The sequence below is a fragment of the Rhinopithecus roxellana genome, chromosome 10 (genome assembly GCF_007565055.1).
Source record: "Rhinopithecus roxellana isolate Shanxi Qingling chromosome 10, ASM756505v1, whole genome shotgun sequence".
NCBI classification, from domain to species: Eukaryota; Metazoa; Chordata; class Mammalia; order Primates; family Cercopithecidae; genus Rhinopithecus; species Rhinopithecus roxellana.
This window is the reverse complement of record NC_044558.1, coordinates 14421687-14493775: the sequence shown is the minus strand read 5'-3', so window position 1 is coordinate 14493775 and position 72089 is coordinate 14421687. Positions and strand designations below refer to the sequence as shown.

The 72089-nt window shown below is 41.0% G+C and overlaps 1 non-coding gene across 1 annotated transcript; it reads left to right on the top strand.

Annotated features, from left to right (window-relative positions):
- The first annotated feature begins 51926 nt into the window (after positions 1–51926).
- LOC115900115 lies at positions 51927–52030 on the top strand. Its single transcript, XR_004059795.1, has one exon. It is a non-coding gene; the product is annotated as a U6 spliceosomal RNA (small nuclear RNA).
- Positions 52031–72089: the final 20059 nt, after the last annotated feature.

Genomic DNA, 72089 nt, shown 5'->3' with positions numbered 1-72089 from the left:
CCACGGTGCACTGTTAGTAGGTATATAAAATGGTACAGCTGCTGTGGAAAGTAATAGGGCAGTTTCTCAAAAAAATAAAAACAGAATTACCATATGATCTGTCAATTACACTTCTAGGTATATACCCAAAATAACTGAATGCAGGGTCTTAAAGAGATATTTGTATACTCATGTTCATGGCAGCATTGTTCACAATAGCTAAAATGTGGAAGCCACCCAAGTGTTCATTAACGAATGAATAAGAAAAATGTGGTATATGTATACAATGGAATATTATTCAGTCTTAAAAGGAAGGAGATTCTGCAATATGCTTTAACATGGATGGACCTTGAAGATATTAATGCTAAGTAAAATAAGCCAGTTGCAAAAACACAAATACTGTACAATTATATAGTATATAAGGTACTTAGAAGAGTCAAAATCATTCCATTGTTAATGGGAACAAAGTTTCAGTTTTACAAAAAAAAAAAGTGATAGTTGCACAACATTATGAATGTATTTAATGCCACTAAAATGTACACTTAAAAACTGGTAAGATTGTAAATTTTATGCTATATGTATTTTAAGATAATTTATAATTTTTTAAAAAGGAGCAATTAGCAACTCCATCTTTCTTCCACCAAGTCTACCATCCTTTTGGTATTGGTGCTCATGCCTCCATATTGTCTCCTGCTTTTATCCAGAGCCAACTCTTCCCTCGTGCTCTGAACCCATCTGCTCTCACCTTCACGGACTTCAGTCCTGCAACTCATCCCCCTCTCTTCTGCATTAATTGCCCCTCTCCTCTCTACTACACAAACAAGCTGTAGTATTATTTAATTTTGAAATAAAACTTTCTCTTGCCCACCAAAGTCTCATTTTTTTCTCACTTTTATAGCAAAATTTCTTCAGCTTCCTAATGTCACTTTATCTATTTCCTGTCCTTTCCTGTCCTGTATTCTTTCTTCAAACCCACCCGTTAGGCTTCCAGTCCTACTGCTGTGTTGAGACTACATTGGCCTGATGATTTTCATGTTGCTAGATCCAATAGTCTGTTGTCATATTACTCCCCCTCTCAGCATCCCACACCGTTGATCACTTTCTTCATCCCAAAATACTTTCTTTTCTTGGCTTTCATGATACCTTATTCCCCTGATCCTTCTCTTTCCTCACTGGTCACTTCTTCACAGACAACTATGTCAACACTCCCTCTTCTGCAATTCAAAATATTGCTAAGCCAAAGACCTTGGTCCCAAGTGCCCATCTCAATTCCTTCCAGGTGATTCCATCCAGTCTCGTGGCATTAACTACATTCCATATCCACTTTATTCTAACTTTTTTTTGCTATCATGAACTTTTCCCTAGCCTAGATGCTTACATTTAAATACTTACATTCATTGACTTCACCCTTTAACTGGGAAGTTTAATAATTATCTAAAACATAACATGATAGGAAGATAACTACAGATAACCTATCCCCGTTACCCTGCTGCTTTTGAAACTTTCCCTCTTCAATAAGTAGCTTCTAGTGTCTCACGCCAAAAATCTATAAAGTAGCCTTGATTTCTCCCTATCATTCACCACAATGTATAAAACATCATCAAATCTTCTCAGTTCCATCATCAAAATATATTCAAACCAACTCACTCGCTTGCGTCTCTGCTGCTTCTACCCTAACAGAAGTCAATATTATTTTTACCCTTTTTGCCCTGCTTACAGTTTATTCACCACAGAGTGGCCAAAATTATTTTTAAATGCGCAAATCAGGTCATGTTACACCCCTTTGAAAACTCCTCCCACTGTTTTTTATGCTATCTGGAATAGTGTATACTCTAAGTCCTTAGCCTGACTTCACATTCCCTAAGTAATCTGACCTCTGCCTCCCCCTCTAACCTCACCTGAGACCCCTGTTCCCCCCTGGTATCCTCTGCCTGCACTAGCTTTCCTTTGGTTTCTCAGACTTTTCAAGCTCATGGCCACCTTTGCCCTTGCTGCTCCTCTGCCTGGGATGCTGTTGCAGCAAGCATGACAAGTCTGGTTCATTCTTCTTCAGATCTCAGCTTAAATGCCACATTCGTGGTAAGCCAGTTTGTGGCTGCATCTAAATTAGGCATTAGGTGCTCTATCATTTCACTTTATTATAATCCTCTTGATGGCACTTTAACGTATTTTGTGTGATTATGCTCCCCTCCCCCACCCACTAGAAAGTGAGCTCTGTCCAAGCTTTTCTGACCATTCGCTACTCACTATACCACGTGTGCCTACAACTGGCACATTCTACAGATTAAGTACATTTCTTGTTGAATGAGAAATGAGCTAAGATAGCTTTTGGGCTTCATAATTTAGCTATGAGGGTCCAGTGATGTGGTTAAAGGGGTATTTCCCACCCCCTCAGAAGGCCAGCCTCACCTCTTAATAGAACCCCAGTCGTTCATTCCACTGCATGTCCTCCCTTCTCTCCCAGCACTTCTCACCTACACTGCTTCAATTGCCTTCTGATGACACTCCCTGTCCTCTTTCTTTCCCTGATCCAATCCATTCTACACACCACCACCAGAACTCTTAAAATTCTTCTGTCGCCGTATTGCTTTCCTGCCCTAAATCTTCACAGGTTTTCCACAGCTTACAGAATAAAGTTCAAAATCTTCAGCCCGAATCAAAGAATCTTTTACAACGACTGTGAAAGCTGCCTGTGGATCTAAAAGAAATACCAAATATGTGTGGTCCAGCAGGTAGGACACTCTGAGCTGAGTTATTTCTCCCTTCCCTTCGTAACTCAAGTGATTTCTTAAAGATCATAGCTGAAATTCAACGTCAAATGACCCCAGAGTAGTAGCCACTGCCCCGCCCCCAACCCACAATACCTGAGCAAGGCTCCACAGTCAGCATGACTACAGGTATCTGAGCTGGAGCCAAGCACACATGCACAGCAAAATGCTTTTGAGAAAAGCAACGGCAGCAAAAGCCAAAATTGACAAATGGAATCTAATTAAACTAAAGAGCTTCTGCACAGCAAAAGAAACTACCATCAGAGTGAACAGGCAACCTACAGAATGGGAGAAAATTTTTGCAATCTACTCATCTGACAAAGGGCTAATATCCAGAATCTACAAAGAACTCAAATATACAAGAAAAAAACAACCCCATCAAAAAGTGGGCAAAGGATATGAACAGACATTTCTCAAAAGAAGACATTCATACAGCCAACAGACACATGAAAAAATGCTCATCATCACTCGCCATCAGAGAAATGCAAATCAAAACCACAATGAGATACCATCTCACACCAATTAGAATGGCAATCATTAAAAAATCAGGAAACAACAGGTGCTGGAGAGGATGTGGAGAAATAGGAACACTTTTACACTGTTGGTGGGATTGTAAACTAGTTCAACCATTATGGAAAACAGTATGGCGATTCCTCAAGGATCTAGAACTAGATGTACCATATGACCCAGCCATCCCACTACTGGGTATATACCCAAAGGATTATAAATTATTCTACTACAAGGACACATGCACACGTATGTTTATTGCGGCACTATTCACAATAGCAAAGACTTGGAATCAACCCAAATGTCCATCAGTGACAGACTGGATTAAGAAAATGTGGCACATATACACCATGGAATACTATGCAGCCATAAAAAAGGATGAGTTTGCATCCTTTGTAGGGACATGGATGCAGCTGGAAACCATCATTCTTAGCAAACTATCACAAGAACAGAAAACCAAACACTGCATGTTCTCACTCATAGGTGGGAACTGAACAATGAGATCACTTGGACTCGGGAAGGGGAACATCACACACTGGGGCCTATCATGGGGGGGGGGGGAAGGGATTGCATTGGGGAGTTATACATGATATAAATGATGAATTGAGGGGTGCTGATGATTTGATGGGTGCAGCACACCAACATGGCACAAGTACACATATGTAACAAACCTGCACGTTATGCACATGTACCCTAGAACTTGAAGTATAATAAAAATAAATAAATAAATAAATAAATAAAATGCTTTTGAGAGTTTCACAAACACAAGGTTCTTCCCAAATCAATTGGGAAGGTTTACCAAGGCTCTATGATCATTTCCTTAGTAAAAGGCTTAGGTGGTTTTTGATGAGTGGTTTAGTATGTCCACACTCCTCCTTATATTCTTTTGATTCAAACCAGTATGGACCAGTTGTTCTGCATACTAAATGCAATTAGAATAATATGGGAAGCTTTAAAAAGAATACCAGTGCTGGAGCCCCACTGCAAATGAACTGAATCAGTGTCTCTGGGCTGAGACCCAAGCATCGGGTTTTACAACCACCGTAAATCTATGGCCCACTAATCGAGACGTAAAATAGAATGAACTTGGAGGAAGGAAGACTCCAGGGAATCCTAACACTTCCTAAAATATTAAGAATCAACATTTAAAAAATTACATCAACCATGGGGAGGGCAAGAGGAGTTGGGGGGACAGGGAAAGGACTAAGATAATTAGCATAATAGCTAATATTTGATAACATATGATGCCAGTCACTGCTCAAAGTGCACTAACTTATCTTCACTGCAATCCTATGAGGAAAGTATTATTGCTTATCCCCATTTTACAGATGAAGAATCTGAGGCGTAGAGAGAAAGCTAATTGCCCAAGGTCAGCAAGGTAAAGCTGTGACCTGAACCCAAGAAAGCTGACTTCAGAACCCTATCTTATTTGCCACTAATAGCAGCAGTACACACTTACTTAGGCCTTACTGAGTACAAGGTGCTCTTCTGAGAGTTTTATATGTATTATCTCACAAGACTGTTGTAAAGATTAAATGAGATAATATGTATAAAATACCTAGAACAGCACCTTGTACTATTAGTCTCTTATCTCTAGTTTACACATAAGGACACTGAAGTACATATGGGTTAAGCCACTCGACCAAGCACTCTACCAGGAATGGGGACTGGGAACATCCTTTGCTGCCCTCCTGGAGCTCCATGCTGCAGCTGTTCTGCTGGAGATAAGCAGGTATACTCACAGTTTGCCTATTCTCAAGAAAATTCTTGACAGCTTCTTGGTGCTACCACAATCACTATTTATTTTAATTTTAAAAGCCTGAAAGCCTACTTATGAAGGTGTTAGGGAGCCCACAGCAGATGTTTGATTAGTAGTACACATGGGGTTGGTGGGAGCAGGGTCCCCTCAGCCCCTCATAGAGGCAGAATTCCCTAGCAGGGAATTCTGAACTGGATCATTCTACAAGAAGCCAGCCTGCATATGTATCAAACAAAAATTACAGGCCATCACCAAGTCCCCTCCTGTGGTTCCTTGGTCCCTCCCCATCCTGTGTGCCAATTCCTCATGTGCCTAGGACAGGCTGCTCATAAGACTCATCAGAGCTCCCCGAACCCTCCTCCTCCTTCCATTAATATGTACCTTCTTTTCTATTCTAAAACTGCTCACATGGATGAAGAAAGTATAATTTTAAAATGCCCAACCTGTGTCCAGGAGAGTCTTCCCCACCCCCACGGTAGGAATTCAGTGGCACCATCAGGGATCACCACAGCCTTTACCTCCTTGGCTCAATCTATACTCCCACCTCAGCTTCCTGAGTCGCTGAGACTACAAGCACCATGGCTTTGAAGGAAGTCAGGCATTAATAATGGAAATTATAGGTACCTTGGTCAAGTTGAAAAGTTTATATTCAGTTGTACAGGCAAGAGGGAGCCACTGCTGGTTTTGAGCAGAAGAAAGTCATGGGTCCTACTTTAGAAAATCGATCTGGCAATGATACATAGAATGAATTGGAGCAGAGAAAGGAACAGTTGGTTGGAACATGGTGCTGTGAAGCCAAAGGCTTGGGAACGTTGGCACAGATCATGTGGATTCATCAGTACAAGCCATTCTTGCTGCTAGAAACCGGTCAAAGAGCACATCTAACTGATGATGGATTTGTATTAGGAGGACAGCACTTAAAATATGTGTCTACTCTGAGCTGTTTTTATCTTCAGATACCATGTTAGGAAAAAGCTTCCATACCTCTGTCATTACTGAGTTACTAGCCTCCCTGGTGCATTAAATCTTCTATTTTCAGACCTGAATGTCCTGGGCAAGTAACTCTATTTCATAAGGATGGGGATGCTATTTAATCTCTCTTTATGTGATGCAGGGCTGGATCCAGGCAGAAATTTCTGCAGAACCCTTCTGTTACCACCTCCCCCATGATTTGTCCCTTTCCTCTCCTTGCTTATTTTAATCATCTCTGACCCCAAACCAGGACACTCCATCCAGCAGAAGAACCATCCTCTCTCCCTGCCTATCCCCCTCCATTGTGGCTGACGTCTCCCCACGTTGACTCAAGCATTCACTTGGGTGACATTAGCTGTACTTTGATCTCTGACTCTGGCACAGTGACCGACAAATTTAGGAGCAAATAATTTCAGAAGCAAAGAATAAAACATTTCTTTGGCTATGTTTATGAGTCACTGTGGCTGCAGGAATCTTCAGCTCTGCAGAATTCTGTATTTCCAGTGTTTTATTTCTAAACTTGAATAAAGCCAGGTTAGGCTACTACGTTCTCGTTCATGAACTTCTCCCATCAGACAGGCTGGGTAGAGATAAGAGAAATCAGGGGATCTTGTTCCTATGAGAGGGACTTTTCTGGCCCCTTGCGCAAGTTTTACCATGATCTGCAAGTTCCACTATGTCTGCTGTTGAATGTAGTGTTAATCATTCTCATGGCCTGCTTATGTTTTGATCTGGTTCCTGAGTTTACGCATAGTTTTTTGCAGACACACAAGGGTAGGAGGACCTCAATCAAATTCTGCCAAATTGTGGCTACTGTGCATTGGTATAGAAAGCAGTACAGGTTACAATCAACAGTTTGGGCAACCCAGATTTTCCTAATGATTTGGGGGATACAATTGTTCACTCATTATTCAGACTGCAACCTCCCCTTCCACTGTTACCCCAAGAGCAGCAAATTGGACTTTCAGAACTTTCCTTTGCCAACTGCACACGTCAAGAAGGCTCTGAGAGTCACTTTTCACTTTTTCCTTCCAATTCTTTTTGTTTTTCCTTGCTGCAAATCACCCTGTTTCTCTTCCTTTCTTTAACTTGCTGACTTCTCCTCACCCTCAAACAAAACAAAATGCTCTGTTCCCTTTAGAGTATCCCCTGTCTCAGCCAGTGGTAGCATCAGTTACCCAGAAACCCAAGATAAAATCCTGGAAGTTATCCTAGACTAGTGGTTCTCAAACTTGAACCTGCATCAGAACCAGCAAGGCTTAACACACATACTGCTGAACTCCAGCCTCAGTTTTTCTGATTCAGTAACTGGTTCACAAGGTCTGGGGCTGCCCCCAAATTTGCATTTTTAATACATTCCTAGGTGATGTTGCTGCTGCTGCTCCACCTATCACACTTTAAGAACCACTGTTCTAGAAACCTTCTCTTCTCCCCTTTCTTCCTATACCACAAATAACTAATCAAGTTTCATTGATTTATGTCTCCAACTTAGTCTATCTTCTCCCTGGCACTGCTATACTAGGTCAGGCCTTTGCCATTCTTTTTAAGTTCTTGAAATCACCTGTAAGCCGCACCTCTCTCCCTCCAGTCTTGCCCCTTAAACATATATAGCTAGTGAAATAATCTCTCTAAAACACAGGACAGGCCCCATTTTTTCCCTAATAACAACTTTTCAGTGGCTTTTACGCTACCAACAGAACAATGGTAAGTTTCTTCAGCATGGCAGACAATGCCCCTTGTGACCTGGCCCTGTCTACCTCTACATTCCCATTTTGGAACTACTCATGTGCTAACCAAGTGCTAAAAGTCCCCAGCATGCAGCATGTAGTTGCTTGGATGCTGCCATTTTGTCTAGACCTGTGTTCCTGTGTGTACATCTTGGCTATTAGCTCAGCCTTCCATTGTCTAGGTACCCTCCCTTTATAATCCCCATGGTGACTGCAGTGACCCCATGCAGCTCTCCCAGGGTCCCCTAGCACATCTCTACACTATTTCTGAGCACCTTATATTGATATTTCCTGTTTGCATGTCCTCTTGTGGCAGGAAATTTATCGAGTTTTCTCTCTAGCACCTAGCTCAATGAATGCTTGCTGAACTGAATTTCCTCACCAAAATCCCTTCTCTCCTTCTCCTGGTACTGGGCCTGGCTCTGCTTTTCCCCTACACACACTCCCCTCTTGATCTTCACAGAAGAGATCAAAGATCTCAGAAGGGCCAGTGATGGCTGAGATTCAGTCCACCGGCAGCATTTCTTAGTCACTCTGTGAAGTCTAGTTATATTTTCTCATGCATCCTTAATAAAACAACAGCTCTACTTTGCACAAAATCAGCCTTTCTCTTCAAAGACTTTGGGGAGCTTTACAGCTCTATGATATCCTAAGTGGAACCCTGTGTGGTAAGGAGAGGCCAAAAGGAGATGAAAGTGGCACATTTAAAGGGCAAAACCCAAATCAAATACATTTCTTGTGTGGTGTTTATGAGTCACTGTGGTTACAGAAATCTTTAGCTCTGCAGAATCCTGTATTTCTAGTGTTTCATTTCTAAACTTGAATAAAGCCAGGTTAGGCTAGTGTGATGTTCCAGTTTCTGAGCTTCTGACCTCAGACAGGCTGGGTAGAGATAACAGAAATCAGGCACAATCCCAAATGAGCAAATGTTTCTTTTGCCTCCCCTTCCTCAGGTTCTTTTTGTTTTAGCTTTCTGAGTAGGAAATTACACACTCAGAGAAAGATGCCCCTAACTTCTTAGCCATCTATATGGTGTTAATAGATGAAAATTTTAATCCTAAAAATGTGAATGGGAGAAATTAAGATTGGGTAGAGGCTTATGTAACATTTGGGATTAAAGTTTTTAAGTAGGCAAGATGAATAAATTTTGGAAATTAATCAAACAACTGACAATGTTTCACCAAAGTACTTTATGTGTTTAATATACACTGTGCACATTCTCCTACAGGCATATGCAAATGTATAAACTTAACATATTAAATAGCAGACTAGGGGATGAGAAGCACTTTAGGTGTATAAAATATTATTATTTTCATTATTGTTATAGCAAACTTGAACACTCTTTACTGGAATCATTATTTGCTCGGAGAAATTTGCTGAGTTTGGCAATTTTCCACTGTCATTATGAATTTCTGTTTGTTAGGCAGCAGGGCCTCTGGAAGGGAAGAAGGGTAAGTAATTCAGACAGCTGGTTAGAAAAGAATCCTGTTTTTTAAATCAGTTTCTTTGGCCTGAATGCTGAATCTTTTGGCCATGAATTGTCTGAACCACCGGCCCCACACCTTCCATTTCTAAATAGTCACTGCAGTCTTCTCTAGGCTGTCAGATGCTCGGAGGACAATGGATGGAGATACCCAAGGATTCTTTCCAGCAAGAACTGTCTTGATCTATAGGCATCAGAGATAAGAGAAGCCCTGGGTGCTTTGTTCCAATAGGCTACTGAGGAATGATTGTGGGAGATGATCCTGAAATGCTGATGGAAACTCAACTCAAGATGTGACATAGCAGCCTCCTTAACCAGCAGAGCAGAGCATTTCTCCAGCACTCTTTCAAGAGAACTGTTAGTTGCATCCTGGTGTGCAGACTCAACCAACAGGAGGAAGAATAGACAAATGGTTCTTGATCACTGCTGTTTGGGGGACTCTTTTGAGTTAAGCTTAGTTTTCTTAATGCCAAATCTGGCTGCTACACTTTTGTATGTGGTCATCTCACTTTCTCATTCTAGGTTTGCAAACATGGATGAGAAAATATCCAGCCAAGTATTTGGTGCTACCTGGCTTACGAGCCATTGACCCAAATAACTGGGATCTCTCAATGTGAATGACAAAGACCATAAAGCAGCAGCACCCAATCCACTTGGTAAGGGTTTTTAAACAGTGGGGTATAGGTATTTTTACTAATGAATATTTTACAAATAAAAACATTTGTGCTGACCTAGTTGAAATTTGGCAGATGTGACTGTTCCAAACTCAGCAAAGGGATATTAAAAATAATGAATTCAATAAAGGAGTGTTACTTTCTTAATTCAAAATGTTTTATTAACTTTATTGGTATTTAATTTTTTTCCTTTTAAAATTAACTCCATTTAGTTGAAAGGTCAGAATTATGGTTCTCTGTGTATTGGGGCATATCACCCTCACCAAATCACAGACACACAGGTTAGGCCACAACTGGGCAGTCTTTCTTGCTTGAACTATAAGAGGCACAGGAATTAACACCATTGCATTCATGAGAAGCAGCAGCAGAAGAGAGAAAGAACATTTGTTTGGAGTAACAGTTACATTAAAAAAATCTGAGGCTCCATAAATCACAGAACATTTAACAAAGAATCTGTGACTTTTCACTGCTTTACTACTCCCCTTAACCCTTTCTGTTTCCTTTCTGAATTCTAAATTAGGGTGTATTTCAACAATTATCATAATAGCTCTCATTTATGCACCACTTGCACTGTGCTACTTATTTTATGTACATTGACCTCTTAAAGCCATATAATAATCTTACGAAATATATCCTGTTTTAGTCCCATTTTACATGTAATAAAACTGAGGCACAGAAAAGCTGAAAAACTTGCCCAAGATCACAAAGCTAATAAGTGAAGGAGTCAAGACTTGAATCTAGGTAGTTCAGCCAAAAAGGGATTAACAAAGTGCCACTATTTTCCTAGCCGTAGTGCAGTGTCTCCCTTGGCCTAAGGAAAAGGGGGAAATTTGGATCCCCCAGATAGGATTAAATAGTGGAATTGGTCAGATTCCCAGACTCTGGGGGCTGTGGCCATAAGTGCTCTCTCTGCTACCCCATGCTCAGAAAAAGGAAATGACCAGTGAAGCCAAGAAATGCTTGATTCTAATAGGGTGTGGTAGTCCCTTCAAGACGGTCCTCTGAAATCCCCACCTCCTAGTGGTCATGCTCTCATGCAGTCTGTTCCATTTTGTAGCAGGGTTAGTCTGGGACCAACAGCAAATGGCAGAAGTGATGGTGTGTCACTCTCAAGGTAGATTACAATGGACCGCAGCTTCTCTCTAGGCTGTTCTCTTGTGTGTGCTCAGATAGTGGGCTTTGGGAAGCCAGCAGCTGTGTCACAAGGACATTCAGGAGCTATGGAGTCCCCAGCATGAGAAGAAGCTGCAGTCTGCAGCCAGTAGCTAGTGAGGATCTGAGGTCTGCTGACAACCACGTGAGGGAGCTCGGAAGCACATTTTCCAGCCCCAGTCAAGCCTAGAAATGATTGCAGCCTGGCTGACAACTTGATTAGCCAGAAGCACTTAGCTAAAACACTTCTAGATTTCTGACCCTCAGAAACTGTAAGATAATAAATGTTATTTAAGCTGATAAGTGCTGGAATGATTTTGTTATTCAGCAATAGATAGCTAATATATAAGGTGTGAAGAAGCAGCTATGTAAGTTAGTATGCCTGTGCCAGGGGAAAGGAGGACCACTATGATCTGAGGGAGGAAATGAGTGTCCAAATGCAGGAGTGTGGCCCCACGACTTAGAAGTTGCATCTGTGTGAGTCTGTAATCAAGAATGAAGGTGGGCTGGGATGCTTTCTGCAAATCAGCATTGATGAGAAAGGGTGAGATAAAATCTGCCATGGGAAATAAGGTGTAGAGCTGAGGGAGGAGCCAGCTAGGACACACAGCGAATTGTGCAGGTGCCTCTCAGTTTTTCCTCATTTGCAGGATGTGCTGTATTGAGGTGGGAATGAGCTAAGCTGTGACTAGGAAGGCCTGTCTGTGATCCCTGGAGAAAGCACTACTGACTTACCAGCCTCTGCAGTCCCTCCGTTAAAACAGAAGCTTCAGAACAGCAGGGACAGCTGAAGGGGTTCTGGGCCACACCTGGAGAAATCAGTCTCAAGTAAGATCACCCCGGGCTCACTTGACTCCAGAGGAAGAGTGGAAGAAGCATGGGCACCTTTGTCCACCTTGCAGAAAGCACTGACCTGGATTCTGAGGTGTGGCCCTGATCCCAGGAGTATTTGTTTCCCTGGGGGGCTGTAACAAAGGATCACAAACCTAGAGCCTTAACACAACACAAATTTACTCTCTCGCAGTTCTGGAGGCCACAATTGCAAAGGCACAGAGTCAGCAGGGCCGTGCTCCTTCAAGGGTGTTAGGAAAGAATCCTCACTTGGTTCTTTCAACTTCTGGTGGTTGCCTGCATCCAGGGCTCTCTTTCCCTTCAAGCTGCACCACTCCAATTTCTGCCTCTGTCTTCATGTGATGTTCTGTTCCTGTGTCTGTGTCTCTGTGTCCAAATTGCCCTATTCTTAAAATGATACCAGTTGTATAGCATTTGGTACCTACCGCATCTTAATGTAATTATGCCTCCTTAGGTCACATCCACAGGTTCAGGTGGAGATGGATTTCAGGGAGACACTGACAACACTGATGTGATCAGTTCTCAAACATACCTCCTCCTTGTCATTGATTCCTGGCAACTGTGGTCCTGGCAGTTCTTCCCTGGTTCCTTCTACAGACTCAGCTTCCATTTCTCTGATCTCTGCTCACCTGCCTTCCCAGACTCCCTCTGTCCATCCCTCTACCCAGCCAGAGGTGCAGAGTAGACAGTCAACATAGCTCTGGTCTAGAATTGACGAAAACAAGGATGTCTCTTTGGGCTCTGTGGCTATGGTGTGGTTTTAACTTGCTGAGTAATCAGATTTTCTGTCTATAAGATGGCTAGGTATCTGTGCTACGTCTGATATGACTAAGCTGCATGTTGGCTACACACAGTCCCTGAGTTCCATGACACCAGTATTATTGGAGAAACCGGCTGTCATCTTTCAGTATTAGCCTCTTCTTTCCCTTCAACAGATTAATATTGCTAACCTATTGCCTCTCTTTTAGATCTTCCTATCTTTCCTTCTGTTTAGCCAGATCCTGGTCAACACACACAGGTTCCTGGCAGAATAGTGACCCCTACATCACCACAACCTCCCACATGGGGAGACTAGAGTCTCTGGTCCAGCGTGCCTCACCTCACAGAAAAGCATGGCCTCCACATTGAGGGAGGATTCAAATGTCTCCTGATTCTTCCAAACCCTGGTTTATGGACTCTCGTTTCCTTTCTGAAAGGCTCTGAGCTCCTGGCTTCCGACTGGCCCTTTTACCCATTCCCTGTCCTCTTCCACCAACTCCCACTGCCACCCTCCTTACAGAGTCTTCTGTCTCTGAGCAGAGCTTGCCAAGGCTGAGCAGGCTTGAAGGAAGCTCACCATAGCCCAGCCATGGATGGGGAGCACGGGGAGGGGGGTGCAGCCCAGCCTGGCCTGTGCAGGCTCTGTGGCTGCACGGCTGAGAGTTCGTTGCCTGCAGCCTTCTCTCAGCAGGCTCCCTTCTGTGAGAAGCCCCTGACAGGGTGCTCCCATCAGACCCAGGTGTGAACCAGCTCTGAATTCCAGCCCCGAAGCCTCAGGGAAGCAGGGAGAGCGGTGGCCTGTGCCTTTGGGAGGCCACACACTGCTGGATTTCCGGTTTTATTTCTGATATCTGGTCATTCCAGGTAACACTAGGGTGGGAGGACATCACACAGCTGACAGTTCACCTCCTCAAGGAGCAGCATCTCCACCCAGCACAGGCTCAAAGGGCCAAGGTCAGACTGCAGAAGCAACAAGGAAAGAGCCAGGGACACGCCTGGACTGAGTGCCTGCAGCGCTCCACCTCACAGCCTTCACTGTCAGTCCTAACTGGAAACGACAGGTTATTCTCTAGTGAGGCAAGGAGGAGACGGTTTTGTTCACCTTCTGTGAAAAAAAGAGAGGAAACATCTGAGAGGAAAAGAGAATGATCTGCCGAGTCATTTGCCTGAGGAGGAAATGGAGCTCAACAAGATGCAAAAATTCATCCTCACTCCTTTAGTGTCACTTGTGGACAGTGTGTCCCTGACTGTGCAATTGTGGGTCCCAGCACTGCAGTCCGGGAATGCTTCGAGTGGTGGTGAGGCAGCCAGCAAGGACACTCTGAGGGAGGTACAGGCCCCAGGGTTGTTCTGAAGGGGAGGCAAAGATGTAACCAGTCCGCGTGACTGATGAGAGACTCAAAATTACGGTACAGGGAATAGGAGGTGGGGGCCCAGTCCAAACCTCCCATCAGGATACAGGGCTTGTCCTGAAGACTTGCTGGTGACCTGTGTCTGGACCAGGAGCCTGCCTAGCTAGCAATAGCCGAGGGGACAACACACTGCTAGGGATGAGCCAGACTGATGCACCTTCCAGCCGGGAGGCGCTGAAAGATACAGAGGTGCCACTCATCCCTCTTAGATCTGCTTTCCCCCACGGACCTTACCAGGGACTCTATGTATAGCACAGCATGCAGTTTACCTGTTTGTGTGTGGTCCGCCTTCCCCAACCCCAGTGAAAACTCCATAAGGACAAGTTTTTTTGGTTCATATTGTGTTAGCACCTGGCACACAGCAACACTCAATAAGTATCTTTGAATGTATTAATAAAGGAGGCCTATAATTGTGAGACACTAGAAATCATCTTTTTGAGCAGAACGTAAGTAAGGATTGCATACCATTTTGTTTCTTTACAAACTCGCTAGTATCTGGTGATGAGGGCAAAAAGCTGTTTAAAAAGAGAAATCCAGAAATCCAGGGAAAAAAAAGAGAGAGAGAGAGAAAACCAGAAATCCAGATTATAACTTCATTTCTCAGTGCCCAAAGTAACTAAGTTCAGCCTTTACTCTGAAACTTGAAGAGTCATTTTGCTTCACAGAGCACCACTTCTAGGAGCATGAGGCATTTGATGTCACTGTCTCTGCTTCCAAGGATTTAAAACTGAGAATTTCCTATGTTAAATCATATAGATAAGCTTGATCAACAGCGTCACTGGAATCTAATGATCCATAGTTCATTGGTTCTAGACACATTTTGTTTTTCATATTTTACAACATCTAAAACCAGATTGTTTCTTACCAACACGGTATATTAGAACCTCAGGAGGCTGGCAGGCCTGGTGACATTGTTATCATTCTTTGTTTTGTGCAAAGTTCCTGTCAGCTATTTGTGTCATTGCTACTTCAGCTGTTTATTTGTTACTCTTTGTGCTACACTGTTAAGTCTAAATGCCCTTTAAATGCTCTTTAAAATACCTTCACAAAGAGTACATTGTGATTTAGCTTTGAAACGTAGAGTTATTGCGCATATCCAGAAAGGTACAAAAACAGTGGGGCAGACAATTTATAATATTGAAGTAAATGTTTGCTATTGGAGGAGTAACCACAGTTTTAACAATTTTCTTGTAAAGCAACAGCCAAGTGCCTTACAAGACATAGGAAGAATGATGCCTACTACATGAACTTTGTTATGTCCATTCATAGATATATGCACAAAAAAAGACACACAATAAACAAGAAAACACCATCTTCAAAATCTGCAGAAGGATTTCAACAGTGTAGGAGAACATCCCAGAAGAAAAGTCTTCGAGAAATTCTGCATCCCAGGGCACCTGATGGTGCAGAAGCTGAGACTGTGTCCAAAAACACAGGTGTTGATAACTCTGAGTTGAAAACAATTCAAAAAGGTCAAATTATTGATTTGTAGCAGTTTTAGGAACTCCTAAACCAAATTATTTGGCTTACATTTTCTTTTGAATGTATGCAGAAGAGTAACAAAAGGAAGTTATATTTGAATAAGCTAAAAGAGCTCCTTTAAAAGTCTTTTAAAAATTCAATGTGATAATGCATTATGTCATAATTTAATTGGCAGCATTTTTTCTGGCCCACGGAATATGATATATGTCTTAAAATTTATAGTACGCTAGATTTGGTGCAATATGGTACATCATATTTTGTACTCTCATCACACCTATTCTGTCTCACTTATTTCTTCAATAAAGTGTTTAGATTCTTAAATAATATCCACAGTCATTGTTCATGCATTTATATTTCACAAACACAATTAATAGCCTGAGAAATTAGCACAGAGCTGTGATCAACTGCCTCAATACTAATTTTGGAAATTTCTATGGCTGTGAAATTGGCTTGTATGTGGAGTTCATGATAAAATCCTAGGATTTTAAACTCTTGAGTAAATAAAACATAATATTTTAATGGCAAAAATCATCCCCCCCCCCCAAAAAAAATTACATATCCCAGCTACAAGAGAGAATTGCTGCACATTTCAAACATCAAAGGAATAGCTCCAGTATAAACAGCTCCAGTTTGCAGCCATATAAGCACAGAATTCCCAGCTACTTAACAGAACCTACCAAATTTCTTCCTCCAAAAACCAGCATTTACTAGAAAACATGTCCAATGTCAGCTAGGATAATCCTATTTGATTCAACACTATGTACGTTACCTGGCACAGTGCCTGGCACTTAACAGGCAGTCAATAGTATTTTTGAATAAATGAAGGAAAATCTCCCCTGCCCAAGCAAAAGGGGGACTGTACACTAATCCTTGGTTCTTAGAGAGACAGTGTGGGATAGTGAAAAGAGCATGGATTTTGGAAGAAGACAGATTTGCTTTCTGGCCACTGGTTGACAGTAATAGAGTGTACTCACTGAGTTGGTGGGAAGAGTAATAGATGTAATACCTACAGATTACTGAGTATGAGGGATGGGTGTACAGAATGTGCTAACAAATCATAAATATAATTATTACTATTATAAAATGTGACAAGTACTCTTCTAGAAAAACAATCTAGGCAAAATATACTTATTACCACAGACTGAGACCAGACTCATCCACCAGAAAAGGATGGTGGTCTTTACATATACTTAGGCATGGTTTGGTTCTCATTGGCTCAGGGACTGGGAAGAGGGAGCTTGTAGGACTCAAAATCAAGGCAGCTGGAAAAAGACAGTCACATACTTAGTGGTATAACTAAAGATATAGATAATTCTGACCTATGCTGTCAGACCTATGCTGTCAGACTGGACCTATGCTGTCCAGTATGGTAGTCTCTAGCAATTTGTACCTATTGAAATTAAAATTAAAATTTTATATTCAGTTCCTCAGCCAAACTAGCCATATTTCAAGTGCTAGTGACCACTTGTGGCTAGTGACCATCATACTGGGCAGTGCAGCTATAGAACATTTTCTTCATTGCAGACATTTCCATTGCACAGCATTGCTTCAAACAGTAGTCTCTAAAAAGGCTTGTTACCCATGGAAATTGTTACAGCCCATTCATAAAAAATGTTTGTGGAATTTCCTGATTCCATCATCTCTGGGGAAGTAGTTCTAGCCTCTAAGTATCACTGTTTGGCCGTAAGAGGCAGTGCAATGTGGTGGAAAGAGTGCTACTGGGGACAGAAGAACCGGGTTTTAGTTCTGGCTCTAACTTGAACAATAACCTGGGCAATTTGCATATGCCCAAGTCACTCTATTTCTTCCTTCCTCAGTTCCCTCATCTTTAAGTGCATGAATTGAGCTAGATATCTGAGTCACTGACAGCTCTTATGCTTGGTGATTTCAATACACAACTGAGGGCTCCATGCTGTCATTTTGCAGCTCTGCCTGCACAGCTCCAACACTCTAAAGGAAGACAGTCATGGAAAAGTATCAACAACCTGGATTGGAAAAATCAATATTGTTAAAATATTCACACTACCCAAAGCAGTTTACAGATTCAATGCAATCCCCATCAAAATGCTAATGACATTCTTCACTGAAATAGAAAAAAAAAATCCTAAAATTTACATGGAACCACAAAAATTCAGAATAGCCAAAGCTATCTTAAGCAAAAAGAACGAAACTGAAGGAATCACATTACCTGACTTCAAATTATACTACAGAGCTATAGTAACCAAAACAGCATTGTACTAGCATAAAAACAGACACATAGACCAATGAAACAGAATAGAGAACGCAGAAACAAATCCACACACCTACAGTGAATTCATTTTTGACAAAGGTGTAAGAATATACACTGGGGAAAAGACAATCTCTTCAATAAATGATGCTGAGAAAACTGGAAATCCATATGCAAAAAAATGAAACTAGACCCCGATCTCTTGCCATATATAAAAATCGAATTAAAATGGATTAAAGACTTAGATCTAAGACCTCAAACTATGAAACTACTACAAGAAAATGTCGGGGGAAATCTCCAGGAAATTGGTCTGGGCAAAGATTTCTTGAGCAATTCCCCACAAGTACAGGCAACCAAAGCAAACATGGACAAATGGGATCACATCATGTTAAAAAGTTTCTGCACGGAGAAGAATACAATCACGAAAGTGAAGAGAGACCCCACAAAATAGGACAAAATATTTGCAAACTACTCTTCTGACAAGGGATTAATGAGCAGAATATATAAGGAGCTCAAACAACTATATAGGAAAAAGTCTGATAATCTGATTTTAAAAATGGGCAAAAGATTTGACTAGACATTTCTGAAAAGACATACAAATGGCAAACAAGCATATGAAAAGATGCTCAATATAATTTATCATCAGAGAAATGCAAATCAAAACTATGATGAGATATCATCTCATCCCAGTTAAAATGGCTTACATCAAAAAGGCTGGCAGTAACAAATGATGGTGAGGATATAGAGAAAAGAGAACCCTTATATACCATTGGTGGAAATGTAAACTAGTACAATCACTATGGAGAACCATTTGGAGGTTCCTCAAAAAACCAAAAGCAGAGTTACCATATGATCTAGCAGTCCCACTGCTGAGTACAGTTTGTTGTGTACCTAAGTTTGTTGCAGCACTGTTTACAACAGCTAAGATTTAGAAGCAACCTAAGTGTCCATCAACAGATGAATGGATAAAGAAAATGTGGTACTTATACACAGTGGAGTACTATTCAGCCGTAAAAAAGAACAAGATCCAGTCATTTGCAACAACATGGATGGAACTAGAGATCCTTATGTTAAGTAAAATAAGCCAAGCACAGAAAGACAAACATCACATGTTCTCACATATTTACGGGATCTAAAAATCAAATAAATTGAACTCATGAACATAGAAAGTAGAAGGATGGTTTCCAGAGGCTGGAAAGGGTAGTGGAGGGATTGGGGCAAAGGGGGAGTTGGGGGTGGTTACTGGGCACAAAAAATACAAAGAATGAATAAGACCTACTACGTGATTTCCCAATAGGGTGACTACAGTCAACAACAACTTAAGTGTGTATTTAAAAATAACTTAAAGAATGTAATTGGATTGTTTGTAACTCAAAGTATAAACGCTTGAGGGTATGAATACTTCATTCTTCATGATGTGCTTATTTCACATTGTGTGCCCATAGTAAAACATCTCATGTACCCCATAAATATATATACTCATGTAGTCACAAAAGTTTTTTTAAAGTATCAACAACAAGCAGTGACTTTGTTCTATCATGACGTACTCTAGCAAGCTCAGAAATCTCTACCATCAACCTCTCCAGGGTGATCCCATGTATTTTTCACCTATCTTCCCTGGTACTTATTTCACTGTACTTAATTATCCCTCTGTAGATTATGAGTTTCTTTAAGGTGGACACCTGGTTTTCTCACCATAGCTTCTCACTTAGTATAGAGGAAAAACTCAAAAGGTTTGTGGATGTTTAAGTAAAGATTGGTCAATTCTTGACCTGCTTGTGTGCCTTCATGAATAAAGTATCCTGTAATGGATCCCAGAAGATAATTTGCTTAAGGTAGGTAGAGATCTGGAATCCAGGACCAAGTTAAGCTGACGTCGAAACCCATCTTCTCTTCATTCTTCCTGATTGCTTTGTTGAAATTCCTGAGCTATTGTGATTTCAATTTTCTGTTTTCTTTCTGGTTGTTGACTCTAAGAACTTTAGGCCTGACATTTTGTCTGGTCTTTCCATTTCTTTGAATTCCTTAGACCTTTGCTTGCTGAACTCAGACTGTCATGTTTTACATTCATATTCCAGATGTCTTTTAAACCCCAAGTACAATCTAATCCCCAAAATAACTACTGAGGCAAAACCATTTAAAATCGGTGGCTTTAGTGAAAATACAATCGTTGTTCCCATGTGCCTTGGTATATATGCATTTCTCCTTCTTCCTGCCATTTCCAAAGTTCGTAGTCAGAGCCAAAGGCCTTCTGCGTACAAAAGAAATGCATCTACTCTTTTCCCTTGAGAGATGAGAGAATGGGCAGCTCTAGGAAACAAAAAGAAAATTTAAGGGCATATATGGCAGGAGAAGGGCTCTGACCCACTGCTACTTCATTCTCTATGACCTTCCTATTTCTGGAATCCTTTTTAGGCATTTGAGTTTGTGTAACGTGTCTGCTTTCAGCACGCCTGAAATCTAGGTGCATCTTCATACGCCACTGTTTATGTACCTGTCATGGTGTGTGGCGGAGAGGGACAAATTTCCTAAATTCTTTCCTACGATCAGGAGCAACAGAGTCTGGCTACTTTAAAAGACATATTCTTAGGGGAAAAGAATTATAAACAGAAAATGGTACTTTTTGAATTAATATAAATGTGTTAATTTCTATAATTGTGAGAAATGGTTTTTTGTTTCAACTAACATCATCATACACATGAGCTGCACTGGCATAGCCTCAGGGCGCCTCAGTTTCATGAGGTTTGTTTGGGCCAGATGGTGAAAATAATCAAACCCAAGGCGATTCAGATTGGCACAGCTTCCATACCAGGTGGGCTCCTCATGCTTCTCTGCCTGTCTGCGCCATCTCAGCGACGTGCTTCCTTTTTACTCCACCACTGGTGTGCCTTCCGTATTCAATTGATAGCCACAAAGATTCCATCCTAACAGCACTAACCTCACAAATGTCTTCCTCACAGGCACACCTTTTCCCATCTACAGCTCTCTAGTCATGCTTGTGATGTGATCTCCCTGTGCCATTAGACTGAAGAATTTTCCCAGCTGATCATTTAAGCTGTTCTCCTTCAGCATCACTGATTATTTTAAGCTAGCCTTTCTTTTTTAGTCTCTTCCCTCTAACAAGTGCTATCAATGCACAGTGCTTCAATGTCCGGTGCCGTCTTTCCTTGAAAAGCTTTCTTCAGTACTGAAGGTCACTCTGAAACCAGTTTCATTCCTGCTTCAAAGACCCTTTGGGGATCTTTAAATATGTTTCCTTTTTATTGTATGAGAGTTTCCTCTAGTTTTTATTTTAACAGAGATGCCTAAACTACCATGTGCATAAAGTCTAATCAGACCTTCCTGGGAACCAGGATTTCTTTGATGCCTTCTCCAGGGGTGGTCTTGCAGAATATCCCACCAAAGGATAAAGCTCACTAGGAAAATCCCTGTTCATGCTACAGGTGGCATTTCTCTTACTGAACTATGACCATTTGTGATTTAAAATAGAACTTCATGGCCCTCCCCTGAGGATTAATATTTAACTTATAAATTATTTACTGAGCAACTATACATCTTGGTACTGTAGAGAACTACAAGAATAACTAATACTGCTATTTGCCTTAAGAGGGTTTATTGTCTAATCAGAGGGGTAAAACATATACAGAAATAACTGCATTATGCAATAGAAAGTAGTAAGTACTATAAATGAAACACAATTTGCTAGGCGATCCCAGGAGAGCAGGAGTGCCTGTCCACTTATAGGGGTCAGGAAAGTCTGACCATTTGAATCTGTGCTGTAAAATGGCTAGATTTCAACATGATGTGATCAGGGCAAAGACACTCCATACAAAGGTAACATCCCAAGTCAAGACATGATCATCTGAGGGTCACTGTGAGCCTTCACACCAGTCCGGAACATACGTGTAGTGAGAGAGTGGGAAGAGGACATTGAGGGCAGAGCTCACAGTTTCTTGAAAGCCAGACATTTGGGTTTTCTATTTCTGGATAATGTTGAAGCACTGATGGCTTTTCATTAGGGAATAATCTGGCCTGTGATTTAGGATTACCCTGGCAAGAGTGTATAAAGAGAATGAGAGGAGGAAGGGACTGGGTGTATTGGTCAAATTGAACCAAATAACAAAACAAACAAAACTCAAATCTCAGGGACTTAAGCACAGTTTACTTCTCACCCCCATAAACATCCACATCACATTGGCAGGCACATCATTGGCACAGGCTCCACCATAGGAGAAAGAGAGCAGGAGACACAGCTCACTTCTGCTCATGTGCCATTGGCCAGAGCAAGGAGTGTCCATGCCTTGCCTTCCTTCAGGGAGGCCAGTAGTACAGGGAAGCATAATTTTGCTGAACAGTATTAATGTTTCCAACTCTCAGAGAGGGGAGATAAGTCAGGGGCCTGATACCACTGTCCAAAATAGAAGTAATGGGGGCCTGGATTAGAATGGTGACAGAGGAAAAAAAAAGGAAGGAAAGAAAATAATCGAGAAGGTCAATGGGATTTGGAAGCATAGAGCCAAGAGGGAGCTAGAGGTGAGTTTTTCAATGTGTGGGTTACAAGTTCTAGACAAAGAATAAGAAAGTGTGAAAACTGCCCTAGGAGCTTCTGTATTTCTCACCAAAGAGAATAGGGACCTTTTTTTTTTTTTTTTTATCAGAAAGGTGTTTATCTTATGTATTCACCAAAGGCCAATGAAGCTTTCAACAATTTCACTCAGGAGTAAAACAATTTAATTTTGGGGTACCAAAGGTCATAATCAAAAATAAGTTTACGATGGGAAAGAATAATACTTTGCCCAGAAATACAGATACTACTGAACTCTGGGGTCACAGCCTGATAAACCCATCATAAGTTGGAAACACTGTAAGTTAAAAATGCATTCAATACACCTAACCTACCAAACATAACTTAGCCTAACCTACCTTAATGCCCAGAACACTTACATTAGCCTGCGGATGTGCAAAACCATTCAACACAAAGCCTATTTTATAATAAAGTGTTGAATATCTCATGTAATTTGTTGAATACTCTACTGAAAGTATAAAAACAATGGTTGCATGGGTACTCGCCATTAATGTCCACAGCCAAAAGTACATGGGGCTTGGAGAAGCATTGAACTAAAGTTAATTGCTGAATGACGGGGATGCTGCAGAAATAGGGTCATCAATTTCTCTCTCTTCTGATGAGGCTCAAGAATAGAAAGCAATGAGGCATTGACACTTATTGATGGTTTAGTAGGCATAGTGTTCTTCAGGAAGATATCGAGTATGGGCTGCTTACCCTAGTGATCGCCTGGCTAACTGGGAGCTGCGGTTCAATGCCGCTGCCCAGCATAGCAAGAGAATATTGAACCAGATATTGCTAGCCCAGGAGAAGATCAAAATTCAAAATCCAAAGTACACTTTCTACTGAATGCACATTGCTTTTGCACCATTGTAAAGTCAAAAAATCGTAAGTTGAACCATCATAAGTTAGGGACCATCCGTAATCATATACTTTCAATTCCTGACTATCTTTACTAATAGAGGGATGCAATAGTTACTAAACAGATTTAATATTCTTAAAATTATATTTGAATTAATAAAAAGCAGCTGATATTGTAGGGCCAGAATAATCACACCACCTACCCAGTAATAAAGGGAATTGTAAGGGGCCAACTCAAGAAGTACTGAAAAGTTTACATGTATCTGTATTTTGTTTTTTGGTTTGTGTGATTTTTCTTTTCTTTTTCTTTTCCTTTGGGGGGGGCGGGGGACAGTATCTCACTCTATTACCCAGGCTGGAGTGCAATGGTATGATCTCGGCTCACCACAACCTCCACCTCCTGGATTTAAGCCTCAGTCTCCGAAGTACCTAAGACTACAGGAGGACACCACCATGCCCAGCTAATTTTTTGTCTTTTTTAGTAGAGACAGAGTTTTGCTATGTTGGCCAGGCTGATGTCTGTACTTTGGCTTCACATTTCATGCTGAGATCATGTCACTTCTACAACTAATGCTGAGTATCATCCCAGGATAAATGATTCATATATTTTGATATGTTGGGGTTAACACCTCTCCTAAATTGAATATGAAATTTGGATGAGGTTCAAGATATTCTTAAAGTCTGGTAAACAACAAAAACAATGAAAAGTTGTCATAACCTATTTGGGCAAGAAAGCATCATCTAGGCAATATTTTCCATGAGAACTCCCATAACCTCCTAGTGAGCAGTCGAGTACGAATACTGTTATGAGATTGACCCCTTTTCCTTTTGTTTCCCTGGGATTTCTAAACTAAATCCAAATTTCCAGGCTACATGTGTTAGTCTGTTCAGGCTGCTATAACACAGAGATCAAAAGTTGGGTGGTTTATGAACAACAAATATATCTTTCTCACAGTTCTGAAGACTGGAAAGTCCAAGATCAAGACACCAGCAGCTTTGGTGTCTGGAGAGGGCCCATTTATTGTGACCTCACATGGTGGAAGGAACTAGTTATCTCTCTGCCAGCTCTCTACTGTCTCTTCCGTAAAGGTACTAATCCTACTCAAAGGGGCTCTGCTCTTGTGACCTGCTTATCTCCAAAAGGCCCCACCTCTTAGTACTATCACCTTCGGGATTAGGTTTCAGCATATGAATTTTGGGGGAACACAAACAGATCACGGCACTACACAAAAATGGATGCGGTCAATGATGCTATTTTCTGGGAAGAACTTCACTGCATGTGTTACTAGTCACCTCTTCTAACTCACCTGGTTTAAGTATGACCTTTAGTTCAAGGACGTTCTTCTCTATGGGTGATACCCGGCGGGGAATGAAACTCAAGAAATAAACTGTGTTCTTAGAAAAATGGAAGCCACCACTCCTGCCACCCACCTTTCCAGACTTAGCAAGTAGGACATTTGCCTCATTGTATAGCTAAATGGCCTACATCCTCCACCCCCAGATTATGCCGTGAGGGAGTCTCCTTTAAGTGCTCCTATTGCAAATAGAAGGCCTCCTGGAAAGCTGCTTAACTACACAATCAGGTTGTGTGTGGGCCGTGGGCCTTGACCTTTTCTATGTCTTCACCTGAACAGAGCTGCCAATAAGAATCAGAGACAAATACCACCTTTAATTGCCCTTTCTCAGGGGCTGCTTTTTCCCTAGTGACAGACACTGCTGAGGCGTTTTTGAGCTGGATCCAGCAGACCCAGAAAATACGGCAAATGAGAAAGCCAGATTTTCTGGCAAGAAAAAGGTAACCAGCTTTCATGCTCAATGAGGGGCCTATCACAAATGAAGTCCAAGTGCATTGTGCCATAGCTGAGAAAACACCAAGCTGGTTGGAACCCGTGGCCCACTTTCTAGAACATCAACAAAGATAGAAGTACTGTCAGAGTGCCCTCAACCTTCGTCATCAAGGCTGACCTAAGCAAAGAGGTTCTCCAACTCAGGCTAAGGTGGGCAGGGATTCAAGGAGTCAACAGGTAAGGGAAAATGACACATTCAAGAAGAGAAAGGTTCACATACACATTGTCAGCTTATAAATGCATCTGCTGTCACCAAGACAAAACAAGCAGAACAGTCCCTGCTCCAATCACTTTCTGCCTCATTTGCATTTTGTCACTTCAGAGCCTTTTACAGCCTATCCTTCACGGTCGTATCTTACTGTTATCAACATAGAAACATTGGGCAATAGGGATGAGCGTTCAGGATAATGTGTCCAGGGTCCAGTACAACTCTAGAAAAACTTGACTGCACACCTGCTAGAGTTGGTGACATGACAGAAGTAGACTGAAACACAACGTTACCCAACTCGCCAGTTCAAAGTCACTTCACTTCTTTGTAGCAATATTTGCCCATAAGGGCAGTCACTCTTAGTTGCTGAGAGGTCTCTGCAAAATTACTGTGGCCCCACGGAGATATCAGCTAGATGTTTGGGCATTGGTTTGGTGCTCCATGAACCAGCTTGGGGTTGGCAAGTCTGAGAAGTATGTTGAAAACGTGTGTGTATGAGCTGTAGAGTCTGGCAACAGTGCCCAGAAGGTCTATTTCTTTAAACAGCTTCTTCATGTTTTAATCCTATTAAGAAAACTTCTCCTTTAAAAATTATTGAATTCAAATATATCAATTTCTTGCAGCTCCTTATCAATAACTTTAATCCAGTAGTTTTCCTAGTAGCTAAAAGAAGTTTTTATTGGGATTGGCAGGTTTGGCCTATTAGGACATGCCACGGCAGATTATCTGAAGATGTGCAGAGCAACAAGACAGTACTGAGTACGGGTGCTGGGTTGTCGAGGGGAGAAAAAGAAATTACCAAAGTCAGACTTCGCCTGCTTTTCAGTTTCATCTAGTTTAAATTCTGAGGTTTATATGGGATTGTAGCCCCTTATTTTGCTGTTTATGACCCCTACAAATACGTTTGGTCTACTAGGAAGAAGTATTATAGCTCTTGCCTCTCAAGAATGCTGCCAGAAACTTTGCAGTATTTTTCTGCAAGCTTCATAAAGGGCACTTTGTTGTATGAGATATCCATGCCCTAGTGACTAAAGCATGTATCAGCCAAGAATCATAACTGGAAATAACCATAACTAAGTGACTGCATTTCTGGTAGAATGTTCCAAGTCTTCTTGTAGAATATTTTGTCTGCTGCCGTCAAATGACCCTCTGAAGACTTTTCTTGCCTTGATCATCAGAGATGCCAGACATGCTAAGCCATGTACACTACACTACAGGGATTCAGGGCATCTCTTAACCTTGGATGGAAGAAAATATTTCTGAGGTTCGGTATGGACTTCTCTTATTCTATCCTTGAAGCTCTCTGTTAGCAAAGTACCAAAGTTAGGTGCATTGAGGTAGGGACTCAACTTTTTCCCATTTTTCAGATGAGGAAACAGAGGGACAAGGAGGTCAAATAACTTGCCTAAGGTCACGCAGCTAGAAGACTATCTAGCCAGAATTTGAATTGGCTTAACTCCTGAACGCATGCCCTCAGTGACAGTGTTACCTCCCACAGTGCCAGGTTTGACTTTGATGGTGTTGAAGGCCATTTTTCCAAGTCATCTAAATGTCTGGAATATTTACACCAGCACTCTCTGAACAAATTTGCTGAAATTATTTTCTATTTACTTTCCCTCAGCCCTAGGCCACAATGCCTTCATTTATTACAGCTTTGTGATCTATTAAGATTATCGTATCTGGTTTTCTGAAAACCAGATTCTCTACTCACCAGCACAGGCAGGGACACACATTGTGTCCTCCACATTTATGCAAACAAGACACACATCAAGCAGTGTATTTTTAAAAGAAGAACTTGAGAGATACCATAAAATAAGTTCAGACAGAACTCTATCCCTGCAGCCCCAATGCTTATCTCCATCTATGTTAATACGCCACTGAGTCAATGAAAAATTCGAATAATAACCATAACACATTTTGAAAAGCTAAAAGCAACATTCCGGTAAATGATGGTCTTGTTATCTATATCGCTACTATTATAAAGGACTTATATTTGGCATAGTTTTAAAATAAGCAGTTTCAAAATGATCTTTTTCATTTCAAAACCGGCAATTCATTGTGTATATGGTAACTATTGATCAGAATATTGAATTATAATAATACATTTAAGTGTTAACACTAACAGAATTTTATATAACTTGATAATATCTTTCATAATTGATGACTATAAGATAGTATTCAGAGTAAAAGTATGTGAATTTTGCTGGCCAGGGTCAGTGTGAAAGAGAGATTGAAAGCCAAACTTTAGGCCAGGCACAGTGGCTCACGCCTATAATCCCAGCACTTTGGGAGGCTAAGGTGGGTAGATCATCTGAGGCCAGAAGTTCAAGAAGAGCCTGGCCAATATGGTGAAACCCCACCTCTACTAAAAATACAAAAATCAGCCAGATGTGATGGTGGGCACCTGTAGTCCCAGCTACTTGGGAGGCTGAGACAGGAGAATTGCTTGAACCCAGGAGGTAGAGGTTGCAGTGAGCCAAAATCACACCATTACACTCCAGCCTGGGTGACAGAGCAAGACTCTGTCTCAAAAAAAAAAAAAAAAAAAAAAAGGCCAAACTTTGGGGTGAGGCAGATGGTTCTATTATCCTGGCTCATGTCTACGTACTGTTTGACACTGGCATGCTACTTAACCTCTCTGAGCCCATTTCCTAATCTGCAATATAGTGCCTACCTCATAAAGTTTTGTGAGAATTAAATGAGGTTACCACATTTAGCACAATGCCTGGTACACATATAAATATCCAAGCACGAGACATTATTATTTTAAGAATGTGTCACATGTTTTCTTTGTAATTAATATATAATCTGCGGGGTGATTCTCTGAGGCTGTGTATCCTGTTCCTATGTTTCACCCAGTGGTTTTAATATGCATTGATGATACTTGCCTCAATTGTTTGAGTGATTATAAAATGGGTTACAGTATACCATTCCTCTATATCTGTTAGCTGGCATTCTTTCTTAAGAAGAGCCCACTCCCCACCTTTTTATGGTACTATTATGGATTCAGGGATTATTTGTTTTATTAAGCATGTTATTACAATCCATTGTCATTATTCTTCTTCTTGATACTCAAATTTTACCAGATTTTGGGCACTGTGACCCTAAGTTGCCTCTTATGTTCTTTGAACACATTTCTATCAGTTTTTAGGCACTTCCTTGCTTTCTGGAATCGATAATCCAGAATCACTTTGAACTTTTCATGCCCCAGATCTAAAATCGATCACCATTATTCCATGGTGCCCAGGTTTCTTCCTGCAACAACGAAGTGTTTTGTCTTACTTGTAAGTGTTTTGTCTTACAAGTACTCAGGACTAGTGGGTAAAAATTTATCTGTGTGTATGTATATCATAATCTAGACAAAAGAAAGGTTTTTTGGCCATTACTTTCTGGGAATTGGACTTCGCACTAGGATCTCTCTGTTGGGTTGTATTTTTTGTTCAGTGGCATATATCTAGGGGAATGTGGAACAAGGCCAATGGCAAGATCTTTTTGGCTGATTAGATATAATAATTTGAACCATTACCTGGTGGGTTTTGCCTCAATGGCAAATCAAAGCCTTGAGACCAAAATAGGGCTGTGTGCAGTGGCTCATGCCTCTAATCCCAGCACTTTGGGTGGCTGATGCAGGCAGATCACTTGAGGCCAGGAGTTCAAAACCAGCCTAGGTAACATGGCAAAACCCTGTCTCTACTAAAAATGCAGAAATTAGCCAGCATGGTGGCATGTGCCTGTAATCCCAGCTATTCGGGAGGCTAAGGCAGAATTGCTTGAACCCAGGAGGCAGAGGTTGCAGTGAGCCAAGATACAACATGCCACTGCACTCTAGCCTGGGTGAGAGAACAAGACCGTTTCAAAAAAAAAAAAAAAAGCCTCGAGTCCCCAATTGCCATATATATGCTGTGTGTATGTGTGTACTATATATATTCTTAATCATATGTATATATAATCAAATATACATACAATAATCACTTAATATGGAAACTGAAAATCCTTCCAGGCACTCTTACTCTTTTAAATTCCAACCAAAGTCCAAGGCCAAGAGAAGCAGAGCTTCCTCTTTAAGGGATCTTCCTGTCTCAGCAACCCATCCAAGGCTTTGTGGAACACGACTTCCAGAGTCCGAGTCACTCTGCTCTCCATCTTGCCAACTCAGCTAAATGTCTTTGTCACCTCCCAGATATTTGCTTTGGGCATCTTCTTTTGGGTTCTTAATGCTCACTTGATTTCCCTGCAGTAGGCAACTGGCATCCAGCCTATGCTTAATCTTAGAGGACAGCTGGGGGTAAATGTTCTTCTATCTGGTCCAGTAGTGAAGCTTTTTTCCCCCTTCTCTCCCTGAGGCTAGGAGCAGATCTCCTCTGTCTCATAGGATCCTCATCACTATTTGTCAATATTATTCTCAGCTAACATTTTTCTCTACAAATTTTTTATCTTTGGAGAATATTTCATCATTCAGTAAGTTTAGATAAAATTATTAGCTCTCAAGTCTCTAGTATGTGTTTTAGCTGACTATGGAATTTATATGCAGCACTGAACTCTAGCATCCCTAATGACCTTGGTCACTGCCAAAAAAATTATACATGCTATTTCTATCACCCATTTTTGGGACTTGTGTGGCCTTTTGTTCATAGTGATAATAGATCTGACTAAATTTAAAATAAAGAGTTTCCTGGTCTTTTCCATCTATAACTAATTCTTATTTTTCTCTGGAATTTCACCAGATGAGTTTGTGGGGACTCAGAACAGCCTTCAGCACAGACCCTTACAGTCCTACTGAGCCTTGGAAATCTGTCTTGAGACTTAAGGCTGCCCGTGTGCCATGTGTCAGGCCTCTTCTCAGAAATCTGGGGAAGGTCCCCTCAACTTCCATGAGATTTTTCTGCTTCCATCTGTCAGTGGGCACACAGTTCTATCATTGCACATTCCTCATTTCACCAATCAGTAAACCAGCCTGAGATTCTTTGTTTCAAAAAATAAGACAAGTTACCTTAGGAAACCTCCAAGCACCTCACCTGCCCCAGCTGCCTCCTGAGGCTTGACAATTAAAGTTCTCAGGTGGTGTTAGTAGAAAGCGTCCCATTGTGTTCTTGAATTCCAGGCTGTGGAGTCTTTCCCTGTGAATTGAAATGTGTTGTTGGGAACACAGTGTGACTTGGTAAGGAATTGAATTAGCAATGTGCAGGCCCCATGAAAAAGGTATGGTTTCCCGAGAGCAAGGTCTCATTAGATTTGTCATGATTACAAGGGCGTTCCACGGTGTGTGCATGCACTGCCATAAAAGGCAGGGATACACATTATTTAAGGTCTGAACAGTCTTAGTGGAAGGAACTATGTATGGACCTGCCTACTGCAAAGAACAAACCAGTAAACAGATATGGAGGGGCCATTGGCTTGGTGACATGCTAGGCAGCATCACCACACTGCGCAGGAAAGAGCAGAGCAGGTAAACAAGAGTCCCGCTTATAGACTTGTATTCTCACACAACTTGGCAGAATTAACATAAGAGAGAAGAACCTCAAATTTCCGAGGGGATTTTCTGGGGGTTAGAACAAGTCTGGAAGAATAGACCTAGGTTAGGGATTGCACGTAGATCACCCTCGTACCCAGTAGTGGGGGTCGCCAGAGTATGGAGTCCTGGGTGGAATAGGCACAGCCATGGTGCCTGTCATAGAGAAGGAATGATAGTTGACAGAATGCCTTACACACTTATGCCTGAGGTTGCAATCAGACCTTGGGAATGATCTTGAACAGTAGGCTATAACTCTCACATGCTTAGTGTTCCAATAATGGAACACTAGGCATAAATAGGTTAAAACTCAGATAAAAAGTGTATTGAGGCCTACTGAGTGATTGGCTTTGCCCGGTGATGATGTAGAGTCAGCTTGTGGGGTGAGGGGATAATATGGTCAGGCTTTGTGTCCCCACCCAAATCTCATCTTGAATTATAATCCTCATAATCCCCACATGTCAAGGGAGAGGCCAGGTGGGAGGTAATTCGATCATGGGGGCAGTTTCCCCACTGCTGTTCTTTTGATAGTGAGTGAGTTCTCAGGATATCTAATAAGGGGCTCGGCACTTCTGTGAACAAGGTACCTTGCTTCCCCTTCACCTTCCACCATGATTGTAAGTTTCCTGAGGCCTCCCCAGTCACGCTGAACTGTGAGTCGATTAAACCTCTTTCCTTGATAAATGACCCAGTCTCAGGCAGTTCTTTATAGCAGTATGAAAAAGGACTATTACAGGGGACCTCTGGAGGCTTATGCTACACAAAAATCACTTTACAAAATCCTTCCCTCTCAGCATCTTCCACTATCTGTAGAGAAACCTGGGATGAATGATTTGTTGAGGCAAAGAACTCCCACTTTTCTTATGGAAAAAGGTTACAGATTTTTTTAATGAAAGGATGATTATGTTTTGTTAACTAAAACATGAGAACTGGATGTATATCATAGACAAAACGGAACCAAAGGGCATATATATAATTGGGTAAGTGTGAATCCTGCACAGGCACAGTGTATTCTGCTTCTTCTTATGCTCTGCTCTCTATGATAATTGGTCTGTCTTCAATTTCCAAGACTAAGACAAATTAGGCTCCAATGTGGCTGTGAAAGCCTCGGAGAGGAGGCACTCTGCAGCTTCGGGTTTGTGGTCTGTTCTTTCCAGAATTCATCCTGTGTTTCATAATAGGTAATGTCTCTCCTGAATGTGACTACTCTTTCTGAATGTGAAAATTTCTGTGATTATGCACAGAACATTTATAATGACAAATATGCTGATAAGAGCCCCTTTTGGCTGTTGACAGTAAAGAGTGAATACACTGTAATTACAATATAAAGTGGCATTATGGAAATTTCATAATATTGGCTAGAATCCATTTCCAGATGCTGATGCGCCTATGTCCCCTCAACCATTTCAAGTAAAGATTACTGCTCTACTTTGCACCCTGGGATCAAGCCCATTTCCCTTGAACAACATGATAAGGGGAGGGGTTGCCGCCAGTCCCACTGAAGATCACATATGAGGCACAGGGCTCTGATGATTGGGAACCCAAAGTACAACTTGGCTCTTGCCCTGCTGAGGAATCAGCGAATCTGCCTGCTAGAAAGTCAGCTTTGTGTACCCATCCACCAGACTGAGACTGTGCACTCCCAGAGAGTGAGGACTACACCCATCTCGTTCACATGTGTAACTGGCTACAAGGCTGACAAACAGCTTCTCTATGAATGCTTGCTGAATACCTTTTGAGTGCAAGTGAATGAAGAGATGACTGATCTGGGAGGCCACAAGAAGGGGCTGCTCTGAGTAGATGGTTGCACGTGGCCCTGGACACCACCATCTCCCATTTACACATGATCTGCTCTCCTGGCTCTGGAACTCACAGGGCATACTGTATGTTCAAGAACCTTGGGCCATTTCTCAGTTGACAGTCAATAAATCTCTTAGCTGATAACAGGGCATAAAATCTAAGCCTTCTGGGAGAATCTTGAATGTCCAAGGAATCTCCCTGGGACTCAGTTTGTTGCTCTCTTTTCTCTAAATGTAGGGATCATTATATGTGGACATTAACTCCTTTTCAAATGGTTGTGGGCCATTTGTGCATCCTTGCAGCCTTTTACTCATTTTAATGCAGCATTTACTCATTTTTCTGGGCAAATAGTTATTTTAATGATTATTGATTTGCAGGGGTCTTTTATGTATCTTGGAGATACAGAATATATTCTAAATATGTTATCCCACTTCTGTGGTTTATATTTTCTTTCTCTTAATAGTATTTTTGATAAATGAAAGTTCTTAATTTTTTACTAATTCCAATTTATCATTTTCCCCTTTATGGTTGTGCTTTTTGTTCTCCATCTAATAAATTGTTCTCTGTGCCAAGATTTTGCAGGCATTTTCCTATGTTTTCTTCTAGATGCTCTGCAGTTTTTCCTTTTGTATTTAGGTCTGCAATCCACCAGAAATTGATTTTTGTGTATGGTGTAAGGTAGGGTAAAATTCATTTTTTACCATTTAGATATCCAATTAACTCAACACCATTTACCAAAAGGGTTATCTTCTCACTGCACTTCATCGTCACTTTTGTAATACATCAGATGACCCCATATGTGTGGTCTATTTCTGGATTGTATTGTGTTCCATTTGTCTGTATATCCTTGTGTCAATACCACAGTGTCTTAATTACTGTTACTTTATAATAAGCTTTCATATTCAGTAATGTAATGGCTCCAGCTTTGTTCTTCTTCAAGAATGACTTGCCTTTCCTCATCCTTTTACATAGCCATGTAAATTTTAGAATCAGCTTACCCATTTACACACATACACACAAGCCTGATGGGATTCTGATTATTATTATGTTGAATATTTTATACCTCAGACTGTATTTTATAGTCTGAGGTATAGTGGAATTACATAATTTGGAAAAATTGTTTCCTGTGTATTTTATGGGGTTTTTTGTTTCTTTTTGAGATGGAGTCTCACTGTCTTACCCAGGCTGGAGTGCTGTGGTGCAATCTTGGCTCACTGCAACCTCCACCTCCCAGGTTCAAGTGATTCTCCTGCCTCAGCCTCTTGAGTAGTTGGGATTACAGGCAGCCACCACCACACCACTCTGTATTTTTGGTAGGGATGAGGTTTCACTATGTTGACCAGGCTGGTATTTTATGGTTTTGATGCTTTTTACATTTATTTTGGTTTTTAACCATTTATAATGGTTAAAAATATTTTAGCTAAAAAAAATTGCAAAGATATAAAATATAAATCTTATCTTGATCATGAATCCAGCATTCTTGCTAACTTATCAATTCAAACAGATTATCTGTATAGCTTTTGGATTTTCTACATAAGCTGTTATGCCACATGCAAATAATGATAGCTTTTTCTGTTTCCTTTTGATCTTTATTTCTTTTGTAATCTTTGAGACAGGGTCTCGCTATGTTGTCCAGGTTGGTCTTGAACTCCTGGGCTCAAGCAATCCTCTAATCTCAGCCTCCCAAAGTACTGGGATTACAGACATGAGCCACCATACCCAGCCCCTTTTCAATCTTCATGCTTTCTTTTCTTGTCTTATTGCCCTAGCTGGGACCTGCAATGCAATGTTGACGATAAATGGGGATGGTGGTTGTTGCTGTTTATTTCTGGTGTCAGAGAACCTGGACAGAATTTCTAACCAATCATCTACGTTAAAGCAAGGCCTCTCCTCTTCTCAGGTCAATAAATCTGGTCTTTTAATATGCTTTGAAATTGGGACTTGGGGAGTTTATCTCAGCAGAAACCGAAAGGGAAAAAAACCCTACAAAATAATTGTCAGAAATGCCATGCCTCTATGTGTCCACCTGCCGTACAACTGGTGTGTCTATGTGCTGAGGTCTTAATCCCCAGCCCCAACTGGGAGAGAATCTGACTGGCTCAACCAAATCACCAAATCTTAGGCTTGGGAAACACCTCATTCAATCCTCTACCCTTGCCACGAGTCCCTGAGAACATCTTGAAGAGCCTGGAGTTGGAGGACAGTTTTGGTTACCTTCACATCCAAGAGCACTTCTTCAGTAACATCCCACCAGCCCTTTCAGGGCCCTGGCTGGTCCCTTTCTGCAGTTTCTGACCCCACAGGGTTTCCTGCCCCCAACCCTTTAGCAAGATGGAGGTGGGTCTCACCCCATTGGTATCTTTGCTGCTTCTGCGGGCACTCGCAGAGTTCTGAGTGGGCAGGCCATTTGTGAGCTGAGCCCTGTCCCTGGTTTTCAGTGAGCTCTGGAGGGACCCTCCTCCAGGCAGAGTAGGTGGTGAAGACCCAATCTACCACAGGAAGAAAATCTAGATATTAGCAGAGCAACTTCTACTAGGCTCCCACTCCTCTGTCACTACTTCCTAGATGAATTGGAAGGTATCCAATCCTGCTCTGCGTTGCCTGCATTTCTCCAAGTCCTTGTTCTTTTTCCTGGTCAGATCCGGTGACTAGTTTATAGGGTGAGATGCTCCCACCCTGCCCCTGCTTCTCTCTGATTTTTCACTGTACTTACTCCCTGGGAGGGATGTCCACCGGTAGAACCCATATCTGGCTCTACTGTACCCTTGGACTTAGTCTCCGAAGGATAGGAAAAGCAAAGTCCCGGGGCAGGGTCTGAGTTCTGCCACATGGGTATTACATGGCACCAGCTCTGGGCAGCTCCATCATCTTCCCCCAGAGCCCACCGTTGGATTCAGAGAACAGAATCCTTTAGCCCGCACACTCCCTGTGGCAAGAAGCATAAGGAACATGCTGCCAGAAGAAATCTTAGTTTCCCTGTCAGTGAGAACGCTTCCTCTTGAAAGAAAAAGATTTAATGGGAATGACAGATCACAAGTTCACCCTCTCCCTTTGTGCCTTGTTTCTCTTCTCTTACCTCTCTCAGCCCCATCTATGACTGCATTCAATTTTTCAGACCCTGAAGGGGAAGAAAAAAGCAGTGACCCGCGGGACTGCAGAGAACAAGCAGCTACTCCGAGGGAGGGAGATGCAGCGGAGAGGGGGGGCGGTTTGCGTGAACGGAGAAGGGGGCTACACAGCGGGAGCCTCGCGTGGGTGGTGGAGCCAGCCTGGGCAGTGCCACGGCCAGCTCCTCCCCACGCCTCATATGCATTCCTCACACTGCCACCGGGACTGAGGCATGAGCTGTGCATAATTAATTTTTATTGAAAGAGTTTTTTTGTCTGCAGACATTGTGTTCTGCTTTTACCATGACGATAAAGTCTCCAGTACAATTTTGGATTTAATTATAGCCCTATTTCGAGGGAATAAAAAAAACCTCCTATGTCAGAGGCACAGATAATTGGTGATGCCAGGTGGAACTGAGACATGGGTTCTGGGGTGCAGAGCAGTTGCTTCCGGCTGATTCAGATCTCATGATCCATTCAGCTGGGCTTTGGTTGGGTTCTGGCCTCCCTCCCCTCCATTCCCATCTCCGGAACCAATGCAAAACTGGTGCCCGACAGGACAGAGACAGGACTAAGTCACGCATGCAGACCAGCTCCTAACCCTTCTTCCCAACCTCTGCCACCGCCCTGTATTCCAGTGACCTTAAGCCAGGCCAGGATTGTTCACTCTGGTGTTATTAGTAGATTCCTTAGGCCTGGAGGGGACCCTGGAATCTGTTTCTCTGTGATTCTTATGATCAGGCATGTTTGAGAAACCCTTCAGCAGGCAATGGGGCTTGGCTTCTGTGGATGAACCTGATCCTTCTGAATAAGCCACTGAAGTGAGACTTGAGCAGCGGCAGATTGGACTGTAGAATTGGCTTTGGGCAGCTGGTCCAAGAACATGGTATCTCATGGATATGGAGAGAGAGGAAAGTGATGGAAAGGTAGGCAGGGAAGAGGGATCAGAAGGAAGAGGACGTTCTTCCAGGCAGCACTCGAAACCAGAAGAGGTTCAGAGTGGTCCACATTAGGATGGTGAGCAGCGGGCTGGACGCAGAAGCAGGATAAAGAAATCATTTGATTGGCTAAAGCTAGGCATGTGCCTTATTTGGATATGACTTGGTGGAAAGCCCCAACTTAGAGGTTAGTGGCAGTTTCTGATTGGTTAAGCCTAAGTTTTGCTTTACTGTTTACATTGGGCTTCAGTTTGCTTGCACAGGAATCCAAGACACTGTAGCCATCTCAGCCAACTGGCCTCCCAATTAAAAAACTTTTAACAGTGTTTAGAGCAAGGATCCTGGGCAGGCTATACCAGGACAGCATCATGGACCACAGCAGTGGAGATAGACTGCAGTTATAGGTGTGGCCCAGCTTTGGAAAACACAACATTCACATGGATGAACTCAGAACTTAGACGGTCAGAGGTTAAGAGGGGTTTCATGCTGTAGCACTTAGTGAACAATCTTAGACTATTTTAACTATTTCACATATATTTTGTCTTCTCAATGAATTTACAAGCAATTCCAGGATTGGGCTCTACTATATAAAGTTTCTTCAGTTATATTTTTTGTATGTGACTAAGAAAGCTTGAGTTTAAAAAAGCTCATTACAAAAACAATTGGTTCAATGCTTAAGGACAAAAGAAATGCAGTGTCTTAATAAAATCAGTTTTCCTGCAGGAATTTCAAAAGCAAGGCCTTTTTTATAGCTGTAAGTGAGAGCTATAAAACCCAAACATCACTGAGCAAATCCAGCTTCTGATTATATCGAGTTTTGTAAGGAGAAATGTCCTCCCTTTTCGTCAGCCACATTCACCTTGACACAAGCTTCATGCATGTCCTCATCACTGTGATTATCTGTGCTCTCTTCCAGCACCTTGCAGGACCAGCCCTAGGGCAGGTGCAACAGGTATCAGTCCATGTGGCACCATTTCTAGGATCCAGGAAATAGACTTCTTGCTCCTTAAAATAATCCTCCCCCATCTTCCTCCTCTCCCCAGAGAGTACCTAAAATTTCTCCTTGACAATGTGTTCTGTTCCTTACTTTGAGATAAACCTTAACAAATAAAAACACCAAGAGAAATAAGACATTGGCCCAGATTGAGACTAAAGAGCAAATACGTGATAGTTTTGTCACATAGGGAGGGGAAAGGTGGCATGACAACCAGGCAGCCCAATCTATACCAATGGAGAGACTGTGCCTGGGCTCCTTAGTCATCTCTGGGAATCATCTCTTTTCATACCATATCCGTCACTTTGGTAAACTCATACTTAAAATCCAGCTTTTTATATTAGGTGCTGCCCCCTCATAGTGGGTTTGAGTGCCCCTCTTCTGTGCTCTCATTGGCTCCTGATGTTTGCAATATCCCATTGAACTAATTTTCCATGGTGCATCTCCCCCAGCATAATGTGAGCTACACAGCAGCAGGAATTGGGAATCCTTCTTTATGTTTCCTGGCCCTGAGCACAGTGTCTTGTACACAGTGGGCACTTCATAAGTGCTTTTTGTTTAAAAAAAAAAAAAAACCACCTAAATTTAACAGTGGTACAATGAAATGAGTATGGACTTGGGAGTCAAGGGTATCTTTGATGGTCTCAGAATTTGCCAGATTTTTGACCTCGAGCAAGTGGTTCTGAGCCTCATCTGTTAAAAAATGGGCAAAATAAAATGAACTTGCATGGTTGAAAAGATTTCATGAGATAATGCAGATGCTTCAGTCAGCACAGAAATTCACTACTTATTTGTAATACGAAAGGGAAACCTATGATGAAAGCTTACGATGAATCATCAGCCCTGAAAGGATGTGTGCTGTACACGCAGCTGTTTCCATAACCCCTGAAGCACATCTCTCCACATATGCTTCAGAGAGTAAAGAGACAAGGGAACTGACTATCAGTCAAAAATCAGGAATGAGATTCAAATATGGCCATCTTGGGGGAAGTCTCAATTTTGCCACATAAAAACTGCCTTCCGATCTCCTTTTCTCTTCCCTCAGTAGCATCTTGGGTTGGGTTTCATCATTGCAGGTTTAAACAATCACTTGAGCTTCAAACTTGGATCTGAACATCTAATGCTGATTTTAACCTCATTATTCCCTCCACTCTGCCCAGGAGGTTTAGGATGAGATGAGGGAGGTTGAGGGATTCTACCCTGGTGCCTGGCATTTTTCATGTGCAATTCCAGGTGGCCCAATCTATACCAGTGGAGGGGCAGAATCTAACCAGGGAACAGGCCCACTCCACCTGTCTTTGAAGTCTAGCTCCTCCAGGGTTGTAGTGGGTTGGGGGCTCAGAAAGGAAGTAGGAGTGCCACAGGTGGTGTTATAACTGACAAGTCGGTGGGAGAGCTGTCCTTGATGATTATTTGAAATGCTTGTGCCAAAACCCTGAATGTGTCTTCCACGCCAGTAATGCTTTTGGTACACGTGACAGGGTGGGAGTCCAGATAGAAGAAATAGCACATGCAAAGGTGCAGGGGCCCAGGGGAGACTACCTAGCTTGTCTCAGGCAGACAAGAACTTGGGAATGGCCAGATAGGAACTTGGGTAATGGATGGACTGGTAAAGCAGGCAAAGGTCAGATCAGAAAAAAAAGGCCTTTCCTGCCAGGCCAAACAAACTGGGTTTTACCCAATGGATGATGGGGAAATGCTGAAGGACACTTAGGCAGACTCGTGGCATGTTGGGAAAATCTTCCAGGTAGAGCTTCATGGGTGGATTGGAGAGGACAAGGCTGGAGGGCAGGACACTCATTGTGAGGCTCAGCTGAGGAACTCAGCTCCAGGCCCTTGCTGCGCACTCTGCCTCCCATGATGCTCTCTGCCAGGTATTCAGGCCAAGACCTCACGCACTAAGTTCCAGCTCATTTCCTCCTGCCCTGCTTCCTGGGTCCTCCTTTCCAAAGTTGCCCAAGTGCAGATGGGCTAGGGAAACTGTCAGACTCATTGCTCGAGGCAGCACTTGCTGCCAGTAGGAGAAAGGAGGCCTTCCTTTTATGGAAGGCCTGGGATTCTTCCTTGACAACAGCTCTTAGATCCTTGCTTAGTAACGGAAGATTCCCCCCCTCCTGCTTTTCAAGTTCTCCCATCAGTGGCTCCCACGCAGGCCCCACCAACTCAGCCTGTGGATGGCACCCCCTGCTGAAGCTGAGGAAGTGACTCCCAGCTAGGTCTGAGGGCACATTTGAGCTTCTCCGCCACACACACACACACACACACACACACACGTACTCATGCACAAGGAATGACCTTGACTTTGCCAACGGAGGGAAGCACATTTTGGTAGGCCAGGAAACTACACTGGACCCGATGTGATGAAAGGTAGTCGTCTAGTGACATTGGAGCCACACAAAACCACGCAGAAATAGGGAATCCTAGATTCCCACCCTGCCTCGGAATTGGGCAGATTAACTTCTTTAAGCCTCAGTTTCCCAAACTGTAAAATACAGACAATCCCTACGTTTTGGGGTTGTTTTGAGAATTAGTGTTTGTAATGTGCCTTACACAGAGATCTGTAATTAGTAAATAACTATTAATGTTATTAACAATCCTGTGCATATCAACATTTGAGGCCTATCCCAGCTCCTGTTCTAAAATGCTTTTAATCAGTTTATAACACATATTGAAACCCTACTAAGTTCAGAGCACGGTAATAAATAATTAAAGGAGATAAATTATATAATACTATCTTTGGATTGTTTTCAAAAGATGCAGAATGGAAATTTTGCTGCAGTGTTAGACTTTAATAATAGTAAGTTTCTTGTATATCTCCTTATCTGCTTGAACTTGATTTTTAGAGACTGTGGTCCCCTACGAAGAAAGAAAAGAAGGAACGTGTTGTTCAGCTTAACCCTAAGCCAGATATTCTCAATACTAATGCTTTGGTGATTTTTAAAAGTGTAGTGTGCATGTGCTTCTGAATGCATATGTGAGAATGAAAGAGAGGTTAAAGTTATGAAATCGAACTGTGTGGTGTGGTGGGAAGAGGCCCACCTCCTTGGGACATAAGAAGACAATTACTGAACACAGAGTCTTGGACACGCCTTCTCTGAAATGGTGGTCATAATCTCCTCTCAAAGCACAGAAGAGTCACTGAATCAAATAAAACAGTCATAAATATTTCACAAAAGAAAACGTTAAATCTTTAGCAAAGGTGCTAAAGTAGTTGAACATAAGCCAAACCATGTATGCGTGGAGGCTGGAGGACTGGTATGTGAGATGAGGAAGGCATTTCCAGCTACAGAACTTGGCAAGTGGTTCCTCCTCCTGGCATATAGTAGGAGTTCAAAATTGACATCCCAAGACTTGTATAGAGAGGAGGAGGGCAGAAGACATGGTTTCTTTCCTGCAAGTCCATCCCTCCTCCAGTACTCAGTGACTGCTTCTTGCCATTTCTCCCCAGGTCTTCCTACCATGGTCTTTCTTCCTTGTCACTGACATTGTCGATTACCTATAGCTTAACTCTGCAGGCTACTTGTTGGTCTTCATCTCCTCCATCATCATCCTGTACACTGGGACCTTTTAAAAAGTGGTGGCTACTCATTTAAAGCTTGCAATCAGAGCTATTATAATTGGAGCCCTGGATTTTGTAACCCATCAGAATGTTATGACAATATGTTTTTTAAATGACTGAGGGGCTACTATATTCCAGCCCTTTTGCTAAACACTTTATATATATTACCTCATTTATACTCCATAACCATCTTGCAAGAGAAGTTCTATAATTATCCTTATTTTACTGATGAGGAAACAGGTATTAGGATTGAATAACTTAATAACCAGAAGACTCCAGTCTGACACCAAAGCCCATGCTCTTAACCACTCTATTCTACTGACTATGAACTTGGAACCAGGTATGAAATTCCCTTTACCTGAAGGTTATCTTGAGGTCTTTAGGGGATTCAGACAGTGCTCTGGAAAGATAAGATCAGAGGCAAAAGTAAACTGAATCTTCTTGGTTTCATATATGAGTAAGAGGACTGGAGTCAATTGGCATGGAAGACAGAACGATGTCTTTGTGGGCACCATGGTAAAATAAGCATATGACTGAACTAGCAGACACTCTTCTGTCACCAGCCTGCTGGGTGACCTTGGGCAGGACCACCCTCTGGGCCTCATTCTTACCTTCTGAAATACAAAGGAGCTGGGAAAGACACTGTTATGATCTCCCCTCCAAGTAAGCTAGAAAAGGATGTGATTTGGGGGACAAAATTCTCAGGAAAACTATGCAGGCCCCTACTCTTAGAGAAAGATCTTCAATAACTTCTTTTTCATGTCTTTGGTGTTTGGGTCCAAAACACAGACTTGACAGTTGTCATTAACTATAAGAATATGGCAGACAGAGGATAAGGAAAAACAAGAAAAATCTAGAAGCTTCTTTTTTGCTTTTTTTTTTTTAAACTTTTTCTTCTGGCAGCCAAATAACACATCTTGTCTTAGAGAGGCTTTTATGGTGTATAATTTAAGACCTATAAATAGATGGCTGTTATTAACAAACACACACACACATACATTTCTCTCTCTATTCAGACATCAGCAGAAATATTACAGATAGGGATATGTGCAGTTTTAAACAGAAGGCACCTTTTTCTCTCCTCTACCAGCTGGAAGGCAGCATCTGTCTCTTCCTCCGCCTTTTCCTCTCAACTCTTTCTATTCTTCTGGGTTTTATTTCCATCTCTGTCCCCTCTGCTGCTCAACCCCACCCTCTACATTCTTGCTTTGATCTTTCTTTCAACTCTCCCATCTAACTCTTTATGCCTTAGTCTTCTCCTCATTAATGGTCAGTCCTCTTCCCCCTTTCCAAAGGCAGTTTAAAACCGTATTAGCCTTCCCTAAAATTCCACAGGACACACAGGCATGGATACAACCGCATTGGTAGAAAGAACTACATGGTAAGAGTTAAACAGGTTCAAATAAAAAAGAAGCCAGAACAAGAAAGATGGAGCTGGTAATAAAATGTGTCTGACAGACGCTATTTATTACAGGAAAATTAAAAGGGGGTCAGACCTGGTGGCATAAGTGTGATGGATTCATTGATGATTATTAAAATGTACATTTATGTAACACAGAATCCAAAGAGCTCTTCAGTACATGATTTCAATTGATCCAAAATCAATAAAGCAGAGGGCAAAGGAGACAATGAAGGTTAGGAGGCTTGATCCTCCTAAGATTCTACAGCCAGCAAGTGGCAAATCTAGGACCAACTCTGAGTTTTGTGCCACCCTCAGGAGGTATTAAGGCATATGTCTTATCACCATCTTAATATTTATCACACCAATTTATAAGGTCTGTTTACTTGTTTTTCTCCTCCTCTCTTCTATAAGTTCTTTGATTGCATCCCCAGTGCTAGGAAGATGCCCAACACAGGAAAGGGTAATAAATGTTTCTTCAGTGAATTAATAAATGAAAAGAAGAATGCGTGCACGCACCTTCCCCAAAAAAACCAACCTTAAACTAAGTGGTAAACAAGGGAAAGTTTGACGTGGGGCACTTTGCATCGTTTCACACCATGTTTGCTTCTGGGGCACCCACTTCAGCAGCAGATCAGGATTCACATTCTCCATTCAACTGTCATGGCCCCGATCCTTTAATACACCCTCTCCTGTCCATCCAGATAATCCCAGATCATTTATATCCCACCTCTAGCTGCATTCTGCCTGTTCTTACAATCTGGCACTGCCATGACTACCATCCTGCATACGCTTTAAGCTTTCTAAGTAGCCGTGTCTTATTCAATTCCCTCCTCTATTAATTGCAAGAGGATAACTAATACTCATTTAAGGTCTACTATATGCCAGACACTGTCATAACCTCAGGAGGGTTACACTTTAATCTTTATTTTATTGATGAGGAAACTGAGTCTCCAAAAGCTTAATTTATAACTCATCATAGGAGGTTAGTACATATTTCTTTAATGAAGGAAGGAAAAATGGTGCAAAGAGTAAGTGATTCAGAATTCAAAGTCAAGCTTTTCTAAACCCAAACCCAAGGTTTCTCCAGTAGATTAACTTCTTCCAATTCTAATTCCAGTTGGAATGTTCCTTCCAATTCTAAGACAATAGCAACGGCTTATGAAATTGTCAATGAATTGAAAATCAATCCCTCATCTCCAGGCACATGTAATCATCATCATAATTCTTTGAAACTATTTTAATCTTTTCTCCTTAACAGCATAAGGAGTAGTATACATAATGCTTATCACTGATGTGGCTTTATTTATATACAAGGGGACCTGTTATTAGTTCAATTTTTCAGGCTAAGACATAGAAAGCTATTTCCTTTGTGACCCCAGCTTACCAAGTAAGTGAGAGGTGGATCTGGGGATAAGAGGCTGATTCTCCTGACAGGATGCAAATACCCTGGTGCTTTCACAAGCCCGATAAGACAGTTCTGGTGTTCTCACTAGGTTTCTATTTCTTAACTTTAAAAAAGTGCATTCAGGAGGGGCGCAGTGGCTCTCGCCTGTAATCCCAGCACTTTGGGAGGCTGAGGCAGGCAGATCACAAGGTCAAGAGATCTAGACCATCCTGGCTAACCCGGTGAAACGCTGTCTCTACTAAAAACACAAAAAATTAGCCAGGCATTGTGGTACACACCTGTAGTCCCAATTACTCAGGAAGCTGGGGCAGGAGAATCGCTCAAACGCAGGAGGTGGAGGTTGCGCTGAGCCGAGATCGTGCCACTGCACTCCAGCCTGGGTGACAGAGCAGGACTCCATCTTAAAAAAAAAAAAAAAAAAAAAAAAAAATTCATTCTCATGTCTCTAAAAGGAGACCTGGGAACTGAACTGAAGTGAAAGCTGTCAACACTGTCTCTCACCTGGCACACTCCTAATTGATGCTTCTGCACACTGCCCATCATGATCTAGAAGGATCCTGGATTTCTGTAAAGACATCTGAGCAGGCAAAGAAAGATTAAATTTTCTTTCTCTTTTTTTTTTTTTTTTTTTTTGTAAGAACTATGCACTTATTCTCACTTCCCTGCCATTCCTGTTTTTCCTCCCTCTAACCCAGGTAAATCCTATTGATGCTTCAAAGCCCCAGAACACCTTACCTACTCCGGAAAATCATCTCAGATCACAGCTCTCCTTGATTCCTGTCTTGTCTGAATCCCAATTTCCTTCCTGGTCAGGGCTTAATTGTTTCTTGTGTTTTAAACTGTTTACCATACGCATACACACACACGTGTGTGATGTCCAGGCTGGAGTGCAGTGATGCAATTTGGCTCACTGCAACTTCTGCCCCCCAGGTTTAACGGATTCTCCTGTCTCAGCCCTCCTGCCTCAGCCCCCCAAGTATCTGGGATTATAGGCACCTGCCACCAGGCCCAGCTGATTTTTGTATTTTTAGTAGAGACAGGGTTTCATCATGTTGGCCAGGCTGGTCTCGAACCCCTGACCCTCAGGCGATCCACCCACCTTGGCCTCCCAAAGTGCTGGGATTACAGGGGTGAGCTACCACACCCGGCCAGGTTTTAAACATCTTAAGATACAGACCTAAGCACTGGAAATGCAGTAAGTGCATAGGAAATAAATTTTGATCCCTTCAAAACTGGAAATATACAAGTTCTATACATGATAAACCTCTATTAATCTAAATTAACCAGAAAGGACTTTCTATTGCTCAAACTTCACAGACATCAAAGACTTTTGGTCTCCTGCCAAGTGGGCCAGTGCATCTTTGGAAGGAGGTCTAGCCCTGTGAGGACCTTGATCTGACACCAGGAGCAAGTGAATCCTGCTGGAACACTGGTGTCCATGTCTGCCCCCAGCAGCACATGGCTTCTAAAGCCATGAGAAAATGGGGCCGGAGGCTGACTCAGAGCTGCGACTATATTCAGTGTCGGGGCAGCACACGCTGAATTGCATCACAGCAAATTTAGGCCTGTGCTGAACAAGGCAGGGAACTCAGCACCTTCTCTTTCTCCGCAGCCTGCCCATCGCCTGACATCTGGACCACAACTCATCTCCAGAGCTGTTCCTCAGTCTGGAAAACGACATGTCCCTTGGACAATGGGTTCCCAGTGGAGGGGGTTATGAATGCTGGTGAGCACCAAGGAAGGTGGTGTATTTGGAGACCGGGACTTTGACAACATTTTCTCAAGGTTAGGACACATTTCGTGGGCTGGATTCTTTTCCCCCTTTCTTCTTGTTCAGATTCTGCTGGACACCAGTGGCCAACAGCATCACACAGTTACAAGCCTAAGCTGTCCTCTTGGGTTTTTGAATTTTAATGTAGGAAATTATATATTTGCTAAAAATAACATTTTAATCAAATGTCCTCTAGAACCAAGCTCAGTGGGGCTGTAACATTACAAAAGAAAGGGAAGTCAAGATCCAGAATTCAAAGTCAGTGAGAACCTCCAGGTTTCTGCTTTTCAAAGCTGTAGGGAACCCCTGGCGCTATGTGTCTTACAACAAGACTATCAGATTGCAGCAGAGACTGCTTCCGACCCGCTGTTTAGGAGAACAAAAACTTTCTTCAGATCTGTCCTTTCCAAACCTGGCTTTCAGGTGGAGGTAAAATTAACCCACCAAGGGCCAGAACTGATTAGCAGATTTATAGATAAATCCTATTTCTGTTCCCAAGTTAATGATTTTATTATTTTTGTTTTATCTCTCTGCATGTGTACAATTCAGTAGATAACTGCTGAGCCTAGAAAAATGAGCAATTGTGCCTCTATTTACTCATCTGGGGTTTCATAGCTAATTTTTAAAAACACTCTTTTGAAATGCTAAGAGGCTCTGAAATATTTAAGTAAAACAGACTATTTGGCTGAGAACCTAAGTGTCAAACAATAAAGAAACAATGTAGCAATTTGCTATTTGGTAGACAGAATAGGGAACTATCTTGCAGGAGACAAAATATAAAAAGTAAACTCTAATAAACTCTGCCTGACAATAGAGCTACCAAGCAGATCCTATAAAAGGGCTGAGTTAGAACAACAACAAAAACTTTATTTCCTTCTTTTGAGACAAGCTTTTCTATTGGAAACACGTTTCACAGACACTAATCTAATTTCCATCCCATGATCACTGAGGCAGGCAGAGGTTATCATCCTCATTTTACAGGTAAGAAAATTGAGTCTCAGAGAGGTTCCATAGCTCACCTAAGTTCACATAGCTAAGTAGTGATTGAACCAATGCTAAAAACCACATATTTTTACTTTAAACTCTTTGCTATTTTCAGGAGACTGTGCTGAAAGGAGAAGGCATTACATAGCACCAATCGTCCCCTGTTTCCGGGTAAACCTAGGAGTGCATCTCCTGTGGCCTTTTTTCCTGCTGCCTGCCTCAGCCTGGATTGTACTTACAGGATTATTATTATTGTTGTTGCTCTATTGCTAACAACTCTATTGAGCAGGCCCTTATGAAAACCTTTCTGCTAAGGATGTCAAAGCAATTCTATCAAAGGGAAAATCCAGCCCTGAGAGGCTAAACCACTTTAGTCCTAGTAATGTCCACCTAGTAAAGCTACAAGAAGAACAGAGTGTCTCATCTTCCTCTGTCAGCCGTTAATAAATCCCAGACTAGGAGGTCAGCAGTCCATGACAGAGATCTCCCGCTACTGCTGTGTATGGCATGTGTCAATCCGACTCAAAACCCTTAGTCAGAGCTCTCTCCTCCTTAAACCAAATATTTGTGGAAAAGTTTTAAAATGGTAAAATGCCATATAAATGTAAAGTATCATCACCTTTATATTTTACGGGCTCACCAGAAATACTTTTTATCTAACTTCCCCACTTCCTGCCTTCTATGTCTGCCAGCTGAGCGCCCATTTGGTTTATAGTAGGCACTCAGTAAAAATGTGTTAACATTAACGCTAATTTGAATCCTTTAAGAATATCCTTCCAGGAATACTCTCAGTGGCTCTTAAAGCAGTAAAGACCTTCTAGATTTAATTAGCCCATCATTGCAGCATGCCAGGGATAGACGAGGTTCAAACAATAATCTTTCAATATAGGATAAAAGGTCAGCTCTGCATATGCTAAAGAGCACTCCAGGCACCTAGACCTGTTGTTTCTAGCATGCACCTGCTATTTCTTGCTTCTCCTCATGTGGTTCCCTTCTCCTGGACTATCCTTCACTACTCTGCCTGGCAATTGTCTTCTAAAACAGAGCTAAGGTGTCATCTCTTCTGGGAAACATCCCTGCCCTTAGACTAGCCTGCACCCTACTGTAATCATTGGTTTCCTCCTCCATCTTTTCTATGGGTGGTAAACTCTGAAGGCCTAAGTATTATTGCATTCTGCATCCCCAGCGCCTAGCACAGGTTGCGGGCACACTAATGGTGCTCAGTTGATGTGTGTTAAGTGATTGTTTGGGGCCAAGACTTGTTACAAGAGAAGCTGCAACAATGAACAGAAAATTCCTTCTCAAGTCCTTCTGTCCAAAAGTCTTAAAACTCGGTGTCCTTGGCTCCCAGATGGACTGCTCTGGGTTTTTTTTTTTTTTTTTTTTTTTTTTTCTCCATGTATTCTTCAAAGTTTACCCAGGCTACTCACAACTTCTGTGGATAAAGTATCTTCCACAGCCATTAGCAGAGGGACACTGCCATCCAGGGATGATAATTTAATCTTCCTTTACCTTTTTACTGTAACAAAGTTATGATGTATGGGTGTATATGCAAAAAGTACATAAAACACATATGCAGCTTAACAAATAAAATACAGAGGACACCCACATGTCCACCAGCCAGGCCAAAAAGGAACCTTCATCATAGAAGTTCATATATGTCCTCTTCCTGATTGCTACTCCACCATTTCCTCAGAGGTCACTACAATATTGACTTTTGTGATTGTCATTTCTTTGCTTTTTATGGTTTTTCCACTCATGATGCAACTCTAAAGTCTTGTTCCCTCTTTTGGAAATGTATATAAATGGAATCATTCTGTATTATTTGAATCTCATTTCTTTCATTAGATATTGTGTTTGAGACTTGCATATACTGTGGAGCTGGGGCACTATTATTGCTGGACAGTATTTCGTTGTGTGAATGTACTACAAAGTATAATTCATCTATTCTCTTTATGAGTATCTAGATTGTATCAATGCTAGAGTTATTATGAACAGTGCTGCCATGAACATTCTTGTAAAGGTTGACTGGTACATATATGCACAAAATTGCTAGGGTGTATACCCAGGATTATATTTCTGGGTGTGTATATTTAAAAGCAATACACTAAATAATGCCAAACTGATTTCCAAGTAGTTGCACCAACTTATACTCTCACCAGCAGTGGAAGAACTTCCAATTTTCCACTACCTTTTCATGGTCAGACCTTCCTAGCTTTTACCCATGGAGTAAGTATGTAAGAAATCCTTTTATGACTATATTTGATTTACTGATTAATCTTATCTTTAGCTCCATTTGCATTTCCTTTTTGTACAGCATCTGTTTAAGCCTTCAGTCATTTGTCCCATTGGGTAAAATGGGAAAACTGGTTTGGTTTTTCCTTAGTGATTTGGAGGAATTCATTAAATGTTTCTGATACTACTCTGTTATAGAAGCTAAAAATATTTTCTTCGACTCTGTGGTTTATTTTTTTTTTCTGATGTCATATCTTTTGTAATTGATTTTTCTTCCACCCATATTCTTTAATCCACTTAAACTGACTTTTCTAGTATGGTATGAGGTAAAGATCACACTTTTTTCCCATGTGGGTACCTAATTGCTCCAGTAATTTGTTGAAAAATCCTTGCTTTTCCCACTAATCTTAATATATGATACGTCTAGTGAGTTCTACTTCACGAGTGTCTTGGATATTCTAACTTTTTGCATATTCACATAAATTTTAGAATCAGCCTGCCAAGTTAAAGAAAAAATACAAATTCATGAAGTTTTGTTTGGGTTTGTGTGGAACTTAGAATTCAAGTGACATTTTTATAAAAACCAACTATTCTGATTATAAACTTAGTGTACAATCTACTTATTGTTTTCCTTTTTAGTGTTTCAATAATACTTTTAATTTTCTTGGGAGAAGTCTTAAACAGAAATATTTTGTTAGTTTTATTCCCAAGGATATCATCTTGTTTTATGCTATTATTATAAATGGTAGCACTTTTATTTCATTTTCAATTTCATGCTTGATTGTATGAATTAAATTTATTGTTTGGGTATTGAATGTGAATGCTAGAACCATGTCAAACTCTCAAATTAAATATAATAATTTTCCTATGAATTCCTTTGGATTTTCTACAGATCTCATCTATGAATAGTGGCAGTTACTCTTCCCCACTTTTCAATTCTCACACCTCTTATTTCTTTTTGTTATTTTACTGAGCCAGCAAGGAACTCCAGAACAAAATTGAGTAGAAGGAACAACAGTGGGAATTCTTGTCTTGTTTCAAATTTCAAAAGTATTCTCGAAGTTTCAACATTAAATGTGATGTTTGCAATAAGATTGTAGTAGATACCTTTTGTCATATTAAGAACATTTTATTCTATTCCTATTTTGGGAAGAGTTTTATGAATGAATGTTGACTTTTACCAAGTAATCTCCCTGAGTCTGTGAAAATCACATCATTTTCTTTTTTTTTTTTCTTTTTTTTTTTTTTTTTTTTTTTTTGAGACGGTGTCTTGCTCTGTTGCCCAGGGTGGAGTGCAGTGGCATGATCTTGGCTCACTGCAAGCTCCGCCTCCCGGGTTTACGCCATTCTCCTGCCTCAGCCTCCCGAGTAGCTGGGACTACAGACATCCGCCACCACGCCCGGCTAGTTTTTTTGTATTTTTAGTAGTCACGGGGTTTCACCGTGTCAGCCAGGATGGTCTCGATCTCCTGACCTCGTGATCTGCCTGTCTCGGCCTCCCAAAGTGCTGGGGTTACAGGCTTGGAGCCACCGCACCCGGCCTACTTTTCTTTTTTTGTTAATGTGGTGAGTTACATGAATTGCTTTTCCAAAGTCACACTAATCTTGCATTCCTAAGGAAACCCAAATTAGTTATGATTTTTTAAAATATATATTCCTGATTTCAGTTTACTAATTGTACTTTACATTTTATATTACATTCATGCATAAGATTGGGCTCTAATTTTTCTTTCTCATTTTGCCTTTGTTGAGTGTTACAATCAAAATTACATATAACCTCATAAAACATAATGATGTGCCCTATTATTCTATTGTCTGAAGAAATGTGTATAAACCGGAAATATTTTTCCCTCAAACATTTATAGAACTTACTGATAAAATCATCTGGGCCTAGAGTGTTCTAGATAAGATTTTTTTCTAATAATTAAAGAACAATTCAGGATTCTTATTTCTTCATGAATAAGATTTTGGTAAGTTACATTTTTCCGAGGATGTATATATTTCATATTTATTTTCAAACATACTGGCATTAAGTTTTTCATATATCCTATTATCTTCTTAATGTGTACTGTATCTGTAGTAATGTTCACTTTTTCATTCCTAATATTATTTATATATTTCTTCACCTTGGTCAATTTCACCAGAGGTTTGTCAATTTTAGTCATAGTTTTAAAGAAATAAGTTTTGGTTTTGTTTACTCTCTTCTATTTTATATAATATTTTTCTATTTCATTAATTTATCTGGTTTATTTTAATCTACATTCTTTGGATTTATATTGCTTTGTTTTTCCTAATTTTGAAGTTGAAACTTCTCATCTTTTTTCCAATCCATGCCTTTGAGGCTATACATTTCCCTCTATCTGATGTTCTAACTGCATTCCATGGTTTTGTGGTAACTAGCTGGTAAAAAATTTAAAAAGGAAAAAAGGCCTGATTTGTAGTATGCCAACTTCATATTTGCCTTGTAAATACTCCACCATGACCAATTTCAAGCTACAAATGGTTTAACAACCAGTTGGAAAGTTTTCTGAATATTTAACAGTCAGCTCTTACAAGCTGATATGAGCCAGCTCTAGCACACTCACATTTTCAGTAGTATTGTCATGATTCCTTAACTCAAAATATGTCTTAATAAACACTATACTTTGTTATCTGTCCACACATCTTGGATTATTAAGAAGTATGTTCAAATTTGCCATTTTATGGGAATATTCTATTTGTTAATTTCTTAATTGCTTTTATTAGAAGTCATGCATGATACAATTTCAATCCAGTAAAATTTATTGAGATTGACTCAAAGTCCAGAAATGATAGACTTTAATAAATATTATTTGTGTGCCTGAAAGAAATGTTTTCTGTAATTTTTTGGTACAATGTTCTATATCCATTCAATAGGTCAGATTTTTAATCTGGTTTAAATCTTGTGTCATTATGATTCTTATTCTGCAAGATACATCTACGATAGAAGTATATTAAAATCTCCTATTCTGTGTTCACTTCAGTAGCACATATACTAAAATTGGAACACAGAGAAGATTAGCATGGTCCCTGCACAAAGATGACATGCAAGTTTGTGAAGCATTTCATAGAATAAAAATCTTCTATTATGCTTTTTTCCTCATGCAATTCTTTGTTTATTTGCCTTTTGGGGACAGCATACCTTGTATAATTCTGTAAATGTTTCTCATATTACAAAGCTTTATTTTATGTTCTTACATATCAAGTTGTAATAATTGTGTTAATTAAAACATTTTCATTGTGAATTTATACTTCTCTAGTAATGTTCAGAGTGTATTTTGTTTTATATTAGTGTATTCTTCTAAGATGCCTACTGATTAGTATATGCCGGCTATAATTTTTCCATCCTTTTACACGTCACCTTTTGTATCTTTACATTTTAGACATGTCTCTTGAAAATATTATACACAGGAATATATGTGTGCATATTTATAAGTGCATATACACAAGAATATGAGTATTTATACAATAGAGCACTCCTTCATGTTAATTTATTTTTATATGATGTCATGTGTATATGTATTTACTATAGCTCAAAAATCTGTGTTTTCTGGAGAATTTAATCCATTTAAATTTTTTAAATTTCTAATATTTGGGGGTTAAAATTTTATTTTGTGCATATATTTGCCTTGCTTCTTTTATTACCATCTTTTGGGTTTGTCTATTTTTATTATTTCTGTTTTCCTTCTGTTAGGGAGTTAAACTATTTATATTATTTTGATATTTATCCTCAACATGGAAACATATATAATTTCTAAAATTTTAAACTTACACAATATATTTATGCTCATTACAGGTAGTATAAAGATCTTAAAACGCTTAACTTCACTTTTCCCTACCAACTTATATTCTTATTGAATTTTTTTTTTATCTGATAAGACACAATTCTTAGGTTTCCAACAGTCAAGTACACTTATATTGGCATACCTGTTTATCATTTTGTCCTTCCTTTCTTCTTGCCTGAGAGCATGTGTGTCATAAAGACTGGAAATCCAGGTCCAAGATGTAAGAAAGGATTTGTGGTGGGCATCAGCAGCTTGGCCTGACTGAGCCAGATTTGAGGGGATATCTAAGAGCTGATGGTCAAGTCATAGCAGGGGTCAAAAGTTAGGTGAGAAGAGAGTAGTCAGGCAAGTCCAGCCACGCAGGGAGCTGGATCTTAGGCAAGGAGCTGGAAACCAGGGATTTGGGCAAGACAGGACCCAACAAGCTGTCCTGACCACAGATATGAGGCATCACAACCAGAACACCTGTACATTGAGGCACCTCCCAGCACCATCAGGGAGCATCTTATGTTTCTTTTGCTGAGAGGGGCACAAGCCCACAGGTGTGGTAAGTCTATCAGGGAGCTGGAGGCTGAAAGGAAATGGAGTCAAATAAGAACAGATCATATTGCAACCATTGACACTATTCTGTTCAAAATATTGATTTCCAGAGCATAGCTCAGTGCCTAACACTTAACAGGCACTCAATCAATATATATTTGTTGACTTATTTACTGACTCATATTGAAAAATGGGAATATGCCAGGCTTCAGAATGATAAAAACATGAATTGTATATGTTTTCTAATCTCCAAGTACTTATATCTAGGGGATGAAATCAATGTAACTAAAATATAAGGCATGGTGTAGGTACTAAGGAGAAGTTAAAATGGAGCCATTAGTGCTACCTGAGATTATCAGGATGGCTTTATGGAGGAGGTGGCAGGCTTGTTGGGTAGGTCAACTAGGGGGCATCTTCAGGACACAGACAGCCAAAGGGAACATTGCTATTATTCTGGACCTGTGCTTCCTGAGTTATTAGCACTGAGGTCAGGGCAAGTCCTCGCTCCATGGTGGACAGTATTTCTGGTGAAAACCTGGCAATAAGGTAGACTCCTCCGTCTACCCTGCCCCACCTCCCCACCACCAGCCAATTGAGAGTGCTGTTGTTTCTGCTTCTTAAAAGTTTCCTGACCAAGATGTTGAATAGGCAGCCATCTGGTGATGTGTGTCTCACTCTACCTCACAGTCCAGATGTATGAATCCTACGGTGTTCTAAGTTTCTAAGGATGAGATCCAGGTCAGCTTCATTCCCATGTGCATTTTCTGCATAGTTCTGCCAACTCCAACCAGATAGTAGGAAAAGTTTTGGATTTAAAGAGTGATCCGTTAATGGGGCCAAGTACAGTGGCTCATGCCTGTAATCCCAACACTTTGGGAGGCCAAAGTGGGAGGACTGCTTGAGGCCAGGGGTTCAAGACCAGCCTGGGCAACATAGTGAGATTAGCTGACTGTGCTGGTAGATGCCAGTGGTCTCAGCTATTCTGGAGGCTAAGGCAAGAGGATCACTTGAGCCCAGGAGTTTAAAGTGGCAGTGAGCTATGATCACACCACTGCACTCAAGCCTGGGTGACAGGAGGAGACCCTGTCTCAAAAAAAAAGTAATCAGTTAATAAGTATTGGATAAATGCTAGAATGAATGCCTAAATTTAAAAATGGAGGAAATAAATGAAGCATAGGAAAAAGCACAAGTGGATCTGTCAGGCAGGTTACCAAAACAGAGCCGAGTGAGAAAAGAAAAGAGCATTCAAACGTTTGGGTATCAGTTGGCCATATAAAGGCATATCAAAATTCTGAGTGCTTGGGGGACAAAACAGCGTTAAGGTTAAGAGACTAGGAAAGGGAACAAGGCATATTCTTGAGGATCCTCAAAGCCCTTGATGATAAACATCACTGGGATTCAGCTCTAGGTTGAGGGATGACCATGGCCTACATCACTTTCTATTACCAGCCAAGACTCCCCCAGCCAGGGGAGATTTTATTGCATCAATGCAAGCAAGAAGGGGCCATGTTGTGTAGCTTCCACATTCTGTACACACGAACCCGCCCAGAATGCTGCTGCTCAATTTTCCCACAATCCTCTGTAAGCACCAAAGAAGTCTCTGGAAAGGGAAGCAAAACATAGAGCCTACCTAGGCTTCCCTTAACTACCTAGTAACTCCTAGGTAAGTATACCTTACCTAGGTGCCTGTCCACAGCATCCCAGCACCACAGACTGAGCACCTGCTCTGACCTCCAAGGCTACTTAGACAAAGCAGCATAGGCAGGCAGAGTCAAGATTATTAGTGGAATCTCCTATGCTATCAAGAGGGAGATAACCACTACCTGAGCCACTTCACAAGCCCACCAGCTCCTCCAGAGAGCCCTCCCTGTGATAGCTCTTTTCTTGTCACCTGTCATTCTGAATCTGTTTAGCACCTATGTTATCCTGCCTTACAGGTACACACAGAGTTTATATGTTGTCATGCACAAAGATTAGAAGAGTCTTGATGGTAAAACCATATCATGTTTGTATCATCACAGGTTCTAGTATAGTGTCATTCATCAGGGGTCCACACAGTGAGTCAGTCAACAAAGACCTACAGTTCAATGTTTTTTTAAATACCAGGCTACACTCAGAGATATTCCATAGGAAGCAGGTAGATGTTGAGATTTGATTTGTGTGGTGGTTTCCTGGGGGCTGCCACTCAGTGGTTGGCTTAGAACAGCAGCAATTGATTGTCTCACAGTTCTGGAAGTTGGAAGTCAGAAGTCAAGGTGTCAACAGGATCGGTTCCTTCTGAGGGCTATGAGACAATCTGTTTCAGGTGTCTTTCCCAGCTTCTGATAGCCTCACAAGTTCCTTGGCTCGTAGATGATGTTCTCCCTGTGTCTTCACGTCATCCTTCTTCTGCACACTCTCTCTAAATTTCCCTTTTTCATGAGGATACCAGTCATATTGTGTTAGGGCCCACCCTAATGACTTCATCTCAACATGAGCATTTGCAAAGCCTCAATTTCCAAATAAGGTCATAGTGACAAGTACTAGGGGTTAGGACTCGAGCATCTTTTGGTGCATATAATTCAACCCATAACAATTGTGTTTATATATTTACAGATTCAGAGAAAGGGCATTTCAGGCTGGAGATAGGAAATAAGCTAAGGCATGGAGATAGGAAGGGTAGGATTTGTGTGCTTGAAAGAGTACATGGTCTTCTTCGGTTCCGTGATTGGAACATAATGAATATAAGTACATCTGAATAGTATATCCATGTACATGAAATTTGTTTATATATAAAGTTCCCAGTGTAGACTTTGACTCACTTTTTATGTCTCTGGTTCTAGATTTGCCTCGTGTGTGTTTCAAGTTACAGTTGGCTTAAAATGCTGCCTTGGTATTAAACATACCAAGGCACCCCTTCTAGTTTCACAGAGGTGAGACACCAACTGATGTAATAGGGTGCCCTATTGTGATAGGTTGGTAGGAACTTTGATCAGGAAGAGAAATCAGCACAGATGGGCTCTCAGAAAAGGAGATTGACACCTCAACCATCAACTCCCCGTAAAACATTATGTAAACCAAGCTCATTTCCCATTCTGCAAGCATCATGCTCTGTCCTGGATTGACAGCTCCCTGGAGAGTGGCATGTGCAGCCTGCTCAAAGCTAAGAGTAGAGTTTGTCAATCTCATCTTCATTCAAGTACCACCTAATCCTTCAGCATGCCCGAGCTGTGACCTAAGTACCACTTCTGAGAAGTGTCACAGGGCCACATGTAAACAGATGCTTCACAGGTTTTTTGGTGTTGACAATGGTGATGGTAGAGGTGATTCTGGCAGAGCTATGACAGTGGTGGTTATAGTACTAGTGACAGTAATGGTGGGAAATGTAATGTGTTAAGCCATTACTTCAGTGAGTGTCACATGCCTGAAGCTTGGTGAGAAGTGGAATGAGGCTGTAGAACTTTTTATATCCTTCCCAATGCCTAGCTCTAGACTTCTCCTACAGTGGATGCTAAGTCAATACTTGTTAATTAGATAAATTGTGATTCTTATTGAGTTCATAGTTCCATGCTCAGGAATTGAATCCTCACTCTGCAATTTATTAACTCTTTGATCCTATAGAACTTACAGCAACAAGTGTTGATACTTGATCTGGATATAGTGAGCCTTCAGTTAATGGACTCTTAGTATTATTCTCATTTGGGATTTACTAAAAAACAACTTAGAGCTCTAACAGGCTAGTCAAAGAGGCTGGGAACCTCTTTTCCCACTTTAAACACCAGTATAGCAGTGGGTGAACTGAAGGGGCACTACCATATCTCTACAATTGATACCCATGATATCCACTTGCCTCTGCCCCTACATAATGCTAGCTGTGGGTTTGCAGTGAAGTTTATAAATGACCAACATGCCAATAAGTGACTGCAATAAAGGACTGAAATTGTTGTTATTGATTCATTAAATCAAACCTCATTAACTGTGACTAGTATCTCTGTGCCCTATGTCTTAGGGAAGGAGGGGCAAAGGAGTTGACTCAGGCATCACCTTCCTTTCCCCATTGCAGCACTTCTCAGAGAAGTCAAACGAGAAGGCCCAGAAAAGGGCCAGCGCCTCATCAACAAACAGGTTCTGCATTAGCTTGGACTGGATTGCCTTTTGGATAGTGTATTAGTCCATTTTCACATTGATGATAAAGACATACCCAAGACTGGGTGATTTATAAAGAAAAAGAGGTTTAATGGACTCCCAGTTCTGTGTGGCTGGGGAGGCCTCACAATCATGGTGAAAGGCAGAAGGCACGACTTACATGGTGGCAGACAAGAGAGAATGAGAGCGAAGTGAAAGGGGAAACCCCTTATAAAATCATCAGATCTCATGAGACTTATTCACTACCATGAGAACCGTATGGGGGAAACTGCCCCCATGACTCAGTTATGTCCCACCGGGTCCCTCCCACAACACATGGGAATTATGGAAACTACATGAAGATGAGATTTGGGTGGGGACACAGGCCAAACCATATCAGATTGTTTTTTATCAACTTATTTCTTTTCTACTGATTGCCTACCCCCTTATATCCTCTCCCCATTCCCTCAGTGAGGTATTAAATTAACTCATCTAGTTTCTGCCCAAATAAATAAGAATGGGAGCCATATTCAGGAAAAGGCCAATATCCATTTACAGTGACTTATATATGAAGATATTGTGTATCTTTCAAGAAAGTGGTAAGTAGCAAGCTTAGAGAAGGGATATCTCCCTCTCTCCCCCTCCCTCTCTCACGGAGACCTTCAGATTTTAAACACACACACACTCTCTCTCTCTCTCTTATTAAGCAACTCTTGAGGGTGAAGTGATGCCTTAGAAAAGCAGGCAGGTGCATAGGCAGAGAGCTTATGTCCCACGCAGGGTGATCAGCCCTGATGGAGGTACAAACAATTTGCTATGAAAACCTGAATGAGTCCAGCTGGGAGGATTGGAGAAGTCAGCTGCAGCCCATTTCAATCAGGGCTTTGTTTTTCCCAGCTTTGTTAGTAGCTGATTGTCTCAATTTTGGTTAGATCTGAATCAGCTGTTAGCATTGTGGACCGATCCAGAACAGCTATGCTTCCATGTTTCTTAACAATAGTTCACATTTATTTAGTGCAGCTTTTCCACAACCTCCACCATATATTATTTTATCCTCCCATGATCCCTATGAGCTAGCTCTGGCAGAAACCAAGGGTGGCCAGTGCTGAGCTCAATGCTGCCACCCAGCAGGGGGAATTCAACGTGTGGGATTGGCTGAACAGGATTGGCTGGCCATGTGGATGAAGTAAACCACCTGTTTAGGTCAGTGGCTTTCTTAAAATGTCAGGGGTCTTTAATACCAGACTGGAAACAGAATCCAGCATTTCAATGGTTTTGTCCACTTCTCTCACTCCATCTTTATGTGGATGGAGGGAAAGGGGAGGGCATATAAAGGGGTAGCCAATCAGTAGAAAAGAAGTTGATTTAAAAAAAAAATCTGATATGGTTTGTCTGTGTCCCCACCCAAATCTCATTTTGAATTGTAGTTCCTATAATTCCTACGTGTTGTGGGAGGGACCTGGTGAGAGATAATTGAGTCATGGGGGCAGTTTCCCCCATACTCCATCCACATAGTCAGGAATCAGCCATTCACAAGGTGGGATTGGTGTTCTTCCCCAAAATTCCCAACCGTACTGGAGTTGACTTATTTTTCATAGGACCTCATGGTTATTTTCAGTCTCCACATTAATTTGCAGATTTCAGTAGAACAGTGAAGAGAACATATTTTGATTGTCAGCATCATCACCTCCATTATCAAAATTCATGTGGAAAGGCTATGAGCTACATAAGACATTTGCATTGATTAAAGTCACCTTTTTGCACTTCTGTTCCACTGCCAGACAGACTTCTTATTACTTGTGGCCCCAAGATTGCAAGCAAAACTTATTTATGTATTTGTATATTACTTAAATGTATACTTAATTTTTTATACAGAAGATGATAGTCACAACCTTAAAGACACAGAAGAAAATCACTTAAAAACTCTTACAGCATTAATACCAGGTTCATTCTTTCAATATCACTTTCCCAGATCTGTCATAGTGCATAGTGACAATTACAATGATAGTTTTGGACTATTTTTGTAAATCTTATTTCATCAGTTACTCATCTATCAAAAATATTTTTGATATTGTTCCATAGACATTACAGTTATAATTATCATTTTAATAACTTCATAATATTCCATCACAGTGATCAACCATCATTTACTGACCCTTGAGCCCCTCGTGGTTAGTCATTACTTCCAGTTATTTGTTACCATAGATAACACGGCAGTGAAGATATTTTAATCACAGACTACAGTGGTTTTATTTTGATGCCTATGACTCATGCTGATGCCCAGGGGTTTCATTTGTAGAATTCAGCAATGTTCATCATACAGTTACTACGTGCTGAATGTTTTGTTATGAATACTAGAATATTATACAATTCTTTCCTTCAAGAAATGTCGAGCTTTGTTGGGAATGAGATAAAGGCATGTGAGGCCACAAGAAGCTATATGAGAAAGCACACTGTGATATCCTCATGCTGGACAGATAACAGGGGCTCTGAGCTCCTTGAAAAATGTGCACGTCAAAGGGGATGGTTGGAACGTAGACAGAGGACAAAGTAGTGTCCGCTTTGTCACTGCTCAAGACTTTGCCCCTGGGGGGCTGGTGCCTGCCCTCACCATCTCTCAGAGCAAGACTACACTTCACCTACATGCTGACAAATTGCCAAGGCCAAAGAAATTAGTGATGGGGAACAGGGGAGCCCCAAACCATCAGAAGGAACAGCATGAGGGGGTCAGGAGACAGAGACAACTCACAGAATTGGCTCTCAGGCTCAGGGATGGCATCGTGTTTCTGAGGTTGGCGGGAGTGGGGGCGGGGTTCACCAGGTGCCTCCGGTGCTAAAGCCTGCACTACACAGGACAGAAAATTCCCTCAGGGCCAGGGCAGAGGCCAAGATACCTCAGGGGTACCAGACATCTGTGTTTGCCTCACTCTTTATGAAAGCAGAAAACCGTCGGGAAGCACATTAAATCTCCATAGAACGCTATGATGGTATTTCATTCAGATACCCATCTGACAAGCATTTATTAGATAGCTACAGGGCTTCTGTGTTCCGGGAACTGTGCTCAACTTTGAAGCCATACATCTGAATAATATGTAGCTAAATTTCAAGGACCTTATAAGCTACTGAAGGAGACAGGCTTACCAACAACTACCTACCTTATCTATAAGAGCAAAATAAAATGAGTTCTACAACTAGAGAAAGGAGTGGTGTATTTTAAGTGGAGAATCCAAGGAAGGATGGAGTAGATGTGGCATTTGAATAGGGCTTGGAGGGAGAGGATTCCCATAATCTCAGAATGGGACAGGCAATAAGGAAGGCATCCAGCTTAGGCAATCCCAAGGGCACAAACAGGCAGTGAGCCTGAGTAACCATGAGTGGGCAGTTCAGAGGGAGCAGAGCCTGCACCTGGAGATGTGCTGGATGCTGAGACTAGAAAAGTGGGTGGGGCCAGATCCATTGATGCCAAAAAATGTGATCTGAGTTCTCCATCCATGGAGAGCTCCCAAAGGAGCCTCTGAAGTTCCTTCACTTTTTGGAAGCCCTGGACACAGCTTGGACTCATCCCCAGCTCCTTGTCACCCACCAATGTGCCGTCAGACTACGATTCTTACTAGGGTCCTGGCATGTCCTGGAGAAACTGCAACCTTTGGCTCTGGCACCCAGCTAGCCACCTTTGCCCTTACACATGAGGCTGGAGCACCTGTTCAAGCTTTTCTGTGCACCCACCTCCTAGTTCCCAGCCTTGCTTTGCCAGCCCGGTATTGGAGCAGAGAGCTCCAGATGACTGAACCCACACTGCCTCTAGGAGAGGGTGGAATAAACCCTACATACACTAGGTCACCAAAGAACCAAGTCACCACAGTGGCTCTGAAACAGCATAGCTCCAGGAGTACAAAAAGTCAGGAGACTGCTTAAAGTGCCTAGTTGGCACTGCCTTCTCCAATCCATGCGTAATTGGGCATCACACCTGGGACAAAAAGAACATGGTAGTGAGAAGGCCAGAGGCTTTATGACAGCGAGAAGCAAAGAACAGGAAAAAAAAATGTTTTCTAGATCTAAATTCTAAGCCTCAGGGGGGCGTCATGTATATGGTATCTCTGGGAGATTTGTTCACTAAGTTAAATTAATTGAGTAATTAGTATTTGCACAGCATTGTATTGAATGTTATTTTAGATGCAGAGGTGAAGCTGATAGACCTTTCTCTCAGCAACATAGAGTTTTCAATACAAAATGAGACACAGCCTTAAGAGAATGCATGGAAGGGCTATAACCTGTGAAGAGGAATTGATTTCTTCCAGCTTGGAGAGAGAAAGAGGTGAGGCAGAAGAAAGCTTCAGAAAGAAGGTGATATTTGAACTGAGGGAAAGCAGGGCATTGAAACACAAGTGGAATCTGGGCAGAGGCAGATGGGGGTGGGTGAAGAGAGCCATCCAGGCAGTGGGGACAGAGAGGTTTACAAGCCCAGAGGTGGGGAAGGGTGGGATCTGTCAGCTGCTTGAGCTCAGACGTGCCACCTTTCATTTCACTATCCTCCATGCCTTGCCCAGAAGTTCAAAATCTAGTGAGTCAATGAATGAGGGAGTGATAAAGAAAAAGTAGTTTGTTTTAGTTGAAACATAGGGAACATGAAAAGAGTAATGAGAAATAATGTCACAAAGGCCACACCTTGAATGAATGTGGATTTTAGTCTGCAGGGAAGAGAAGAGCCATTGAGAGGTGTTTAGCAGAGTTAGGACATGATGAAAGCGGTGCTTCAGGCAGGTTCACCTGATACATAAGACTGATTTGAGGGAGGCAGAGAGACCACTGGGAAGGTTACTGCTGCAGTCCAAGCAAGAGGTAATAAGCACCTGAATTAGGGCAGCAACAATGAGAACAGAGGAGGGCACAGGTGAGGGAGAGAACAGGGAGGCAACATTGACAGCAGATGGGCTGTTGTGGGGGAAGGAGAAGCAGGGAGATTTTGAGCCTGGGTGGCAGGGAGGATGGTGATACCATTAACAAAAATAGGCAGCACAGGAGGTGGCGCTGGCTGGAGAGGGAAGATGACGAGCTCTGTTTCGCACATACTGAGATGTGGAGACACGTTCTTTTCTACCTGAACATGAATCAACTCTTTATCAGGAAAATACATTAGAGAGGTGGAGGGGCTCTGCAGGTCAAGCATCAGTGTTGTTCCATTTTTAGGGACTAGGTCAAGACCCAAGCCATTTCCCGAATGCTGATTTTATAGACAACTCTATGCTTTACACAGAGAATATTTTTGGTTTTAAAAAAAAAAAATGTTGTTTTAATAATGACTTGAGATAAAAACCTGCCAGTGTTCTTCCTTTTCCTCATCATTAATGAATTAGGAGATACACAAAACCTAATTTTAAAAAAAGCACATAAAAGACTCAGAAGCATTCTTCAGATCTTTGCCAGTCGGTCACTTTCATTTTATAAAGCTAGAATTTCCAGTTTTTAAACATTACGTCAGTATTTGACTACAGTTTTAATAGTATTTCAACAATAACAAAAAAAAAAGTTAAGTAAGCACTCTCTTTGGAGTGGTACCATATGAGGCATGACAAAAACCATGATGGAAAGAGGAAAAGAAAAGGTTTCCACCCTCCAGGAGGCCACAGTCTAGTAGTGGAGATAAAACAATAAATACCTACAGCATGTGATATGTACCATAATAGAGACATAAGCAGGCGAGCAATGGTATTTGAGAATTATTTATTCTGTCTTCAGAGAAGTGATCTGGAAGACTTCGCAGAAGAGGGGACATTTGACAATGGATATGGAGGATTATGTTAGAACAATAATGGGAATATAACTTACAAGCAAATATAGAAGGTAAAAAGCAAATGAAGATGATTTGGGATTTGAGGGGAAGGAACAAGAGTAACAAGAGAATTAGGGGCCAGATCATGAAGGGCCGTTCTGTATGTCACCTACTGAGAGAAACAGCTTTTAGTTTCGATGAGGTATTTAGGTTTGCACACTAGACGAGCCACCATGGCAGCTTTACGGAGAATGTCTTTGAGGGGTGTGAGATGGGGCCAGGACAGCGGCCAGGGACCTTGCTACAGTCCAGGTGACAGATGGCAAAGGTGAGAGGAGATGATGAGGCAAGAGTAACATAACAAATGGCTTTAGGAAATACAAATCAATGGACTTGTTGATTAATTAGAGAGAAGGGTCTAGGATACATCTCAGATTTCTGGATGATGTTCCCACCTATAAAGAAGATACTGGAGTGGAAATAGTTTGAGACAAGAGTTTTATGTTCAGATTTGGAAATATTGAATTAAAGATATTTGGGTCATCCAAGTGTAGCTGTCCAATAGGTACCTGGGTGTGTGTATGTCTGACAGAGGGGGCGAGTAAAGACAGGAAGCACAGGACTATGATCCTTGTGCGTAGGGAAATCACATAGGGCAACACATGGCATGTTACAGTTTGGTGTCAGAAGTCACGTGGAGTCTATTGAATTTGCTGTCACACAAGTCTGCTAAGGTTCAAGTAGTTTTTTACTTGATAGAAAAGAGGAACATTAAAAAAAAAAAAAAAAAAAAAAAAAAAAGCAGCATGTGGGACTGAAGATATCCTTGTGACCAGATTTGGAAAGTACAATCTGCCCCACCTACCTTATGATCTAACAATCCCACTTCAAGGTATTTATCCAAGAGAAGTGAAAGTATATGTCCACAAAAAGACATACAAAAATGTGTATATCATGATTCATAGCATCCACATTCAACCCAAATATTCACCAGTAGGAAAACGGATAAATAATCAAGGTATATTCATACAAGAGAATGCAACTCAGCAAGAAAAAGAAATGGATTACTGATACACAATAACATGGATGATTCTTACATTATTCTAAGCTAAAGAATAGAAGAGTCTATATTCCATCTAAACGAAGTGCTAGAGAAGGAAAAACTAATCTTTGGTGAAAAAAATATCAGAAAAAAAGGTTTCCTCTGGAGGGTGGCAGTGTTGACTGGGAAAAAGCATGAGAATTCTCTGGAGTGATGGATATATATTTTGATAGGGGTATGTGTTACATAGACATATGCATTTGTCAGCCTTGATGAATTATATACTTAAGATCTGCGCATTTACACTGTCTGTTTTTTCCAGAAAAAGAAAGTTATAACCAAAGTTGAACTCTGGTTAATTTTAGATTTGGTTTTAGCAATGATATGGATTAAAAATTCTGAAACTTTTCTGTTACGCTAGGTTTGAGAAAATGAGTAAATACACTGACAATAATGAGAGCCAAGTTTCTAACAGCTAAAGAGTTGTCATACAAAAAGGAGAGAAAAAAGTGTGTCCTCTAGAACACATGATTTTACTATGTATATATTAATCTATTATATATGTACATAATCTAGCTCTGTCTCCAACGCCTAGAAACAATATACCAGTATGCACTAAGTATGCACAGAACCCAGATTATAAATTCTAATACCTTCTCCATTAAAAGGGACCCAGATTCCTTGGAAAAATGTTGATTACAGGCAAAGAAGGGACAAGATGAACCTGAAACATCTTGTTGCACAAGAAAGGAAGAAAATTCTCAAAAAATGCTGGGGACACATCAAAAGGACATAAAGTCAGCTTGAAAGAGCTCCTACTGACCAAATCAGGGTAATTTGAACATCAAAAGAAATAACTAACTTACTATAACTCATTGAATAACATAAGAATCTATTTTAAAAAAACCAAACTCTCGACAAACTAGCAATAGAAGGAAATTGTCTCAATATAGTAAAGGCTACATATGAAAAACCCACAGAAAACATCATACTTTATGGTTAAAAAAAAAAAAAAGTTTTCCATCCAAGGAATTTCTAAGGAATAAGGCAAGGATGCCCACTCCTGCATTTCTATTCAATGTAACACTGAAAGTCCTAGCCAGAAAAAATTAGACAAGAAAAACAAATAAAAGTCGTCCAAGGCATTCAGAACAATTTTACTTCTTCCTATTTACAGATAACATGATTTTACATATAGAAAATGCTAAGATTCCATTAAAAAAGCTGTTAGAGGCCGGGCGCGGTGGCTCAAGCCTGTAATCCCAGCACTTTGGGAGGCCGAGACGGGTCATCACAAGGTCAGGAGATCAAGACCATCCTGGCTAACACGGTGAAACCCCGTCTCTACTAAAAAATACAAAAAACTAGCCGGGCGAGGTGGCGGGCACCTGTAGTCCCAGCTACTCGAGAGGCTGAGGCAGGAGAATGGCGTGAAACCGCGAGGCAGAGATTGCAGTGAGCTGAGATCCGGCCACTGCATTCCAGCCTGGGCGACAGAGCAAGACTCCGTCTCAAAAAAAAAAAAAAAAAAAAAAAAAAAAAAAAGCTGTTACAACTAATAAATGAATTCAGTATAGCTTCAGGACACAAAAATCAATGTACATAAGTTGATTACATTTGTATACACTATGCAGTGACTTTGGCTCACTGCAGCCTCTGCCTCCCAGGTTCAAGTGATTCTTCTGCCTCAGTCTCCCAAGTAGCTGTGATTACAGGCACCTGCCACCATGCCTGGCTAATTTTTGTATTTTTAGTGAGACAGGGTTTCACCATATTAGCCAGGCTGGTCTTGAATTCCTGACCTCAGGTGATCCTCCCACCTCAGGCTCCCAAAAATATCTGTATACACAGATATTTGTATGAACTATGAAAAGGAAATTAAGAAAGCAATCCCATTTATAATACTACCAAGAAGAATAAAAATATGAATAAGCTAAGGATGTAAAAATTTATACTGACAACAAAATACTAATGGAAGAACTTAAACAAGATACAAAGACATTCCATTTTTATGGATTGGAAAACTTAATATTGTTAAAATATTCATACCACCCAAAGCAATCTATACATTTAATGTAATCTCTATCAAAATCCCAATGACATCTTTTTCAGAAATAGAAAAAAAATTCTAAAATTCATATGGGACAAGAGACTATGAATAGTCAAAACAATCTGAAGAACAACAAGGAGATATCATGCTTTCTTATTTCAAAATATATCACAAAGCTACAGTAATTAAAATGGTATGATATTGGCATACAGACAGACATATAAACCAATGGGACAGAATAGAGCTCAGAAATAAATCCATGCATATTTGGTCAACTGATCTGTGACAAGGGTGCCAAGAACATACAATGGAAAAAAAGGCTCTTAAACAAGTGTTTTGGGGGAAACTGGATATCTACACGCAAAAGAAAAAATGAAACTAGATCATTATCTTACATCATACATGAAAATTAACTCAAAATAGATTTAAGATTTAAATATAAACTGTACTGAAACTGTAAAACTCTAAGAAAATACAACATGGGAGATATAGACCAATGGAACAGAACAGAGTCCTCAGAAATAATACCACACATCTACAGCCATCTGATCTTTGACAAATCTGAGAAAAACAAGAAATGGGGAAAGGATTCCCTATTTAATAAATGGTGCTGGGAAAATTGGCTAGCCATAGTAGAAAGCTGAAAGTGGATCCTTTCCTTACTCCTTATACGAAAATTAATTCAAGATGGATTAAAGACTTAAATGTTAGACCTAATACCATAAAAATCCTAGAAGAAAACCTAGGTAATACCATTCAGGACATAGGCATGGGCAAGGACTTCATGTCTAAAACACCAAAAGCAATGGCAGCAAAAGCCAAAATTGACAAATGGGATCTAATTAAACTAAAGAGCTTCTGCACAGCAAAAGAAACTACTATCAGAGTGAACAGAAAGGGAGAAAAATTTTGCAATCTACTCATCTGACAAAGGGCTAATATCCAGAACCTACAAAGAACACAAACAAATTTACAAGAAAAAAACAAACAACCCCATCAAAAAGTGGGCAAAGGATATGAACAGACATTTCTCAAAAAAAGACATGCATACAGCCAACAGACACATGAAAAAATGCTCATCACTAGCCAGAGAAATGCAAATCAAAACCACAATGAGATACCATCTCACACCAGTTAGAATGGCAATCATTAAAAAGTCAGGAAACAACAGGTGCTGGAGAGGATGTGGAGAAATAGGAACACTTTTACACTGTTGGTGGGATTGTAAACTAGTTCAACCATTGTGGAAAACAGTATGGCGATTCCTCAAGGATCTAGAACTAGAAATACCATATGACCCAGCCATCCCATTACTGGGTATATACCCAAAGGATTATAAATCATGCTGCTGTAAAGACACATGCACACGTATGTTTATTGCGGCACTATTCACAATAGCAAAGACTTGGAATCAACCCAAATGTCCATCAGTGACAGACTGGAATAAGAAAATGTGGCACATATACACCATGGAATACTATGCAGCCATAAAAGGGGATGAGTTTGTGTCCTTTGTAGGGACATGGATGCAGCTGGAAACCATCATTCCCAGCAAACTATCACAAGAACAGAAAACCAAACACCGCATGTTCTCACTCATAGGTGGGAATTGAACAATGAGATCACTTGGACTCGGGAAGGGGAACATCACACATCCGGGCCTATTATGGGGAAGGGGGAGGGGGGAGGGATGGCATTGGGAGTTATACCTGATGTAAATGACTAGTTGATGGGTGCTGATGAGTTGATGGGTACAGCACACCAACATGGCACAAGTATACATATGTAACAAACCTGCACGTTGTGCACACATACCCTAGAACTTAAAGTATAATAACAAAAAAAAGAAAAAATAAAATATAAAATAAAAAAAGAAAGAAAATATAACATGGGGAAAAGCTTCATAACATTGGTCTTGGTGATGATTTCATGGATATAATACCAAAAGCACAGGCAACTGAGACAAAAATAAACAAATGAGACTACATCAAACCAAAAAGCTTCTGCATAGCAAAGAAAACAAGAATTAAAAGACAACCTGCAAGATGGGATAAAATATGTGCAAGACATATCTGATAAGAGATTAACCTCCAAAATATATCAGAAACAGTAAAAAAAAAGTGAAACAAACCAAATTAAAAATGGGCTAAGGGCTTGAATAGATATTTCTCCAAACAAGACACTCAAATGACCAATAGGTATATGAAGAAAATGTTCAATGTCACTAATCATGAGTGAAATGCAAATAAAAACCTCAATGAGACATCACCTGACATTTGTCAGGATGACTACTATCAAAAAAAAAAAATAAGTAAATAAAAGACGTGTTGGTGAGGATGTGGAGAAATTAGAACCCATACACACTGTTGATGGAAATGCAAAATGGTGTAGATACTATAGAAAACAATATGGTGGTTCCTCAAACAATTAAAAACAGAACCACCATATGACCTGGTAATCCCACTTCTGGGTATTTGTCTAAAAGAATTGAAATCAGAATCTCAAAGAGATATTAGCATGCATGTGTTCCCTGCAGAGCTATCTACAATAGCCAAACTGTGGGAACAACATAAAATGTCCATTCACAAATGATCAGATAAAGAAAATGTGGTATATACATAGAATGAAATACTATCAGCCTGGGCTGGGCATGGTGGCTCATGCCTGTAATCCCAGCACTTTGGGAGGCTGAGGTAGGAGGATCACCAAGGGTCAGGAGTTCAAGACCAGCCTGGCCAATATGGTGAAAACCTGTCTCACTAAAAATACAAAAATTAGCCAGGCATGGTGGCAGGTGCCTGTAATCACAGCTACTTGGGAGACTGAGGCAGAAGAATCACTTGAACCAGGGAGGCAGAGATTGCAGTGAACCGAGATCACGCCATTGCACTCCAAACTGGACGACCAAAAAAAAAAAAAAAAAACCACGAAAACTGGCGGAGAGGGGGGTGAATACTACCAGCCCTTAAAAAAGGAAGGCTATTCTACAATATGTGACAATATGAATGAATTTTGTGGGCATTATGCTAAGCGAAATCAGTCACAGGAAATATCTCATATAAGTGGAATCATGCAATATCTAAAACAGCCAAACTCATAAAATCAGAGTGGAATAGTGATTGCAGGGAGAGGGATATGGGAAGTTACTACTCAATGGAAATAAAGTTTCAGTTAAGCAAGATGAATAAATTCTAGAAGTTTGCTTAACATGGTTTAGCTATAGTTAATAATGCATTGCACACTTAAAAATTTAAGAGGGTAGATCTCACGTTGAGTGTCCTTATCACAATAAAATTTTTAAAAGTATCTATAAGTTCTTACAGATATAAATAAATTAATAGATTAAATGTATTTTAAAGAGCCCAACAAGAAAATATGGAAGCAATGAAGGACTTGGAAAATCGTAAATGGGTGTTAAAACTAGTGAGTGAAAGTGTCTTCAAAGGCAGGATATCTCTTATCCTGAAATTTTTTCATACATTACTTATTAATTACAAAGGAAGAAAATGTGACTTAACAGAAGTGAAAACTGGCAGATGCTACCTTACTCAAATAAGCAAAGTTAACATCACCAATATTGGGACAAACTGACATTATGAGCCTGCCAATTGATATTTCTGCCAAGAATTCACAGGCTGAATGTACTCCTGAGGAAATATCAAACTTTGCAGAGCCAGCAGCCCCTCCCAGGCCACTATGGAGGGGAAACAGCTGGGAGTCAGGTTGGTCTGCCTGACCACTGTGCTGTTCCAAACCCTTCATTGGCTCCCACTTACCCTGGGAAAATATATGAGCTTCCTTATCAGCCTTAATTACAGTTACATGTCATTGAGCCTCTCTGTGTGCCTAGTAGTATGAGAAAAACTCAAGGGCATTGCGGCATTTCACGTTATTATATGTGGCCACTTTACAAACAGGGGAGCGGAATGCTTTTGCAAACAACTCCCCCAGCAGAGAGATCTGCAAGCTTCGGTGTGTGGTCCTCTTTCCTGTCCTCTGTGGCATCTGACCTTTGTTGAAGGACCAGTAAGGATTTAGGACTAGAATGCTGGCATTGGCATCTTTCTACATGAGTAACCTGGACAAAGTCCTCAAGCTTCATTTTGCGTACCTGTCAAGTAGCAACGACAACAACACTTTCCCTATTTGAGTGGCAGGAGGATTAAGGAGCATAATAATTGCAAAGCAAAAAGTGGGCTGAGAGGATAACAAGTATTCCTAGCTTGTTCCCTGGAACATAGCAGGCATCAGTAAAGGCTGGAACACCAAAGCAGTATTTATATTATTAAAAATATGAAAAGGACCAAATATCCAATTTTAGAAGACTGGTTAAATAAACAGAGTACATTTTCACAACGGCAAAAAACAAGACAAGCACCTCTGATTTTGGATTTCAATATTAACAGCGTTTACTAGGCCCCACTGTTTGTTCTGAGGTCTGTACCCAGGATTCTCCCCTTAAGGAGGGCATGTGCACACAGACGACCAGAGGCGTCCCCTCTCACCTCTTTCCAGTTTGTACTTCTCCATATAACAAATGCACACGCCAGGTTTCCTCTACCTAGAATGCCACCCCTTGTCCCTAGCTAATTCCCACTTGTTTTCTGCCTTACCACACTTCTTCCAGGAAGACTTTCCCGATTTCCCTTTCTTTGCCTCTAGTCAATCTGGACTCCCTATAACCCTACCCAAGGGAATGATGTTGCTCCATTTAAAAGAAAAAAAGGAAATAGACAAACCCAAGTACTGCGACTTTCTATAAAATAACTAGCCAGTACTCTGAAAAAATGTCAAGGTCAAGAAAGTCAAAAAGCAAATTAAAGAAACTAAATTAAAGAAACTAAAGAGGCATGACAACTAAATGCAAATATAATCCTGGATAAACCTTGAACCAGAAAAATATTATAAAGAATATTGAGAAAATGGATATTTGAACATGTGAATTAACTACAACTATTATATCAATGTCAAGTTTCCTGATTTTGATTATATACTGGGGTTATGTAAGAAAACATTCTTGTTCTTTCTTTGGAAATACACAGTGAAGGGTCAAGTTGTAAAAGGGTGTGATGCCTCAACTTACTCCCCAATGGTTTAGAGAACATAACCATACACATGTAGGGAAAGAGTTGACAAGGGAGAAATGGAAAGAGAAGGGGAAGAAAATGATAAAACAGTTTTGTTGCAGGGCATATGGGAATTATATAAGCATGGCAACTTTTCTTTGGAGTTTGCATGTAAGCTTTTCTGTAAAGTTTATATATAAATAAGTCTAAACCAAGACTGGGAAGAAAAAGGAAGTAAATTCTAGAAAGGTGTCAGAGTGGATGGAACAGAGTGAAAAATAATTGAATGATTGGAGTACTCCTAGGTTTCTAATAGGAAAGCCAGGTGAATGTGAGGTTCTAATGGAAGAGAATCCACCAGATGAGGAAGGTGGAAGGGAGATAATTAGATCACTGGAAACAGTATCAAATTTGATTGCTAGCAGAGCATTTGGTTGAGCTATACAGCCCGCAGGTGGATAGGTTGGTCTGGGGCTCTTTCATACAGAAACATTGTGCCCACTTAACTCCTGAGGGTGGGAAGAAGAGAGAAGTCCCAGGTCACACACTTGTTTTATTCCAATCACTGCCTAAACGTGCCTGACTTGGTCATTCCAGGCCATGGTCCTAAGAGTCTTCTGTGGTCCTGGGCCTCTGTATCTAGTAATTACTTTTTGAAATCAGGAAGAGCTTGAAGAAGATAAGGACTTGAGTGATGGAGAGGAGTGGGTGCTGGTTCTTACAACAGACGCAGGGAGGAGCACGTTTCCCCAGGATATAGTAACATGCCCTCTCCCA